Below are 72,089 nucleotides of genomic sequence, written 5' to 3' on the forward strand. Positions count from 1 at the left end.
AGCTAGATATATATTTAAAAAAAATTATAAATTAGATAGATTCTCTAGCTACTAATTTCTTATCTTAATATTAATTAACTTTTTAAATTATTATCTTTCTATCTCGCTAGAATATAAAATTAAAAAATCTAGAAATTTATTTAAATCTTCTTTTAAAAATTCGTTAAAATTCGAAATTTTAAAGATTTATTTAAGAATTTTATCGATAATCGAAGAAGTTTAATTACTCGATAATTAAGAATAAGTTAATTTATTTATAAATAAGAGTTATTTAATAAGATATAAAGCTTCGTCGAAGCTAGAATCTTAATCTTAAATTTAAAATTATTTCTAGATAAAATTATTATTTAAAATTAATTTTAAATCGCTATTAGAATTAAAATAATTATTTATTTTAAAAATATAATTATCTATATATTTAAAATAATCGCCTCTCTCGAGAATATAAAATTTTTTAAAATAATTTTTAATTATATAAGTATTTAAACTATTAGAAATCTTTAAACTAATAAAAAGCTTTAAAGCTTCGCTTAAGAAATATTATAATATTTAATTCTTAAAAATACTTCGCGATTTTCTTTATTCGTTATTTTTAATATATCGCGAAGTTAAAAGATAATACTTTTATTCTTTAAATATTCTTAATATATCTAAAAAAGATATTTTAGAATAATATAATAATCTTTTTATAAAAGTTCGCTAGAAGATAAATTATAGTCTAATAATATAGAAAGATAAGCTTTATTAAAAATATTAATTAAATTATTTTAAATCTCTAAAAAAAACGAAAAAGATAAAGTTTTAATTCGATAATTCTCTTATTATATTAAATTAATACTTAATAAGAAAAATTAATTATCTATATAATCTCGAAGTTATTAATAAAAATATAATTATTAGATATCTCTAATAGAGATTAAATATAAATTTAGTTTTTATTATATTTATATATAAAAAGAGAGATATAATTAAGAATTTTAATAGATAAATTTATAATAATAAGATAGCGATAAAGCGCGTTTATAAGATAAATTAATTTCGCTAAAAGTTTAATTTATTAATAATTTTAATACTAATTAGAATTTAATGATTTTTTAAAAATTTAATAATAAAAGAGTTAGTTTAAATTATGAAGTCTAAATTTAAAATTAATTTAAATATTAAATTTAAGTAATTATTAGAAATATCTAAAATTAAAATAAATAAATATCGATTTAAGAGATTATCTCTCTATTTTTATAGATATTATAGCGAAGACTATTAAGATAATAATTATTAAGAAAATAATTAAAAGATTATAAAGATTAATTTAAAAAAAAAATTAATAAAAAGAATAATAATAATAAAAACTATAATAAGAGAGAAGAGGAAGATCTTAATATTTATAATCTCGAGACTTATATAGCTTTAAAAACTTTAATAAAAAAGAAAAATTAGAGGGAATTCTTCTAAAGCTTCTAACTAATAATCGAGATTCGTTTAAAAAAAACTTTATTATTATATTAGCTATAAGAATATCTTTAAATATTATATTAAACCCTCGATATTATTTATAAATATTTTTTAAAAATATTAATAATTTAAATTTCGCTTTAACGTTAATTATAAATATAGAATTAAAAAATAATAATAAACGTAATATAATATTTAAGAAGTTTTTTAGTACTATAAATAATTATTATAATAAAAATAAATAAATTTATAATTTTTATATAAACTTTAACTCTAGAGTATTTTTAGTATTTAATTAATATCGTTTAAAACTTTTTAATTAGAATAAAGTCTATTTTATATCTAATAAGAGAAGACTTTATTATAAAAGAGTAGAAACTAATATATTACTATTACGAGATTATATATTTTTCTTTATTAATATATATATAGTAATTAGAGAAAAAGTAATAATCTTAAAAGAATTTTATATTATATTTAATTTATTTTATAATATAATTATTAATATTAATATTTTAAAATAAAATAAAATAAAATAAATATTTAATAAAAAAAACTTAACTTTATTATTATTAAAGATAAAAATAAAATTTCTATTTAGATAACTCGAAAAATTTTAAGAATTAAGATTAAGATTCTAGAGTTATTATTTATATCTATACTATTAATAAGAATAAAAATCTTATAAATATTAAAATATAAAAAGATTAATATTTATATAATATTAATTATAATTTTTTAATTAAATATAAATTAAAATATTTCTATTTAATATCGACCTCTAATATCGAGAATACTCTTATCTATTTAAATTTATTTTTATTATTAATTTTTAGCTTAAAATCTTTATTTTAAATATTTAAATTATAATTAATAATAATTCTTAAGCTATTTCTATAGTTAACTTTAGAGAATAGTTTATTAAAGTTTATAAAGATTAATTATTAGAAAGATTATCTATTTTTTAAAACTTAATTAAATTTATAGAAATAAATTTTTATTTTATTAATATCTTTACGAGAAAGTTTAAAAAGAAATCGAATATATTATATATTATAGATTTTTTAAAAGAAGTTATAATATTATAAATAGATATTTCTAAATATTAGAAATTAGAATATAAGAAATAAATTAAAAAGATATTTAAAAAATATTAATTACTATTCCGGTTTAATCTAAGACGTTTTAATAATAAAATCGAAATATTAATATCTTTTAAAATAAAATTAAATTTATTAGATTTAAATAAAATCTTTATAATTTATCTTAGTAAGATCGCTAAATTATAGATTTTATTTTAAACCTACTAATAAAATAAGATTACGTCGAGAAGATACCTCTAGAAATTCCTTTAATTACCTTTTTATCGATTTTTATAATATAAAAAAATAATAAATCTCGAGTTATCGATTTAAGAAAGATAAATATTAAATTATATCTCGACGTCTATTCGCTTTTTAAGTAGAATATTATATTAAAAGTATTAAGCGAATTAATAATTGTTGAAAGTAGGATATTAGACATATTAGAAAAGAATAATTGTTACTAAAAGACTGATTATTGATTTATGGAATATACGAATATTTATATATATAAAATAGATGGCTGATGGTGGCTAGTAATTACTAGCCCTGATAATACGCGATATATATGCGATAGCCGAAGGGGCTAGTATTATAATACTCCCCGACAGCCTTAGAAGCTAAACCCCAGCACATCGTATTTCATATGTATTAGTTTTTCAAATCCACGCTTTGTATTCGGGATTGATTATTTGCCTGGCCTCGTTAAATCTATAAAAAACCCCGATAGGGAAAATAGAAAGAGTGCCGGGGCTTTTGAATACCCGTTTCGGGACCTCGGAATGATATGAGGGTTTTTGATGTTTTGCCCGTATTGTTTCGGGACCTCGGAATGATATGAGGGTTTTTGATGTTTTGCCCGTGTTGTTTTGGGACCTCGGAATGATCTGAGGGTTTTTGATGGTTTGCCCGTATTATTTCGGGACCTCGGATGAAATGAGGGTTTTTGATGTTTTGCCCGTGTTGTTTCGGGGTTTTGATGGTTTGCCCGTATTGTTTCGGGACCTCGGATGAAATGAGGGTTTTTGATGTTTTGCCCGTGTTGTTTCGGGACCTCGGAATGATCTGAGGGTTTTTGATGGTTTGCCCGTATTGTTTCGGGGTTTTGATTTTTTGCCCGTATTGTTTCGGGACCTCGGATGAAATAAGGATTTTAGTTCGATATTTTTTGTGTAGGGATTGAATGGCGATAGCCCTCTCGTCGGTGGGTACGAGCCAAAAAAATGGGCTATCGTTATAGGGTGTATCTATTTATAAACGATCACCTGAAGACTTAGTTTGATATCTCTTAGAAAGTGTAAGGATATTTTGATACTGCCCTGCCCGCTTCCGGGCTCATAACCTGTTGAAAGTAGGATACCAGACATGTTAGAAATTGAATGATTGTTACTGAAAGACTGATTATTGATTTATGGGATATACGGATATTTATATACATAAAATAGGTGGCTGATAATGGCTGGTAATTACTAGCCCTAGTAATACGCGACATATATGCGATAGCCGAAGGGGCTGGTATTGTAATAATAATCTTCTTATTCATTAATATAATTAAAGAGTTCTTTTAATAACTTATTAAATCGTTAAATTAATAAAAAATTATTTTTATTAATTCTTATTAAAAGTAAGAATAATTAAAAATCTCTATTATAGATCTTATAAATTTTTTAAATTTTTTCTAATATCGAATAAAAAGACTTCTCGCTTTATATCTTTAATAATTTATTCTAGTCTATATTAATAATATTATTATTTTTTTAATATTTCTTAATAATTATATTAAATATCTCGATTAGATATTAGATTTACTAGAAAAAAATAAGATAACTCTCTTACTCTTTAAGTGTTATTTTACTTATTTACGTATTATCGCTTTAAAATATTATATTTCTAAACTTAATCTTAATATTATAAAAGAAAAAATCGAAATAATTCGAAAAATAATCTTTTCGAGAAATCTTAGATAGCTAAAAATTAATTTAAGTTTCTTTAATTATTATTATAAATTTATAGAATATTATATAACTATCGCTAGATTTTTAATTAAATTTAAAATTAAAAGTTTTAAAAGAAGCTTTAATAAGAATAAATCTCGATAAAATTATATAAAGAAGAAATAACTTTAATTAATATTAATTTAGGTTTTATAAAAATAGCTAAAGCTTTTAAATTAAATAAACTTATTATTAAAGAAGTAAATTTATAAATTAATTTAAAATATTATAAAATCTAAAAGATATTAAAAAATAAACTATATAATATATTAATACTCGTTTTCTTAAATTTTAATTAATTATTTATATTATATATTAATAATAGTAAAAAGAAAGATTACGAGATAATACTATATTAAATTAATATTAATAAAATTAAATAATTAATTTTATTTCTATTACGCGATTTTAGTAATATTAAGATTTAATATTAAATTATAAAATTAAAAATTAATACTCTAATTTAAATATTGATTAAACTTTTCTAATTTTTTAATAATAGAGATTTTATAATAATTACTAATTATATTATTTTAAAATCTATTTTTTAAAATAAAATTAATAATCGTTAATTCGCTTAATTAAATAAATAAGCTTTATATTTATTAACTTTTTAATTTAAAATAAAATTTATATATAAAATTTAAAGAACTTATAATAATATTAATAAATTATCTCGATTTTTTATTAAAGACTTATCTATAAAAGAAATATTAATAATAAATTTAGATATAATTAATATTTTTTCTATAGTAATAGTATAAGTTAAAAAAATTCCTTAATAAAATTTCTATAACTTTATCTAATAATTTATACTTTAATTATATCTATAAATAAATCTAAAAGTAAATAAAGAAGATTAAAGATTTAGAATTTAGCTTATAAATTATCTATTAATTCTATTATCTCGATATTAATTTAGAATTACTATCTAGGCCTCTCGCGTAGATCTAAACCTGTTAATCAACGGTTATATAACGGTTCAACAACTATTTAAGACATGTAACCGTTAGCCAACGGTCAATTAGCGGTCAATCAACGGTTGAAAAACAAGCACAAAGTTCCATGATTTCTCAACCATAACCTATCAGTCATTCAATGGTTAATTACCAGGTTTAATATCAAAGTTGATAAAGTACTTCTTGAAGCTATTCGCAACTATGAACAGCATAGTGCAGTATCTATAGATGATGTAGTCTATCGAAGCCTTTGGCATACATGATCATGCTCTATGCAGACTAAAGCTATGGTGCTCTCTGTATGTAATGCCTTGCTGCGTCCTCCTGCAAAGCCTCAAGTCAGTGTCAAAATATGTAGTATTGCGCTGGGGAACGAACACATACCAATTGAAGCCATAGGTGAAGCAATAGGTAGTGAAGCCATAGGTAGTGAAGCCATAGGTAGTGGAGCCATAGGTAGTGGAGCCATATGTAGGTTGCTGAAGCCTTCGGCACACCATCACCAACCGCTATTACCATCTTCTCCACCATCAGAGACCATTTCACCGTCCTCCTCATCGCCGTCGACATCTGATACCTGGTCCTCGCCTACATCAACATCAGATTCTCCTGTAGTTGCGTCCGAGTCCTGATTAATGTCGACCTTCGGGCGTTTCTTGTACTGCACGCTGCGGGGTATTATACGCTCAGGATAGAAATCGAGCGACTGATGTTCGAATCCAGTCTTCTGATGGAGAGCGTCAAACAGGTCTAGGAGGTGCTTGCGTGTGTACTTTGCCAGCAATGGATTGATCGGATCCTCAAGGTGTAGCTCCGTCAAGCGGGAATGCGTGACAAGCTGCAGAAAGGCATCTAGGTAGTAGAACAATTAGTCATTGCATTTGCAGCAGGCTTCGGCAGACCCATGAACAGGCATGGCAGGGGACTTACATTTGAGGAATCTCAGCCCATCTTCGGTAATCACCTCGAAATCCACTGCTTCAATTCCAAATCTGAACACACTCTCCAGCCATTTGGAATCGTACTCCTTGCGGACCTCCGCCTTGATACCCGCAAACGTCGATAATTCCGAGCGCAGCGCTTGACGCTTCAGACCTGTAGCACTCTTGATCCATCGCTGTATCCACTGTAGCGCCCACTTGAGGACCTCACCTTTCCATGTCTTGTACGAACGTTGGACACGATACTTAGCCTCCCTGTATACTTGATGATCACTCCTCATACCTGGGAAGATAGCCCGAACGGGTTCGTCTGCGTAAGTATTTGACAGGAAGGTAAGAAAATAGCGCCTGGTCAACAGGTTCAACTGGGAGAAGGCCTCTGCTTCAGACTTTGACGAGTGTGTAGGGTCTTTGGTCCTCCTTTTCATAGTGCTGAACTGGCTTACAACAGCATCGTGTCCGTTCGTCTGACTCTGCGAATTGCTCCCAGGCATCAACGTTGCCGTCGAATTACTTCGACTTCTCTCCTCCCCATCGAGAGTCTCATCGTCCCCTACACTCACGGCGTGCCGTGCATTTCCTGCTGAAACCTTCAAAGTCGTATTTGTAGGCTTGATGGTAGGAGGCTTGGTGGCAGCCGTAGCAGGCTTCGTGCGTGGGGGTTTGGAAGCCTCCGGCATGGGCTGCGTGGCAGCTGTGGCAGGCTTCGGGCGTGGGGTCTTTGAAGCCTCCGGCATGGGCTGTGTGGCAGCTGTGGGAGGCTTCGGGCGTGGGGTCTTTGAAGCCTCCGGCATGGGCTGTGTGGCAGCTGTGGGAGGCTTCGTGCGTGAATGCTTGGAAGCCTGCGGCATGGCCTGGGTGCTGGACTTCTTGGCCTGGGAAAATTGTTAGCTCAGAGCTGTGGAAGTGTCAGGTAACGTATTACTTTAGCAGGGCTGCTACATGGAGACGCATCGTTGACCTCTTCTGCGTCCGACTCGTCAAGAGATCGTTTACGTCGACGTCCATTATGTTGAGACATGGTCCTCGCCAGCTCGTCCCTAGACTCGCTGTTCTGGATAAGAGGTCTCTCGGGTGTGGTATTGCGTGTCCTGGATCTAGGCTTGGGCTGCTGAGAGCCTGATACCTGTGATCCACGCTGGGTAGCCGGTTTACCTACCATTATGGAAGCAATCGATGAAATATTCCTGCAGCTATGATAATTGGAGAAGAGAGGAACTTAGGCGAATCATATATCTCGTTGTGGAAGGAGCTGTCTGAAGTATCTCCAGGCTAAATTAAGTATCCGCGGCAGACTTTGGCGCCAAAACTTACCTAATCTCTCCATCTCCCTCGTAGAATAAATACACCTTCGTGCCCTCTTCAATTCTCGCAGTCCTGACCGCAACTCAAGAAAAACGAGCAGGCCAACAAACGACAATATGCTTGGAGATGTGGGTCTCGCTGCAGAAGGCTGCTGCAGAGCAGTCTATCGGTTAGACCAGGTACCATCACGAAATCATGAAAGTACGACTGCGAGCCTCTCTCTGTATACATGGGGCGAGAGTTGTCACTCATTTGCGCGTTGCTTAATTTCTGCATCTACCTTAGTCATAAATTCACTCTTTATGAGGAAGGTGCAAAATAAATTCCATCAGTTCTTGAAACCTCAATTCACGAGTCCTTGACCACCTCACTTCAACATCATCACCACAACTCGCCCTGCACGAGGCTGCAACCTAGTCTGACCGAAGTCTTACGCAGATAGATAGACACTCTGTAAGTTAACCCGCCTATCCTATTATTCTATGTCTAAAGCCTCCTGCAGTCACGATGGTGTTCTCATTGATCGGAGTTCGCGAGGAAGAGCTGGCTTTCCGCAAGCACGAAGATCTTCGTGCAGAACTAGGATTCGTGGACATGAATGAAATGAAACGCTTCGTTAAAAGTGATCGATTCAGACCGTACTTCGAAACCTACGCTTATGCCTGGATACTACCGCAACAAAAAGCCGTGAAACATGTGGGCACGTCTCGTGGACGAGGGCCACAATTCATCACAGTCGAGGAGCGCATGCTTGTTGGGGAGCGGTCAGGGTCTGACAAGTTTTCAACTCCATACCCTGACAAATCTAATTGGGATCAAATGGACCATTGTGCCTACGCAATGTACGGCATTTGTCGCGCCAACACCAAGAGTGCTTCGGGATTGTTCTTCAACAAAGGACTTTCGCCGGCGCAAATCAACCTGAGAGTTTGGTTGCTCATTAAATATGAGGAGTACAATTGGGCCCCCTCTAGACGCCTCCCACCAGGAGGTACGCGAGACCCTTCCGCAGAGAGTGAGCCAGAGCGTTCAGTAAGCACCCAGCTGCTGCAGCCTTCAGCGAGCACTCTGCAACAGGCCAGCAACACACCGCAGCCTCCGACTCCGAATCTGCCAGATCGTTCGGTAGGTGCTCGTTCGGTAGGTGTCTTCAGAAAGCACCCTTTCGCAGACATGCTAACCCCGAGCAGGGCAGTGTACCACCGCAGCCTCCTACAACCCCTCCCCGACTCACTCCTCCACCGCCTCCGTCTCCTGAGGATGAGCGGCTCGCCCGAATTAGGCTTGCCACTAACTTCCCATCGAGTGCTGCTCACAATCAAGAGATAATACAACCCGACAAGTGGGTGGAAGTTGTACAGTCAAATAACCAGAAGCTTGAGTTCGATCGTGATGTTGACGAGGAGAACAAAGATAGCATTGAGACTGAGATTTTGACAAACGCTCAAATAATGGCGATCGAGAATGGAGCTAGGAAGTTTGATATCAAGGAGCGGTTTTGGAAAGCATGGCTTATCGACGAGTTGATTCGAAAGGGTAATGATGTGAGGGCTTTCAAGGAAAGTCTTGAACTAGCTGGACAAATTACTACTCGCATTGCAGATCATGATCAGAAGGCCTGGTTTGACAAAGTCACGCGTGATCAGGGAATAGACACTATTCAGTATCAGCCGTGGGATGATGCAGCAGCGGCGGAATTTGACGCGCAGCAGTCATACTTCGACAGTGAAGACTACCAGCGGGAAGATCTCGAGGACTCGTGCCGTCTACTTCACATACCTTGGTACGGTGACAAGACTATCTTCCGCATGCCTGGTATGAACCTATCTCAACAGCTCAAGTTTTGGCAGCCAGTAGCCGTGAAGGCGATCATTGAGTTTTGTCTACAGCCTCACTTGCGGGCCTGCTTTCTAGCAGACTACACCGGCCTGGGGAAAACATGGATTATTGTTAGCTATCTCTTATGGGTAAGCCCCTTTCTATTAATATGCATGCCCTGCCACAGGCTTCCTGCCACAGGCTTCCCGCCACAGGCTTCCCGCCACAGGCTTCCGCAGACAGGCTTCCGCTGCAGGCTTTCGCTGACTGTTGATCTAGCTCCAGAAATTCCGTGAGGATATTCCTGCCAAGGACCGACCCCTTGCGAAACCAATCCTTATCCTAATGCCCAAAGCTCTCATATCGCAGTGGATCAAAGCTATTGACCTCATCGCCCCAAACGCCTTCGAAGTATACAAGTACCATGGAGATACTCGACGTTCGAAGCCTATCGCAAATGAGCGCACGGTCATGGGAACTCTCCATCACGCACACGAGCTGTTCGATGGAAAGGAGCAGCGTTCCAGAGCCATAATCATAAGCAGCTACACGACATTCGCGGTTCGCCATGGTCCCGCAGCTATTCGAAAGCACCGGATCAACAAGTTGGCCATGTCGAAGACGGAGGCTGACAAGATTCGCTTTCAAGCAGACGCTCTTTGGGAAGGAAGCTTGGAAAATTGCTTTGACTTGGTGGTCAACGACGAATGCCACCTATTGAAATCTCTCTCTGCCGATGTCTCCAATTCGGTGTTGTGGTTGAATGCTTTGCGCTACATCATGATCAGCGCCACCCTCATCCCTAATGGCATCAGTGACTGGTTGGGCTATATGCCCTTTGCCGAACCATTTGACGCTGACGAGTGGTGGTCGGAGAGATCACTTGCGGAGATGCGCTTTAGGGATGACGAAGATCCGTTCTCCGTTCCTGACGAGCATGTAGCAGCTAAGCTGCAGCTTACCGTTCGCGCTGTGAAGGATTGGATTCTTACTCACCGAATAGATCCTGCCGAGCAAGGTTTCCGAATGGCCAAGATGTGGAAAAAGCTAGTGATTCGCCGCACCCCACAGAGTCGAATTCCTTTCGGAACAGGTCGTAAGATCGCTGATTCTCTACCGCGTGTCAAAGCTGCTATCATCAATTGTTCATTCAATGAGGAAGAGCGAGGGTGGTACATTGAATCCGAGAAGAAACTTACTGGCCAGCTCCTTGTCCCTGGAGAAGGGACAAAACCGGCAAAGTGGTCGCTGGCGGTACAGCGCAAGTTACTATTGTTGACGACATGGATCAGTCTCCCTAATCTAGATGAGATCCAGAACCTGAAGTCAACTAACATGAAGAGAACTTTTGATGAGGAGCGTTTCTTTCTCGAGTGGTTTACGGCTCACACAAAACCGAGTATGGAGAACCCGGGCCCATTGCTCCAGGAATTGCTTGAGGGTGCGCCGAAGCTACGTGCTCTACTTCGCAATGTTCGCAGCCAGGTATGTACATGCTTTGCTGTTTCTATGGGTGTGCGACAGGCTTCCTGCCACAGGCTTCCGCAGCAGCCTCCCACAGATGTCTCTCTACAGCAGCCTTCCGCAAATGCTAATTTCGCCGTAGGTTGTGAGAGACCAGGAGAAGATCCTGATCTTCTGTCAATTACCGGCTGTCACGGTACTCCTCGTCGCAATCTTCCGACTTCTCGCGATCGATTGTGTAACCCTCGGTGCCTACCAGCAGGCAGAAGAGCGCGATGCTGTTATCACGGCGTTCACTGAGTGTACCGATCGGGCTCAGATTCTGATCACGACATACGCGGTGGGGTCGACTGGTCTGAACCTACAACAGATGTGTTGGAGAGTTCACATGGTCGAGTGTGCGCACAATTTGGGTGTCCAGGCCCAAGCCCTCGGACGCGCGGTACGTGTGGGAAACCCGAGCGCGGTGGTATGGATGTATGAATACTACGTCGCTGGTAGTTTTGACAGTCGAATGATCTGGAGAAATATTGAGAAGGCTATACCGCAGGCAATGGCGGAGTTGAATCGACAGATCTTCAACGGCGGAGATGATGCAGGAGACGTCACCGTCGATCTCGGAGAATGGGTGTTTAAGGAGGGGGAGATGGTAAGATACGATCGAATTGAATGGAATGAGTGGGATAGGCCTCACATCTTGTCACCACACGAGGTGCTTCAGTATATCCTGTTGCAGCGAAAGGGCGAGGAAATCCTCCTTTAGGTATGCCAAACCCTGCTGCTGAAAGCTTCTATCCTACTGATTTCTCTATCTACAGGTGATATGCGGAAGCCTGCGGCATGAAGCCTGTGGCAGGAAGTGTGCTGCGGCGGCATCTTTGACCGAAGATATGGCAACTACTTGATCATGGCATGTCTTTGAAGCTTCTGGCAGAGAGGCCCTTCTTTCCTTTCTACGACCTACATTATAGTGATTGCAACCTGTGCGCCCTAGTGGCAGTTGGAGACTACTACGGTAGTCTTCAGAGGGAGAGTCGACAACTCCAGTACAGGTTGCATCAAATTCTTGCTGTATGTATATATGGCGGCCGCAGGGACGTAAGTCCAACCAGAACTTTTCATACTCGCAAATCCATTGATCAAGTCCGAGAAATCTGCACCGAAAATGCAATGCGCACTATCCAGCACTGCACCTAAGAAGCTCAGTGACTCATATAGCCCACCTAGGCTAACAACCGACGTTTCTATTATAACTGAATGTCTGATTAAGGATTGTGAACTTGAATTATATACCATTGCCGATAGCCCATCGAGATGCGCTAAGGCTTACTTACAGAGTTCATGCGGCTCTCCGATAAGGTTACGCTTCCAATTCTGTAGTCTCCACTCTCCCCCTCGTCCGAAGTCTTTTGGCAGGTCCATATTTGTCCAGAATTGCCCATTGAGAATCATCCTATTGGTTCCCCATTGAAGAATGACATCCCGACCTCGCAAGATAAATCAACTGCGAGTACTCAACTGGAACACTAACGATAATGATCGGTCTTCATCACCTCCGAGTCCGAACCTTACCTATCACACCCGCGACGATGTGACCGATAACGAGACACCTGCTAGCTTTCCCGATGACCTTCCCCCTGCCGGTGACCTTCCTCCTACCGATGACTTTGCCCCTTCAAATGACTTTCCTGCTGGGCATTTCCAAGATGACCAAGATTCCTTTAGACAGCCTGATGAAGGCTTCCGCAGTGAGACACTTTCACCCGCAGCCTCTAGCGATTCCTTTAGGCAGCCTGATGAAGGCTTCCGCAATGAGACACTTTCACCCGCAGCCTTTAGCAACAACGAGAGCAATGAGCAGATGGGTGACGATATGAGCATCGATTCACCATCTCACGATTCCGACGGAGAGGTGCACGGGCAGGGGCAGGCATACACAGCTACAGACAGTGACGGGGATTCAGGCGGTGAAGATGATGAAGATCTATTCATTGTATTTGATTCCCCAAGATGCAGTGTCGTCGTACTGATCATCGCACAGCCCATCGGAGAAGTCAGCAGAGTACCTCAAGAATCTCGACCACTTACCTTCCTTGAACTGCTTGAAGACCTTAACGCCTCCAGCGATGAGGATGAACAACCAGCTTCTCCATCACCAAGTCCAGAACCGCAGGACCTAGAGCGGACACCCTTACCAGTCCTTTCCCATCAAGCTCAATCACCGGCTCCCTCCCCAACTCCGTCATTTGAAATAATTGTCCAGCAAGGTGGGAAAGACACCCTACCTCCACCACTACATCTGGCATTAGGCCTATGGTTCGAGAAGTCGGGTGGGTCGCGGGCAGACTACGTAAGACTGCGAGAGGTTTTCCAGCTGTCGAAGCCTTCAGCAGCAGGGAGCTCCATGGTTGAGGAAGGGAATGAGGACTCGGAACTAGACATGCATACCCTCCCGTTGAAGCTAGATACACTGAAGCGGCAGATTCGTCGACATATTCCCTTATTGCAACTGTTACGGAAGCCTCTCACAGTCATGATCGAGAAACAGCCATCACTGCCGCAACGAGAGAAGGGTATGCAACGACAAAGCATTGAACGTCAAGCATGGCAATATTGGTATGAACCCTTGGACCTTATACGCACCATACTATCAGCGACATATCTACGCGAAAAAATGTTCTTCGGGATGGCACAGTATGTGGATGAGCCGACAGAGCTTTGGCAGTCACATGCATGGGGATCTTCCATTCGGTCAACGTCAGGGGAAGTTTGTCATACCCAGAAAAGGGCACTTATCATTCCTGGGGATCTAGTGCGAATCCGTTCATCTCCATATCGTATCGGACGTGTGATATTCATTGGTCGCGATTATCGACAAGGCGCAACAGGACACATTGTCATAACATTGCAGGCAGTTGCAGACCATGGAGCATCTATTCTCGACAGCTTCGACTTGAATCTAGATAATGAGCATGAGCTCTTTCTTATAGAGGATGTTTTGCTAGAGCAGACTCCGCAATCTATCACCCGACATCTTGATATCTATTATGATCGTGACTTTGGAGGAGATGAAGAAGAGGTTGTCTATCCAGACGATCGTCGCTTCATTCGAAGGGTTCTCAATTTCAATTCGTCTACTATACGGCCTCTGCGTCAATTACATCCGACCCGTGGCGAGCTCGAGATAGCACATTTTGGTCGTGATTATCTCGAAGCCGTTGTCGCAAAATCTCCTATCAGTTTTCCCTACCTCCTCTTTGTTGATGATTTCGGTATTCACAGAAATATGTACCGTGCACTTAAAGCATTTTATCTTATCCCGGCATGTCTAGACTACGCGGAGCGTAGAAAACTTGCGAATGTGTTTACTCTATCCTTGGGACCTCATGGTGCCAACATCAAGGACGTGGTGGAAGCCTTCCGCAAACCCATACAGGATCTGGACCGTGGGATAGAGCTTGAAGTCAATGGCGTTACGGACATATTTTGGGCTTTCGCCTTGACATTTCTTGGGGATATGCCCCAGCAGGCAGACAATGGTGGCTTCATGAGGCATACCGCTACTATGGGCTGTCGCACTTGCTATTGCTCGAAAGATGAGAGGGCGAATTTGGATTTTGATATCGTAGGGAACGGCAGGTATCATTGGGAGACTACTCAACAACGCGAATTTGCTGGAGATCTCGACGGTGCCGAACTCAAGGAGTTCATTCAGGATACCGGTATACGACTCGATGCCCCCCCAATCGCGAAGCTGGCGCCATCCTTGGATCTCATTCAGTCTAGAGCCTATGACGCTCCCCACTCGGAGTGGAGAGGTTTGGGGAGGATTCTCCAGGGATTCTTGATGACTACGATTCTCACCAAGCGTAAATCTACTACCTATCTCAAGGCATTTTAGAAGTTCTACTTCCCTTCTGAGTGAAAGCGTATTTAAAGCCCGACATTCTATATTTAGTTATAGTTACTTTCGGAGGCAGGTAAAGCTACTCTACTGGCGCCACTGATTCTACGTAGCAAAGCAACAATCGGATGGATCCGTCTCCCGTTCCTACAGGCTGCGGAAAAAGTCATGACCTTCGAAACAACGCCACTCCAGGCTATCGTGCGGGCGTTCGGACTTATTGCTCGATCTAATACCGTTGTTGGTAGTCAAAGGTATACTGAGCCAACCATACTACATCAACAGATTCTGGATGCGCGCAAGGCTTACCAGGAGCTAATCACATGTGCGACGCCCGCTGCGGGAGGCTTCGGTAACCCTGGTGAGGATGAGGATGATTCCGAAGATGGAACCGCCCTGGAGGAAGTCCTTTCGGACGCAGCGCACAGTGACTCGGAAACAGAAGTGCTACAGCATATGCCGAAGCCTAAGCCAGCCAAGGCCAAGGGAAAGGGAAAGGGAAAGGGCAAGGAACGAAGGAAACCTCGTGGTAATAAATTCGAGAAGCTTCTCAAGCTTCCGAATGTTCACGCAGGCCTTCATCTTGCAGATAATGCCAGGGAGTATGCGACAGTCATGAATTCGAATGTTTTGGCGGGAGAATTGAAGCACAAGTTGTTTACACCGTTTTCCCCGCAATCGCAGTCACTGACAGTCGCTCCCAGGGTCTTCAAAGGCATGGCAGACGCTGCGGCGCCACCAAACTTGATGGGTTATCTATTCGCAAAGGACGTGATGCGGCAGTCATTGCGACTGGGCTTGGTAGGTGCTTGGGATCATGACCATCCAGATATGGTGGAAGCACTTAGATTGCTTAATGACCAGTGTGCGACGTTGGTACAGAGCTTTCTTCCAATCGGTGAGCAAGATCTAGATGAGGGTTATGCGGAAGGCTTCCACAGCGTTATGGGAGATGACGAGCACTGCTCTACGCAGGTCTCGCTCAGGGGGTTTGTACTTGATGGATTCTTTCGCATCAAGGCGACGACCAATCTAATGAGACTTGACCCACAGCATAGCTTTATTCAGCACTTCATGGCCGCCTACAGGAACGAGTATAGTCTTAATGTGTTGGACTTTGGTACAGCTGCTTTGAAATGGTATCGCAGGATTGCCTACACAGATCCGTGAGTGTAGCGCAGCGTATGCTCCTTGGATAGGCTGACGGAGCCTTCCCCAGGGCCAATCGGAGACATGTGTACAGTGTCAATGACTATGTGCAGGTTGGCACCAGAAAGGGTCAACTGCTACAATGTTTTGCGCACACCTATCGCCGGAAGAAATACGCTTTTCTTGTCGTGCATGTCATGACAGAGCTGCGTCAAGGCGATCTGGGAAATGTTGGAGATGATCCAGTGCTGGATACAGTGCTGGACCTTCCAGTGTACAGGCGACAGGCAAATCAGTATGTGTACGGATTGCCAGCCCTACATCATGATACCATTTACATGATCGACGTTCCCAACGAACCAGACTGGCCAGATGAGTCGCATTATTTAGAATGCACATGGGGAGTGGCATACTTGTGAGAGCTCGACAGGTGGGCTTGCTTACATTGCTGAAGGCTTCGGCGGAGTGCCATGTACTTGTGTATGTATAAGAGCGAACGAGTCACTAATTATCTATAGTGAGAGAGACTGCAAGAGGCTGCAATACTGATATACGGTGAAGACACTGCGGTAGGCTGCGTAATTATGATTAAGGTAGTTACATAAGGGTAGAGGCGGTTGTTCGCCTATCAAATAACCGCCTCTATTCGTTTTTTAATAGGCGAATAACCAAAAACGTTATTGAGGTTGTTCAACCAACTAAAGACCTCTTCCCTTAGAACCCACTACGATTATAGTTTTACAACCGTTCTACAACCGTTTTATAATGGTTATAATAATTTTTATTTTTATTTTTTTTACTAAGTCTCGAATAGGCTAGTAGTATTATATGATATATCTTCTAATATAAAAATTTCGCTAAAATTCGAAAAAAACGAATTTTAAGTTGTTAGCGTTGATATTTAAGCTTATATATACTAAGCGAATTTTCAGCCCTATAAAGAACTTTAAAATTAAAATTTATTTTTAGTTATTATATAGATTATTTATAGTTCTATAAGAATCGTATAACCGTTCTACAACGGTTTTACAACCGTTCGACAACCGTTCGACAACTGTTACGTGACCGTCACGTGACCGTCACATGACCGTTGAACAACCGATGTGAAATTATGAGTTAGGATAATTCTTCTAACGAGTATGAATTGAGTTTCGTATCGGTTGTATATCGGTGATACATCGGTTGTTTATCGGTTATTAGTTATAGAACCGTTGTATAACGGTAATATATCTTTAGTAATGGCCAGGACAGTAATATTAAAAAATAAGAAAGATATAATAGAGATTTAGATAATAATATATTTCGATTAGATCTATAGATTTTAAAGAATTCTCTATAAATTAATCTTTAATTAAGACTTTAAATTTATTAATATATTCTAAAAAACGTTATTCTTAAAATATAAGATAATACTTAAAATAATAATAACTTATTATTCTTCGATAAATAAGTAAATAGAATATATAAATTAAATAATAAAGATAATTTTATAATATCTACTTATCGATAAATATAAAAAAAATTAAAATATTCTACTATTAAAAGTTAAGTATTTTCTAAATATTATAAAAAATACTTTAACTTTTATTATTTCTTTCGAAGTACTTTATAAAGTTAAATTTAGAGATTTTCTAATAAATATAATCTTAAATAAAAATTTAATATCTATAGACTTTATTAAAATTTAAAAAATAATTTATAATAATATTTCTAACGCTATTAAGTTTATATAAACTAAGATAATTATTAGATATAATATTAAATATAGAATCTCTAATTTAATTAATAATATATATTTTAAATTAGCTAAAACTAAAGATATAGATTATTATATCTTTAAGAATTTCTTATTATTTATTAAAAAAGTCGATTTATATAGAATTCTTAAAAAAGATTAATACTTTAATCTATAAGATAAAACTTCTATCTAATATATTTAGAGTTTATTTTATTATAATACTAGCCCTTTCGGCTATCGTATATATATCGCGTATTACTAGAGCTAGTAATTACTAGTTACTATTAGCTATCTATTTTATATATATAAATATTTATATATCTTATAAATTAATAATTAGTCTTTTAGTTATAATTATTTAATTTCTAATATATCTAATATTCTACTTTTAATAGATTATAAGCTCGAAAGCGGGTAGAATAGTATTAAATATTCTTATACTTTCTAATATAAATATTAAACTAAGTCTTCGATAATCTTTTATAAATAGATATATCTTATAGCGATAGCCTATTTTTTTTAGCTCGTATCTATCGACGAGAGAGCTATCGCTATTTAATCCTTATATAAAAAATATCGAATTAAAATTCTTATTTTATCTAAGATCTTAAAATAATACGGGTAAATCATTAAAACTCTTAGATTATTTCGAGGTTCTGAAATAATACGGGCAAACCATCAAAATTCTTATATTATTTCGAGGTCTCGAAACAATACGGGCAAACTATTAAAACCCTTATTTTATTCGAGATCTTGAAACGGGTATTTAAAAGCCTCGGCACTCTTTCTATTTTCTCTATCGAAGTTTTTTATAGATTTAACGAGGTTAGATAAATAATTAATCTCGAATATAAAGTGTGGATTTAGAAATTAATATATATAAGATATAGTATATTAGAATTTAAGAAATCTTAGCTTTTAGAGTTATCGAGAAGTATAATAATATTAATTTCTTCGACTATTATATAATATATCGCGTATTACTAGAGCTAGTAATTATTAGCTATTATTAGTTATCTATTTTATATATATAAATATTCGTATATTTCATAAATTAATAATTAGTCTTTTAATCAATTTCTAATATGTCTAATATCCTACTTTTAACATATTTAATTATTTTAATTATTTATCTAAAGTAGATTAAGTTAAACTCTTTTAATAGAGAGATATTTTTATTTATATCTATAATTATTAAAGAATAAGAGAAGTATATAATAGAGAAGATTATATATTAAAAGAAATGAGGGAAGAAGAATAAATATCGTATACGCTAAAAAGAGTACTTCGAAATTACTTAAAAATCTATTAGTATATTTCGAAAGAATATATTAAAAATAGTCGAGAAATTCGAGAAGTTAAGAATATGAAAATAAGGTTATAAATTCTCGCTTTCTTTTCTATCCTTATAAAATAAGAATAGATTAAAATAAATCTAAATCTTTTTATTATTATACTTCTATCTTTATTTATATAAATATATTTATATCTTATTTTAATTTAATAATATTCTACTCTAATTATATTTTATATTTATTAATATATAAATATTATATATATAAATACTATATATATAAATATTACTATAAAAATAATAACGCTTTCGTTTTTTATTATTAATATAATTTATTAAAAGCTTTATATATAGATATAAGAATATCTCTAAAGAGGAGATTAATTCTTATCTAATTAATTAATCGCGAATTAAAATAAATAATAATTATATTTAGCGTTTTTTTTTTTAAAAAATTTTTTTTTAAAAATTTTTTTAAAAAAAAAAAAAAAAATTTATATTTTTTTTTTTTTTTTTAAAAATAAAAAAAAAAAAAAATATTTTTTTTTTTTTTTAAATTTTTTTTAATTTTTTTTTTTTTTTTTTTTTTTTTTTTAATGTATAAGGCGGAAAGTGGACGATCTATATAAGGAAGGTTAGCCGAGCATACCTGTTCGGAATCTATTCTAAATCTATTAGGCTTCTCGAGTCGCTTTCGAAGTCTATTAGCACCGTATTTTATATAATAATATCTTTAGCTAAATAGTATATTAATACGACGTTAAATAAGATATATTATTAAGATATAATTTTAAAAGATATATTATTAAATATTATTATACTATTTTTATATATATCTCTATTAGCGTATAATATAGAATAGAGAATATATAGTAAGTTAATCGAGGCTAAGCGAGTAGTAATTTATAATAATAGATTTTATCTTTAAATTTAGAGTAATTAATTAAAAGGAAAGATAGAGATTATAACTAGCTTTATATATCTTTCTTAATCTAAGTTATAAGATAATGACGAGACTTATTAGAGGGTTACGTAGATAGATTACGAAGACGAAGATAAAAGTAAATACTATATATACTCTATCTATCTATCTTATCTTCACATTATAATTAATTATCGAAAAACTTATCGATATTATATTACCCTCTTATCTAGTTACTATAGTATATCGATATATTATTAAATTAATATTCTAATTAAAGTTAATATTAGAGAATTATAAGAGCGAGTCTTCTATTTAAAGTTATAGTATTTATTTTATAAAGGCAGAGTAGGTAAAGATATAAATAATATTTTTAGATAGAGTTAAAATGTATAATAATATATACTCCTCTAATATCTATATTATATCTTTTTATATAGAAAAAAGAAATCTAATATCTATAGAAATGTATAGAGAATATTAGAGCTTAAAGATAAGACTTAAATAAGTATAATAGATAAGATTAATAGATAAGATAGATAGATATTAGATATAATTCTATAGTTATAATAGCGAGATAGAATATATTATTACTATAAAGGACTTTCTCGCTATTTAAATATATTATATCGACTAATATAATATTAAATAAATACTCTTTATAATTTTATAGTAGCTAGGATATATTTGATAGTCTTACTCTAAGAATATCTAATAATTATATATCTTATTATATTAATTAGCTTATAATAAATATAATTCTATAATATAATATTAGATAATAAAAGAGAATTAATTAATTTATAAAATACTTTTCGAAAGTAGCTCTTTCTTCGAATTAATATCTTAATTCTATATATATTATAAGCTTACTTTACTAAGTAAATATTATAAAATTTAATTTATCTAAAAGATATCTAAATATATATTTTAAGAAATATCTATTTTATAAAGTAAATATTATATATTATAAATATTATAATATTATATCTTCGTTAAAAATCTAATATTTTTCTAATTTAGTAGAATAGTAAAATATAATAAGATATAATATTTTTATAGAATTATAGTAAGAAAGTAGATAGAGTTATATAGAAGATAAGAGAAATAGAGATTATATATTTTTTAGATTAAGATAGAGCTTATAGTATAAATAGATATATTTATTTCGAAGGCGGAGTCTTTAGAAATAGATAATTAATATTTTTATTCGATTTAATTAAATTAGTAGATTTATATCTAGAATAGTACTTTTTTAATTTAATATATATAAAATCTTTAATATCGATATAATACTTCTTAAACTTCGCTATAATAAAAATTTACGTTAAAAGAAAGTTTCGATTATATTTAGAGTTATATAAGATTTATAAATTTATTATTTAATTTATATAGAGCTTAACTCTTATAGCGAAGTTAATTTATATATTTTAAGATATATTAGAAATAGATATATAGCGAAGAAGTAGAGAATAGAATAAAAGAATTTATTTTTAAAGTAGAAATAAAGTATTAGCTTTATATTAGACTTTATAATATTAATATATTTATTTATAAAATTAAAGATCTAATTAAATATATTAAAAGAATATTTAAAAACGAAGAATTTAATAAGCGATATATATTTAGAGATACTTTCGAGAGCGTAATTCTTATTATTTTTAATATAATCTTAAATCTTAATTTATAAATTATTAATATAGATATTATAATAAATATAAAGTTAAGAATTATATCTATATATTCTAAATAGTATAGATCTTTTAATTACTTTTATTTTAATTAATTCTATTATTACTCTTCTCTTATTTTTAACTCTATCTTATAATCTTATCTTTTTATATAATCTTAATAATAAAAGTATAAAAAGTTATTTTAAATTTTACTAGATATATAAGTTAATAATAAATTCTAAGTTTATTAAAAGTTATATATATATTAGCGAAGATATTATTAACTCTATTTAATACTTTTTTAAAAGAATTATTAAGAATACTTATTTTTTTAAATTTAAAGATAAATATTAGAGATTAAATAATAAAGCTATCTTTTAATAAAGCGATCTTTATCTTAAATTTATTAAGCTTATTATTCTCTTCTTTATTTAATAATATATTATAACTCTAAATATTTAGAATTAATCTTTATTAATAATATAATTAAATTAAGTAATTTATAATAAAATTTGAAGCGTACGCTTAAAGCTATTATCGTTATTTTTATTTTTAAAATCTATCTTCTATTAATAAGATAGCGAAGATATATAATAATTCTTTTATAAAATTAAATATCTATTCTTCTAATCTAGAGTCTAAATTTTTTACTTCTTTATATTAATCTTAGATATATTCTTTTAACGTCTTTTATTAGAGATTAATTTAGAGAAAATAAAATTTAATTAAAATTAAGATTAGATAAGATTCTTTCTTATTATATTTTTTATTAATATATTTAAAATTATAAATATATTAAGATAGAGATAATAAAAGATCTTATATATTAGATTTTAAATATATAAATAAATAATATAAGCTCTATCTAAAGAATAAAGATAATAAATTAAAAAGTTAGAGAGATAAAGAAATTTAAATATTCTCTACTTACTTTTAACTTAATAGATTTAAATATAAATATATAATTAATTTTTTTCTTATATCTAATAGCGTTAATATTTTTCTATCTATCGTAGTTATATTATTAATATTATTATTATATAATATTTAAATTATTCTTCTATTCTAGCGCTATCTAACGCTTTTATATAAATTATTAACTATATCTTATTAGCTCTCTAATATTCTATTATCTCTTTATTAAAAACGCTATCTTTTATTATTTAATATATATTTAAAAAGAGTAAAATCTAATATATTTAAAGAGTAGAGAAGTATTTATATTAATAGTTTATATATAACTACTATATATAAACTTTAAAAACTTATCTTTTAAATAGAATTATAAGAATCTAATTATCTCTATTATCTATTATTCTAAATCTATTATTAGAAGAGATATTAGATATATAGAATATAATTATAAAAGATTAATAATAAGTAGAATAGCTATAAAAATAATTAGATATTATAAATTTCTATAATTATAAAATAAAATATAAATATTTTTAAATTCTAAAGACTAGAGTATAAAACTACGCTTTCTCTACTTTCTCTAATATTATAATAATATTAAATATAAACTAATAATATTATAATAATATTTATTTATAATATATATCTAGTATTCTAATTTATAGCTTAACTACTTATAGGCTTTTTCTAATATTCTTTAAAATATCTTTAAAATCTTCTATCTCACCCTATCTCTCTTAATCTTCTTCGCTATCTTAAATCTTCTCGATATTCTATATAGCTTTTCTAATAATTTTAATAATACTATTTATTTAAGCTTCGCTTTTATAATTATAATTTTTTATTTTAAAAATTTATTACTATTATATATATAAATATAAATTTTTAAAGAATATAAACTTAATTTATAATATTAAATAAGAATCTATAATTTTAATTATATCGTTCTATTTTAAGATTTAAATTCGATATTATTAAGCGATAATAATTAAATAATTCTAAGTGAAAGAATAAAAGTAAAAAATAGAAATATAATAATAATATATTTAATAAATTTAATAAGTTTATAAAGTTTAATAAGTTTATAAAGTCTATAAAGTCTATAAAGATTATATTATAAGATAAGATATTTATATTACTTAAGATTATTACTAATAATAACTTTAATATAAGTTTTCTATTATTAATATATACGCTTTTATTAATTTTTAAAAACGCTATTTTTATTATTAATAATTTATTTAAATATATAAAGAATATAAAAGTAAAAGATCTTATTTACGAAGCTCTAATTAACGATCTTAACTCTTTATTCTTAAAGATCTCTATTAATACGCTATCTAATTTTCTCTTATCTTTTAAATTTTCTTAATAATTTTTTTTAAATAACTTTAATAAGCTAGCTTAAGATAAGTTTATTATATCTTCTAATAAAAGTATATTATTATCTTTATATTATTTTTTAATAATAAATCTATTAAAAGAAGTATTATATAAGCGAGCTAGTTAAGAGATAAAGATATTTTTAATAATATTAAATTTATAATATAAGATATCTAATATTACTTGATAAAACTATTAGAATTTATTAGAGATATTTAATCTTCTCGAGAATTTATAGATATTTAAAGATCTTTCTTACTCTATTATAATTTTTAAGAAATATATTAATATATAATTATTATTAATATAATTATAATATTAGAAGATAGATATAATATAAGAGTAGTTTTCGATATAAAGTAAGTAGAAGAAAGTTTAAATTATAAAGAGTATAATATATTTCTTTAATTTTATTAAGCTATTTAAGACTATACTTTTATTAATTAAATTTTATATTAAGATTTATATAAGAATAATATATTTTATTAATTAATTTTTTAAGCTCTATTACTTTTTAATATAAACTTCTTCTATTAAATCTTATTTAAGAGAATATATATTCTATTTTAATTAAACTTCGATCTTTCTCTCTAATATTATCTACTATTATTATAAAAAAAAGAATTATTTCTATTAAAATAATTATAAATATTATATAATTTATATCGCTACGATTAATAGAAATAAAATAATTATTAGAGAAATAATTAATTAAGTTAGAATTCTCGTAAATCTACTCTATATTACGAGCGCTTTTAAATTAAAAAGAATTAGATTTTTCGATATTGATATACTTAATAGCTAAAGAACTATTTCTCTTAGAATAAAAATCTCTTTTATTTAAGTCGAGAATAAGTTTATATTAAAAAAGTTAATATATATTTTAATTATCGCTATAAGAGATTAGATATTAGACTAAATAGAAATATATCGATATATTAATTAAGATTTATAATACGTTAAATCTATTAAAAGTAGAATACCAGATATATTAGAATATTGATTGAAACTAAAAGACTAATTATTAATTTATAAAATATACGAATATTTATATATATAAAATAGGTGGTTAATAATAGCTGATAATTACTAGCTCTAATAATACGCGATATATTATATAATAGCCGAAGAAGCTAATATTATAATACTCTCCGATAGCCTTAGAAGCTAGATTCCCTAAACTCTAATATATTATATCCTATATATATTAGTTTCTAAATCCACGCTTTATATTTGAGATTAATTATTTACTCGACCTTATTAAACTTATAAAAAACCTCGATAGGGAAAATAGGAAGAGTGCCGGGGCTTTTAAATACCCTTTTAGAACCTCGGAAATAATATTGAGAGTTTTTTTATTTTTTGTTTTTTTATTGCTTCGGGACCTCGGAATAATCTGAGGGTTTTTGATATTTTGCCCGTATTGTTTCGGGACCTCGGAATGATCTGAGGGTTTTGTTGGTTTACTCGTATTATTTCGGGACCTCGGAATAATGTGAGGATTTTTGATTGGTTCGGGTCCTCGTATGATATAAGGGTTTTTTATTCGTATTAATTTCGAGACCTCGGATAAAATAAGGATTTTAGTTCGATATTTTTTATATAAGGAATTAAATGGCGATAGCCCTCTCGTCGGTGGGTATAAGTTAAAAAAATAGACTATCGCTATAAGATATATCTATTTATAAATAATTATTGAAGACTTAGTTTAATATTTATATTAGAAAGTGTAAGAATATTCGATACTACTCTACCCGCTTTTAGGCTTATAATCTATTAAAAGTAGAATACTATTAGATATATTAGAGATTGAATAATAATAACTAAAATAATTATTAATTAAGGAATAATTAGAATATTTATATATATAAAATAGTATATTAATTTATGAAATATTAATAATATAATATTATATATATATAATAAAATCTTAATATTAATAAAAATTAGATTTCTAATATTAACATTAATAACTAAAAAACTATTTCTTTTAAAATAAAAAGCTTTTATTTAAATTAAGAATAAGTCTATATTAGAAATTAATATATATTTTAATTATGTTATAAGAGATTAGATATTAAATTAAATAGAAATATATTAATCATATTCAATTAAGATTTATAATATATTAAATCTTCGAGCTTAATAATAAAAGTACTTATCTATTATAACTCTTTATATTTATTTATAAAGTATTAAAGTTAAATATATATAGTCGTATATATCTAGCTAGCTTTACTATATCTCTATATCTTTTAATTTCTCTTTTTATCTTTATTAATACGTTTAATTTATATTAGAATATATATTAATTTCTAATAGAAGTTTATATTATAATCGCTAGTCTAAATTAATAAAAGAGAAAATAAAGAGTTAATATATTACTTTTAGTACTTAATTTATATATTAACGACTTTAAAGATATAATTAAGATTTTAGAATTTAGATTAATAATTTTAAATTATAATATTAAAATTAATCTTAATAATGTAGATATATTTATATATATCTATATTATAGTTTTTATAGAAGATATAAAATAATAATAGAAGAATTCTAGCTTTATATCTTCGATTATTAATAGAGAATATTTAAAATATCTAATTATAAAGAAGTAAAAAGCGAATTTAACTTTTAATATTATACTTAATACTCGCTATTATTATTAAATTCTATATAAATAAATTAAAAATAATATATTTATAAATAATATTAAATTTTTTTTAAAGTATAGAAATAAGATCTAAATAGACTTCGCTAATTATTATTATATTATCTCTAAATATTATATATAATCGACTTAAAGATATAATATATTCGAAATATATTAGAATTATTAAATAAGCGTAATATATATTATTTGTTATTATACTTATTAACGTTAATATTAATATCTATTATGCTAAGCTTTAATACTTTTTCTTTTTATCTAACTAAGATTAATTATAATTATTTAAATATTATCTTATTAATTATTAAATATAAAAATATAATAAACTCTTAATTATTATATTTTTATTTTTATAAATCTAGCTATAATTTAAATAGATTAATTTTATATATCTAAAAGTTATAGAAGTAATAATATCTTCGACGTTAAATTTTAATAGCGTTAATTTAATTATTATATATTACGCTATTATAATTAAAAATAATATTATAATTCTAATATAGAATATAAGTTAAATAAATTAATAAAATATAATATCGCTATTATTATAATTAAGAAAGATATTTTAAAGACTCTATTAATACGCTATTCTTATTTACTCTAAAAACTTTAAACGCGATAATTATCTTATCTTCTTTAAATAAATAATATTAATTAATTTTTTAGACGATAATTTTAAAGTAGAAAGTATATTTAAAAATAGCGAGTTATAATATTTAAGTTATTTAGAATATAAATATTTAATAGAGATTTTTAAGATTAAGGGCGGTATTATAAAGTAAGTAGTAGTATTTTATAATATTATAATATATCTAAATATATATATTACTCTATATTATAAGAACGTAATTATGAAGTATATTACTTCTAATAATTATATTACTCTTAGCGATAAGAATAAATATAAATATATATATAGAATTCTTCTTATTTATCGCCTTTATATTAATTTAATAAAAAAGATTCTTTAAAAAAATAATAATTTAAATTAATTTTTAAGATATAGAAAAGGTTTTATTTAGTAAAGAGAGCTTATATTAAACTCTACGCTTTATTCTCGCTAATTTATATATATTTATTAAGTCTAGATTAATTATAAAGATAATAAGAATATATTTAAAATACTTTATTCTTTTAATTAACTTACTACTTTACTCTAAGTTAGATATTAAAAAGAATAACTTATATTAATTTTAAATAATAATTATTAGAGATATAGCTTATAAAAAATTATTAACGCTAAAATATCTAGATTATAAATATATTATAAAAAATTTAGAATAGCCTTTATAGTTTAATTAGCTTACTCTTAATAATTTATTCTTAATATTATTATAATATATCTATAAGATAAATTATAAAAAGTCTAATATTATTTTATTTAAACGCGTTAAATTATAATAATATTAAAAGCTTAGCTTTATAAATTAATAAGATATCTAATTATCCTCTCTTTAATAGCTTTTATATCTCTATTATTTATTTATATATATAGACTTAATAATAGCTATAAAAATCGCTATCTAGAATAAATAGTTATTAATAAATTATAATAGAGTATCTAAATATTAAATTATATTTAATATTGAAGATTTTATTACTATTTAAAACTTCGACTTAGCTTAAATTAATAATATCTTCTTATATAAGCTCTCTAAAAAACGTATTAGATTATTTACTAGAGTAATTATAATATAAAACTTTAAAGAATTAAAGCTTAATTCTATTTTTAAAGTTTTTTATTAAAAATTATTAAAGATAGTATAGATCGTTAGACTTTTAAATATCGATATAAGAAAGTATTATATTTTATATATAAGTCGTAAAGAGTATAATAATAAGATTAAAGGGAGCTTAGAGAGAGGTGATTAGGCTCTTTTATTAAATTATAACTATAATATTTAATTTATATAAACTAATAAACTTACTTTTAGACTAATATACGAGTTAAATATTTTATTTTTAGATATTTTAATTAGCTATTATTTTAGACGATTTTTTATTTTAAATAGAATATCTCGAAGATAGAAGTAATAAAAAGATGAAAGTTACTAAGTATATTATAAGTTAAATAATATAGATAAATAAGCCCTTTATTAAATTTCTATATTTCTATTTTATATTTATATTTTATCTATTATAAACTAGCTAATCTAGCGGAGAAGCAGATTTAAAATATTAGATTTACGAGAATATACGAAGAGCGTAATACGACTTTCTAAGATATTTCTTTTTTAAAAAATTAGTAATTAAAAAATAAAATCCCTTTATAAATAAAAAAAAAAAACCTTTTAAGGGGTTTCCCCGGGAAGAGGTACGTTCTAGGGGCGCTGGCAGCGGCGTTTAGCTGGTAGTACTCGAGTTTATATATAGTATCTTAACGTAATAACTCTAAGGGCTTAGTACCTAAGGAATCCAGCTATAGATTCTCGACTATTTTCTAATAAAATACCTCTATACCTCTATTAAATATCTAAAAAGAATAAATAACTATATAATAGACGAAGTCTTTTTATTATTTTAATAAATTACTTTATTTAATACCTCGCTATTACTATATTATCCTCTAAAGCGTATATATATTATAACGCGAAAAACTTTTCTATTAGATTAAGATAGTTAAAAGGAATAACGATTAAAATTTAAGGGCTAAGGGTTTTATTAGAAGATATATTTTAAAAAATCTAAATTAAAATATAATATAGATAATTAATATATTATATCGATCGTTAATATAACGCTATAATATTAATATCTAACTCTATTAAGATTATTATAAAAGAGTCTTTCTTAAATCGAGAATTTAAAATTATTAATAAATAATTTATTAAGAATTAGTTAAGTAACGAAGTAGTATAAGAAAATAGTATATTATTAAAACGTAGTCTATTTTTAAATAAGCTATAATCTAATAATAAAGTAAACCTAATATCTATTAAATCTTATTAATCTTCTCTCTCTCGATATAAAAAATATTTTAATCTAAGTTTTTTAAAGGGGTAAGTCGCTAATAAAAAGAATATTAATTAATACACATTAAAGAAGAAGAAAAGAAGAAAGCGAAAGAGAGCTAAGAAGAATAAATAATGCGAGAAGAGATAAAAGATAATAGAGGAGTTAAGGTAAAGGGAAGAAAACTTTTTTAGCTCTATAAATTCTATAAATAGAATTATTAATCGTAAGACTACGATAGACTAATAGGAAAAAATAATCTCTCTATTCTTATCGTTTAAAATATTAATCTTTAAATAAAATCGAGTTAATATTCTTAACTCTCTTTAATTATTAATAAAGAAAAAGATAAAGAAGGCTTAGCTATAGAAGATAAGTTCGATTTATACTTTATCTTTAATAGTAAAGAAGCGAGATATCGAGAGAAGTAGCTTTATTAAGTTATATTAAATCGAAGTTTAGATCTAGACTAAAACTTTTATATATATTAATATAAAAGAGTAGAGTAATATTTATTTAATATAGTAAGAAAGAAGAAGATATCGCCGCTTTAGCGATATTAGCTCTTAAAGATAATAAATAGTTTTATTTAAAAATACTATTCGAACTATAAGAAAAGTAGAATAAACTAATTTTAAAATAAATTATAAAGAGATTAAAGAAGATTATAAAGCTTAAAAATATAATATTTATAAAATCTTATAATGTTAAAAACTAAATAATATACTATTACTTTTCTATAATTATTAAAGAAGCTAAAAATTAAAGCTTTTATATTAATATTTTAATTATAAATATTATTAAATATTATATAAAAGAGCTTTAAGTATATATAATAAATAAGAGTTCGCTAAACGCTATAGATTTTTATTTTTTAGCTATATAGATAGTAAAGATAAAGAACTTTAAGGGCTTAAAATTTTAATTAATATATTAGAAGTTTAAAGGCGTTATAAGTAGTAAGATCGTAGTTATTTTTAAAAAAAGCTTTAAAATATATAGCTTCGAGTTTATAATTAGATAATTAAGATCGAAATATAATAAAGCGTTTAGTATTAGATTTAGACTAATAAATCTAATTAAGATATATAATATTTATAGAAAAGCGTATTTAATAATTAAGTGTAAGGAATTATAGGCGCTTAAATCTATAAATATTATAAAGTTCTTTCTTATAAAGAATAGATTTATTATATTATAATTATAATTATATATAAGATATAAATAATCTTACTTAATATTTATTTAATTTTAAATCTAGATTATTTTAGAAAAATATATAATATAATATAGAGTTATAGAATTAATATTCTACTACTTTAAGAGATAAACCTATTTAATAAAATTACGAAATATTATAAAAGATTATTTTTATAAATAGTTATTATAATCTATCAAGTCGAAAAAAATAAAGTCGCTATTATTATAAATATTAAATTTATAAAATAATAGAGAGATAAAGATTTAAATTATATTCTTTATAAAGGGGGTAATAAAAGAATTTTAATTTACGAGATTAAATATAAAGAATATATACTTATAATAATATTAATATACGCTTTAATTAAAGAAATTATAAAACTATTATAACTAAAAGCGAATATAAAAACGCTTAAATAAATATCGCTATAAACGTCTTATAATATAATAGAGAAAGACTAAAATCTTACGCTAGTCGCTATAAATAAAATCTTTATAATCTCTTTACCCTCTCTTATAGCTATAAGCGCTATTCGAATTATTATTAAAGCTTAAAAAAGATAGAATATATTATCTAATAGACGGTTAAAGAATTTAAAACTCGAATTTTAAAGTTTTTATATACTTCTTAAGCGATAGAATCTTAGTTTTTAGAATTAATTAAATTTATATTTAAGATAATTAGATAGAAGAGTTAAAGAATTAAAAGATAGCGTTTAATAAATTATTTATTAATTATAAGACTATAATAGTTATAATAAGAATAATCTTTATAGCTATTTAAGAATCTAGGCGATAAAGATTATCGCTTTTATTTCTATAAAGAAATTAAATATAAGCTTTATATTTAAAGATATTATAAATACTTTTAAAAGAAAACTCGATAAAAGAGTAAATAATTTATAAGATATTAATAGCGTAATTTATAAAACGTATTATAAAGAATAATTATAAGGCGGATTAGAAAGTTAAGTATAATTTATAATATAATCGCCTATAACTATAAAAGAAAAGATATCTTAAATTATTAAATTTCGAATTAGAGAAAAAAATAATAATTATTAAAACGCGCGAGGAATAGCTTATAGATATATATAATTAATTCTATTTCTATAATACTATAATTAAATATCTTATTCTTAATAAGAAGCTAATAAGATAATTTTTCGCGAAGGCTAAATATATAAATTATAGCTTTATCGAGATTTTAAAGAATAATTAAAAAGAGATATATATAGACTTAAAAGATATTCTTAGAGTAGTAATAGATTATTATTAAAATCTCTATAATATAAAACCCTTAAATAAAGACGCTTAAAATGAGATTTTATAATATATAATAAATCGAGTAAACTCGATAAATACTATTAAAATAAAGAACTCTATTAAAGCTTAAGAGATATAAGTTATTATTCGCTAAGCGTTTTTAAGAATCTCGCTAGATAAAGACGGCCTTTCAAGTAAAGTTCTATAAAATTATTATAAGATATAAGAAGAAGAAGAAGAGGGAAATCTCGATTATCATCGCGCGATTAATTTTCTTTTATAATTAGATATAGTGAAAGTAAAAACTCCTAAAGTATTAAACGAATAAGATTTTTATTATTCTTTTCAAGAATAAAGATAAATAAATCGATATTAAGAATTATCGTTCTCTATTTATTATAAATATAGATTATAAAATCTTTATAAATATTTTAATATAATATTTAGTAAAGGCTTTAGACGAGGTAATTAGTAAATAATAATTAATCTTTTTATTAAAGAGACTTATTAATAATAATATTAAAATAATTTAATACTTAATAATTAAGTATAAATCTATTAAGAAGTCGTTATAGAAGTAAGAGAAAATCGCTATTCTCTTTTTCGATTAGAAAAAAGTATATAATTAAGTTAATTACGAGTTTCTTCTAGCGATTCTAAAAGAATTAGATATATTTAAGAAATTTATTACTTAAATATAGCTTATCTATAAAAAAATTAAGATTAAGATCTATATTAATAGCTATATTAGAGAAATAATTATAATATAAAATAATATAAAATAAGAGAATTCTCTAAGTTATCCTTTATTTATAATTATAATTAAAGATTTAATTTAATATATCGCCTATAACTCTTAAATCTCGAGGATATAAATAAAAAATAGAATATTAAAGATAATAATATATATCGATAATATTATAATCGTTATATAATTTTAAAAAGAAATAGATATTATAATAATAATCTTAAAGATTTATTACGCCGTAACCGACGCGAGAATTAATTAAAATAAATTATATATACTATATATAGAAAATATCGCTTATATTTATATTATTAATATAAAGGAAATTTTCTTTAATAACTTTTATAAATATTTAAAGATATCGATTAAGATAGATATTAATTATTAATTAAATAATTTTTAGACTAAAATCTTATAAAAGATTAAGAAATTAATATAAAACTAATCGTGATTTTATCTATCTCTTAAGAGTAGAGTAATAATTAAAATTATCTTTATAATATCCCTTTTTAGATTCGCTCTACGATTTTTATATATATTCTTAGCGATATATAACGAGTTAGAAAAAAAATATTATAAGTTAATATAAAATAATAAAGTCTAAAATATTATCCGTGATCTTTACGTTTATTATTAGATAAAAGAGAATAAAGTTAAGGTAATTAATCTATAAGCTATTATTAATAAAAGCGTTATAGCTATAATTAGTAGAGTAATTAACTTTTTTAAATTAGTATAAACTATTCTAATTAAAGATATTCTAATATTATATATCTAAAGCTCTTTATATATCTCGGCGTTTATTAATTTTTAAATAACTCGATTCTTTAATTAGTTTAATTATATTTTAAAGTTAATATAAGCTATCTAATAGCGATAAAAAAAGATATCTATATAAATTCTTTAAGTTAAATCTCTTTTAATTATTATAAAACTATTAATAACGCTAATATTCTATTATTTATTATTAGAAAAAATCGATTTAGAGAATATAAAAAAGTTTAATTCTAAGATTTAGCGAGCTCTATAAAATAAGAATATTAGAGTCTTAGAAGATATATAAAACTCGATATACGCGATTTTAATAGTTTTAGCTAGAATAGTATATAATAAATACTCTTTTTAGATCGACTATATTATTAATAAATTAATTTTTAATACTATTTTATTAAATTAGCGCTTATTACTCTTATTCTTATATATATAAAAACTAGATATACTTTAATAGAAATACTTTATAGAGATTAATAATTATCTTATTTCTCTATCGAAGATTAGCTTTTAATAAATCTATTTTATAATTTTAGATAAAAGATTAAAAGCTATTAATTTTAGCGATAGAATTAAGAATTTTATTCTTATTTATTAATATCGCTATAAATTAAGAATCTCGATAAATAAAATATAAGTTACGATTTATAATAAGTTTAAAATATTATATATAGAGAATCTTCTTTAACGATTACTTTATAAGAAGATTTAATTAAGAATTAATTTTACTTAAATATCGATATAATAATAATTATATCTTATTTATAGTATTAATTAATTTTTATTTTATATATAAATTAAATATATAATATCGAAAGCGATATAAAAAGAGTTTATTATTATTTTAGATCGATTAACCCTTAACTCGATATTCGAAATAAAAATTATTAATAAGATAATCGCTTTTATAATACTTAACTTTAATTTAAGAAATATTAATAAGAGATAATAAGATATCCTCTATTAGGCTACTATTTAATCTTTATAAAAATATTATCTATTATATAATTTTAGTAATCTAATTATATATTAATTTTTAGATATTACTCAAAGTTATTATTAAATTCTAATTCGAAAGTAGATTCTTATAAATCGGGTTTTATATCTTTATAAGAGATATTAAACTAAGAAGTATAATATATAAATATTTAAGAATCTTTAAAATAAGTTTCTTAATCGAATAAAGATTTATAAAGACTCTATTTATATAATATCTTATTCTTTTATAATAATAAATTAAATTAAGCGAAAAATAATAGAGATAATTAAAAAGTTAAATAATATTATAAAGAATTAGAATATAGATATTAGTAATATTAGCGATTAGAATAAATTAGCGAACCTAAATCTATTATTTAAATAATCTCTTTATTTTATTTACCTCTTTTTATCTCTAATTTATTTAATTTAGCGTTAATTTAATAAAGTTACTTAATATAATCTCTCTCTATAAAGGCCTTCGCGTAATACTCTATATATACTCAAGCGCGAGCTGATTTACAGGTTCGAGTCCCTATAGATTTTTAGATGGAGTACCTTTATTAAGGCGGCTATCTCAGCTAAATAGCCGAATAAAATAAATAACTTTCAAATCAATCATTAATTTAGAATTATTTTATATACTAGATAAAAGATTAAATTACTTATATATTCTTAAATTATTAACTTATAAAGTCTTAAAGTATAATTATAATTATTATATCTAAAAGAATATATATCGAATATATAATCGACTTTATAGTTTAATATACTTTTCGAAGATATAGAAGATAATCTAAAAAGTATATTAATAGTTATCTAATATATTAATTATTAAAACCCTCTTAATAATTATTATATAAATAATTTTAATTAATAAAAAGTTTCTAATAGCCGTTAAAAGAATTATTTATAGACTTTATAATTAGATTATCTCTAATTTTTAATAAATATAATTATATCTTAATAGTTATTAATAAATTTTTTAAATTCGTTTAATTAATATTAGAGAATAAGAAAGATATAATAAAAATTTAAGCGGCTCGATATTTCGATCAGATCTATAGATTTTAGAAGATCCCCTATAAATTAATCTTCGATTAAAACTTTAAATTTATTAGTATATTCTAGAGAATATTATTTTTAAAATATAAGATAATATTTAAAATAATAACGACTTATTATTCTTCGATAAATAGATAAATAAAATATATAAATTAAATAATAGAGACGGCTTTATAATATCTACTCGTCGATAAATATAAAAAAAATTAGAATATTCTATTATTAAAAGTAAAATATTTCTTAAATATTATAGAGAACGCCTTAACTTCTATTATTTCTTTTAAAGCCCTCTATAAAGTTAAATTTAGAGATTTTCTAATAAATATAATCTTAGATAGAGATTTAATATTTATAAACTTTATTAAAACTTAAAAGATAATTTATAATAATATTTCTAACGCTATTAAGCTTATATAAACTAAGATAATTACTTAATATAATATTAAATATAAAATTCTTAATTTAATTAAGAGTATATATCTTAAATTAATTAAAACTAAAGATATAGACTATTATATCCCTAAAAATTCCTTATTATTTACTAAAAAAGTCGATTTATATAAAATTCCTAAAAAGATTAATACTTTAATCTATAAGCTAAAACTTCCTCTTAATATATCTAAAGTTTATTCGATTATTTTAATTATTTATCTAAAGTAAGATTAAATTAAACTCCTTTTAATAAAGAAATATCTCTTTTTATATTTATAATTATTAAAAAATAAGAGGAGTATATAATAGAGAAGATTATATATCGAAAAAAACGAGGGAAGAAGAATAAATATCATATACGCTAAAAAGAATACTTTGAAATTATTTAGAAATCTACTAATATACTTTCGAGAGGATATATTAGAAATAATTAAGAAATTCGAGAAGTTAAGAATATAAAAATAAGGTTATAGATTCTCGCTTTCTTCTCTATATTTATAAAATAAGTAAATTAAATTAAGATAAAATTAAATCTTTTTACTATTATATTTCTATCTTTATTTATATAAATATATCTATATCTTATATTAATTTAATAATATTCTACTCTAATTATATTTTATATCTATTAATATATAAATATTATTTATATAAATATTATCGCTATAATTTACTTAAAAATAACGACGCTTTCGTTTTTTATTTTTTATGCTAATATAATCTATTAAAAGCTTGATGTATAAATATAAAAATATCTCTAAATAAGGAGATTAACTCTTATTTAATTAATTAATTATAAATTAAAAGTAAATAATAGCTATATCTAATTTGCGTTTCTTAGTATAAACTATTATTATCTAAAATTTACTTAAAAAGAAATCTAAAAAAAATATCTTTCTAATATTTCTATATTTTTAAAGATTTAAAGAAATATTATAATCTATATTTCTTAGTATAGACGACTTTAAAGGTTATTTGATATCGATTTTATAATATAATAACGCGGTACTTCTTAATTATCTCGCTAAATCTAAATTTAAAAATCTTTTTAAACTTTATAATAGAATTTTTATAGTATTAAATAATTAATATCTCTACTTCTTAATTTAAAATACTTTATAATTATTAATTCGAAAAGTACTTTATTATATTATAAATAAAGCCCTTTAATTAGTTATTAATAATATTATTATACTTTTAAATTTTAATAAAATTCTCTACTAAATAAAAGAAGACGTTAGTCGCTATTCTTTTATCTCTTTATTTATTTATATTTTCGATTATAATAATTATTCTCTATTTAATACTTTTTAATTAATTTAAATAAAGACTTACGCGAAGATATTAAAGTAGCTAGAAATTTTAAAAGCTTTTTATATTTACTATTTAAAAGATCATTAAAAAAGTATTAATCTATAAAATAAAGATAAGAACTTCTTATTTTTAAACTATAATAACTATTTAAAGATTCGCTATAAAGTATTATTAATTATAATTTTAAGAATAGATTAAGTCTTAAATTATTTTAGAGAAATAATTAATATTACTTCGAAAATCGCTTTTAGCTATATTAATTTTTAGAGTTTTTAATAAATTATTTTTAAAAACGCGGATAAAGCTTTTTAGTATATTTATAATAATTTAAAAAAATTATTAAATATAGACTAAAGCTAAGACTAGAGTAACTTCTTATTATATTTCTTATTAACTCTAGATCTAGCTATATTAGCGCTTTAAGCGCTAAAAAATCTAAATTACTTATTTAATATAATCTTTATTATTTTAAAAAGATTTAAAATCTTAATAATCGATATAAAAAATAGAAATATTTTTATTACTTATTAAAATCTCGATAAATTAATAAATCGCTAGATTTTTAATAATTTAAATAATAAAGAAAAGTTTAAGAATATTATATTATAACTTTAAACTAACTATATTAAGAAGTTAGAGTAATCTATTATTAATAGATTTTCTATTTATATTATTATCGATATTATTAATAATATTACTAAAAAGAAATTTCTTCTCTATTATAAAATCTTTATAATCTTATTTAATTTTTAAAAGTTTTATATAATAAAATTATATATTAAAAATAAATTTAAATTTTAAAAATTTAACTTTAATTTAAAAGAGTAATTAATTTAAAACTTTATATTTTATAAAATATTAATTATATAAATAAATAAAAATAGCGTTAAACGCTTTATTATATAAAATATATATTAATTATATAAAAATCTTAAAGAGCGTATAAAGCTTATATATAAGATCTATTTTATCGCTTAAAAGAGTATAAAAAATAGAATATACTCTAATAAACTCGTAAAAGACGCTAGAGAAAAGATGATATAATACTATTATCTAAAAGACGTTTATTTAAATAACTATAGAATTTTAGAAAATTAAGATATTCTAAAAATCCTTTTACTAAATAAATAATAGAGATTTAAGAAGTCGTAATTTCTTTTAATTTTATATCTTAATTAAATATTAACTATAATTTTAATATTAAGCTCTCTTAAATAGACTTTATTAAAAGCTTTATTAATTAATATCTTATTTTTAATTATATAGCTAATCTTATTTTTAAGCTTTATCTTAATATTATTAATAATAAATTTTTTAAAAATTAGATTTTTTAAAAGTAAGATATTAATAGAGTTAAGAATAATAGAGATTAGATTATTTAAATAAGTTATTAATCTATCTATTATTATTATCTTTATTAATTATAAAATTTAAACTTTAATAATCTTTAATTTATATTAAAATAACGCGATAGTAATTCTAGCGAATAAATTTTTAATATTAAAGATAATAATTATTATAATAAATAGAAAGTAGATTAAATAAAATATTAATATTATTTTATAAAAAAGCGATAACGCTATTAAGACTCTCGCTGCGGAGTTTTTAAATATAAAATCTCTAATTATTTAATATAAAAATTAGAATTTTAGAATTTTCTTAATACTTAACGAATAAATAAGCCTAGAAAACTATATCTAAATCGATAAAATTTCTAATATTAATATTAAATACCTATCTTCTTATTAATACTTTTTATTTACTTTAATATTCGAGATAAGCTTTTTTTTTTTTAAAAAAGAAGATATTATAATTATAGCTATATCTATTAATACTATAGCTTAATATAAACTAATATAACTTAGCGCTTAATATAGCTTAGTACTCGATACTTTAGCTATAGCTTAACACTCGATATCTTAGTAATAGCTTTTCTTCTTTTAGAAGTATCGCCGACGATGATAGTACGTTCTAGGGGCGCTAGCAGCGGCGTCTAGTTAATAGTATTTAAGTTTATATATAATATCTTAACGTAATAACTCTAAGGGTTTAGTATCTAAGGAATTTAGCTATAAACTCTTAGCTATTTTCTAATAAAATATCTCTATATCTCTATTAAATATTTAAAAAAAACGAATAATTATATAATAGACGAAGTCTTTTTATTATTCTAATAGATTACTTTACTTAATATCTCGCTATCGCTATATTACTCTTTAAAACGTATATATATTATAACGCGAAAAACTTTTTTATTAAAATAAAGTAGCTAAAAGAGATAATAATTAAGATTTAAGAATTAAGAATCTTATTAGAAAATATATTTTAAAAAATCTAAATTAAAATATAATATAGATAATTAATATATTATATTAATTATTAATATAACGCTATAATATTAATATCTAACTCTATTAAAATTATTATAAAAGAATCTTTCTTAAATTAATAACTTAAAATTATTAATAAATAATTTATTAAGAATTAATTAAATAATAAAGTAATATAAGAAAATAATATATTATTAAGACGTAGTTTATTTTTAAATAAATTATAATCTAATAATAAAGTAAATCTAATATCTATTAAATTTTATTAATCTTTTTTCTTTCGATATAAGAAATATTTTAATTTAAGTTTTTTAGAAAAATAAATTATTAATAAAGAGAATATTAATTAATATACGCTAGAGAAGAAGAAAAGAAAGAATAAAAGAGAGCTAAGAAGAATAAGTAATATAAAAAAAGATAAGAGATAGTAAAGGAGTTAAGATAAAGGGGAGAAGATTTTTTTTAATTTTATAAATTTTATAAATAGAACTATTAATCGTAAGACTGCGATAGATTAATAAGAGAAATAATTCTTTTATCTTTATTATTTAAAATATTAATCTTTAAATAAGATCGAGTTAATATTCTTAACTTTTCTTAATTATTAATAAAGAAAAAGATAAAGAAGATTTAACTATAGAAGATAAGTTTAATTTATACTTTATCTTTAATAATAAGAAGTAAAATATCGAGAAAAGTAATTTTATTAAATTATATTAAATCGAAGTTTAGATCTAGATTAAAATCTTTATATATATTAATATAAAAGAATAAAGTAATACTTATTCGCTATAGTAAGAAAGAGAGAGATATCGTTATTTTAGTAATATCGGCTCTTAAAAATAATAGATAGCTTTATCTAAAAATATTATTTAAATTATAAAAAAAAATAAAAAAAATAACTCTAAAATAAATTATAAAAAAATTAAAAAAGATTATAAAGCTTAAAAATATAATATTTATAAAACTTTATAACGTTAAAGACTAAATAATATATTATTATTTTATAATTATTAAAGAAATTAAGAATTAAAGCTTTTATATTAATATTTTAATTATAAATATTATTAAATATTATATAAGAGAGTTTTAAGTATATATAACGAATAAGAGTTTACTAGATATTATAGATTTTTATCTTCTAATTATATAGATAGTAGAGATAAAAAACTTTAAGAATTTAAAATTCTAATTAATATATTAAAAGTTTAAGAGCGTTACGAGTAATAAGATTATAATTATTTTTAAAAAAAGTTTTAAAGTATATAGCTTTAAGTTTATAATTAAATAATTAAAATTAAAATATAATAAAGCGTTTAGCGTTAGATTTAAATTAATAAATTTAATTAAAATATATAATATTTATAAAAAAGCGTATTTAATAATTAAGTATAAGAAATTATAAATATTAAAATCTATAAATATTATAAAGTTCTTTTTATAAAAAAATTAAATTTATTATATTATAATTATAACTATATATAAGATATAAATAATCTTATTTAATATTTATTTAATTTTAAATCTAGATTATTTTAGAAAAATATATAATATAATATAAAGTTATAGAATTAATATTCTATTACTTTAAGAGATAAATCTATTTAATAAAATTACGAAATATTATAAAAGATTATTTCTATAAATAGCTATTATAATCTATCGAGTTAAAAAAAATAGAATTATTATTATTATAAATATTAAATTTATAAAATAATAGAGAGATAGAAACTTAGATTATATTCTTTATAAAGAAGATAATAAAAGAATTTTAATTTATAGAATTAAATATAAAGAATATATATTTATAATAATATTAATATATATCTTAATTAAAGAGAATATAAAACTATTATAATTAAAAGTAAATATAGAAGCGCTTAAATAAATATTATTATAAATATTTTATAACGTAGTAGAGGGAGATTAAAACTTTACGCTAATCGCTATAGATAAAGCCTTTATAATCCCCTCGCCGCCTTTATAATTATAAGTATTATTTAAATTATTATTAAAGCTTAAAAAAGATAGAGTATATTATCTAATAAATAATTAGAGAATTTAAAATTTAAATTTTAAAGTTTTTATATATTTCTTAGATAATAAAACTTTAATTTCTAGAATTAATTAAATCTATATTTAAGATAACTAAATAAAAGAATCGAAGAGTTAAGAGATAGCGTTTAATAAATTATTTATTAACTATAAGATTATAATAACTATAATAAGAATAACCTCTATAATTACTTAAAAATCTAAGTGGTAAAAATTATTACTCTTATTTCTATAAAGAAATTAAATATAAGTCTTATATTTAAAAATATTATAAATATTTTTAGAGGAAAATTCGATAAAAGAGTAGATAATTTATAAGATATTAATAATATAATTTATAAAATATATTATAAAGAATAATTATAGGGCGAATTAGAAAGTTAAGTATAATCTATAGCGTAATTATCTATAACTATAAAAGAAAAGATATTTTAAATTATTAAATTTTAAATTAGAGAAAAGAATAGTAATTATTAAAACGCGTAAGAAATAGCTTATAGATATATATAATTAATTCTATTTCTATAATATTATAGCTAAATATCTTATTCTTAATAAGAAATTAATAAAATAATTTTTTATAAAGGCTAAGTATATAAATTATAGCTTTATTAAGACTTTAAAGAATAATTAAAAAAAGATATATATAAATTTAAAAGATATTCTTAGAATAGTAATAGACTACTATTAAAATCTTTATAATATAAAATCCTTAGACGAGAGCGCTTAAGACGAAATTCTACGATATATAATAGATCGAATAAGCTCGATAGATATTATTAAAATAAAAAGTCTTATTAAAGCTCGAGAGATATAGGCCGCTATTTATCGAGTATTCTTAAAAATCTTATTAGATAAAGATAATTTTTTAAGCGAGTTTTATAAGACTATTATAAGATATAAGAAGAAGAAAAAAGAGAAAATCTTAATTATTATTATATAATTAATTTTCTTTTATAATTAAATATAATAAGAGTAAAAACTTTCGAAGTATTAGATAAATAAGATTTTTATTATTCTTTTTAAAAATAAAGGGGAATAAATTAATATTAAGAATTAATATTTTTTATTTTTTATAAATATAAATTATAAAATCTTTATAAATATTCTAATATAACGTCTAATAAAGATTTTAGATAAGATAATTAATAAATAATAATTAGCTTTCTTATTAAAGAGACTTATAAATAATAATATTAAAATAATTTAATACTTAATAATTAAATATAAATTTATTAAAAAGCTATTATAGAAGTAAAAGAGAATCGCTATTCTCTTTCTCGATTAGAAAAAAGTATATAATTAAATTAATTACGAGTTTCTTCTAGCGATCTTAAAAGAATTAGATATATTTAAAGAATTTATTATTTAAATATAATTAATCTATAAGATAATTAAGATTAAGATTTATATTAATAGTTATATTAGAGAAATAATTATAATATAAAATAATATAAAATAAAGGAATTTTCTAAATTACCCTCTATTCGTAATTATAATTAAAGATTTAATCTAATATATTACTTATAACTCTTAAATTCTAAAAATATAAATAAGAAATAGAATATTAAAGATAATAATATATATTAATAATATTATAATTATTATATAATTTTAAGTAGAGATAAATATTATAATAATAGTCTTAAAGATTTATTACGCTATAATTAACGCGAGAATTAATTAAGATAAATTATATATATTATATATAGAAAATATTATCTATATTTATATTATCGAAGCGAAGGAAATTTTCTTTAATAACTTCTATAAATATCTAAAAATATTGATCGAAGTAAATATTAATTATTAGTTAGATAATTTTTAGATTAAAATCTTATAAAAGACTAAGAAATTAATATAAGACTAATTATAATTTTATTTATTTCTTAAAAGTAAAATAATAATCGAAATTATCTTTATAATATTCCTTTTTAAATTCGCTTTATAATTTTTATATATACTCTTAATAATATATAACGAGTTAGAAAAGAAGTATTATAAGTTAATATAGAATAATAAAGTTCGAGGTATTATTTATAATTTCTATATTTATTATTAGATAAAAGAAGATAAAGTTAAGATAATTAATCTATAAGCCGTTATTATCGATAAGAGTATTATAACTATAATTAATAGAGTAATTAACTCTCTTAAATTAATATAGATTATTCTAGTTAAAAATATTCTAGCGTTATATATTTAAAGCTTTTTATATATTTTAATATTTATTAATTTTTAAATAACTCGATTTTTTAATTAGTTTAATTATATTTTAAAGCTAATATAAACTATCTAATAGTAATAAAAAAAGATATTTATATAAATTCTCTAAATTAAACTTTTTTAAATTATTATAAAACTACTAGCGACGCTAATATTCTATTATTTATTATTAGAGAAAATTAATTTAAAGAATATAAAAAAGTTTAATTCTAAGATCTAGCGAGCTTTATAAGATAGAGATATTAAAGTCTTAAAAGATATATAAGATTTAATATATATAATCTTAATAATTTTAGCTAAAATAGTATATAATAAATACTCTTTTTAGATCGACTATATTATTAATAAATTAATTTTTAATATTATTTTATTAAATTAATATCTATTACTCTTATCTCTATATATATAAAAACTAGATATACTTTAATAGAAATACTTTATAGAGATTAATAATTATCTTATTTTTTTATTAAAGATTAGCTTTTAATAAGTCTATCTTATAATCTTAAATAAGAAATTAAAAGCTATTAATTTTAGCGATAGAATTAAGAGTCTTATTTTCGTTTATTAATATTATTATAAATTAAAAATTTCGATAAATAGAATATAAGTTATAATCTATAATAAGTTTAGAATATTATATATAAAGAATCTTCTTTAATAATTACTCTATAAGAAGATTTAATTAAAAATTAATTTTATTTAGATATCGATATAATAATAGCTATACTCTATTTATAATATTAATTAATTTTTATTTTATATATAAATTAAATATATAGTATCGAAAGTAATATAAAAAGAGTTTATTATTATTTTAAGTTAATTAATTCTTAATTCGATATTTAAGATAAGAATTATTAATAAAATAATCGCTTTTATAATATTTAATTTTAATTTAAGAGATATTAATAAGAGATAATAAGATATCCTCTATTAGACTACTATTTAATTTTTATAAAAATATTATCTCTTATATAATTTTAGCGATCTAGTTATATATTAATTTTAAAATATTATTTAAAATTATTATTAAACTCTAATTCGAAAATAGATTCTTATAAATTAAATTTTATATTTTTATAAGAGGTATTAAACTAAAGAGTATAATATATAAATATTTAAGAATCTTTAGAGAGAGCTTTTTAGTTAAATAAAGGTTTATAAGAGTTTTATCTATTTAATATTTAACTTTCTCGCGATAATAAGTTAAGTTAAGCGTAAAGTAATAGAAATAATTAAGAAGTTAAACGATATTATAAAGAATTAAGATATAAATATTAATAATATTAGTAATTAAAATAAATTAATAAATTTAAATCTATTATTTAAATAATTTCTTTATTTTATTTATTTCTTTTTATTTCTAATTTATTTAATTTAGCGTTAATTTAGTAGAGTTACTCGATATAGTCTTCCTCTATAAAAACCCTTATATAATACTCTATATATACTCGAGCGCGAGTGATTTACGAGTTTAAGTCCCTATAGATTTCTAGATAAGATATCTTCGTTAAGGCGGCTATCTTAGCTAAACAGCCGAATAAAATAAATAACTTTCAAATCAAATAGTAATAGCTTTTCTTAGAAGAATGATTATAACTTTTACTATCTTATTAAAATCTTATACTTCTTATAATATAATATAAAGAGTTCTATAAAAGAAAAGAGCGACTAGATATAAATATATTAAGGCGTATTATATAATTATATTATATAATTATTAAGACGCTAAGAGTTATATAATCCGAATTTTAATACTTTTCTTTATATATATTCTTTTATAAGCGAAATTCGATAAATACGAAGTTTAACGCTAACGATATTAAAATCGAGTAGATAAGATAAAAATAACTTAATTAATTTTCGCTAGAGTTTTAGCGTTAAATAATTAAAGTGAAGTTCGAGCTAGATAGCTAAAGTAAGTTTAGCGTTAAATTATTAAAGTAAGTTTAATATTAAATAGTTAAAATAAGTTTAATATTAAATAATTAAAGTAAAGTTCGAGTTAGATAATTAAAGTAAGTTTAATATTAAATAATTAAAGTAAAATTCGTATTAAATAGTTAAAGTAAGTTTAACGCTAGATAATTAAGATAAAGTTTAAATTAAATAATTAAAGTAAGTTTAGCGCTAAATAATTAAGATAAAGTTTAAGCCGAGTAGCTAAAGTAAGTTTAGCGCCGAGTAATTAAAATAAAAAATCGAAATCTAAAAACGACTATCTTATAGGCCTTAGTAGTGATAGGAATTTTACGGAGGGTGACATCAAAAGTCCTGCACATGCGCTAAATCTCTTGGCATGCTTGGCATTTTGATAAATCTGACCTTTTTCTTGGATAGCTTTATTTTTCTAGTGATGATGCTTCATATATATACTTCGTATATATGCACCTCGTATGTATAGTATTGACGTCGCTGTTAAGTAAAAAGCAGTGATATTGAGAATATTCAAAATATTCAGAATATTTGCCAAGTATGCCAAGAGATTTAGCGCATGTGTAGGACTTTTGATATCACTCTCCGTAGATCTACTTTATATAGATTGGCTATTTTAACGAATGATGTGAACTATATAATAAAGACTATATATCGAATTAGATAAAATAATCTATTTAAAGTAATTTATATTCTTTATAATGTGTTAATATAAAATATCTACTATTCTTACTTATAATAAGTTCTATAAAATCTATTATTTATTTAAACTTACGTATTAATATATAATTAATAAATAGTTAATAAAGAGTTAATAAATAATTAATAAAAAATCGATAGTAGAATAATATAGTAGTAATTCTATATTAGTGATTTATTATATCTTAATATACTATTAGTAACTCTATATAAACTATATTTAATTTCTTTAATTAGGTAGATTATACTATAAGCTATATAAGTAATTATAAAAAAATTATAATCTATATCTAATATTAAAGATTTAATAAATTTATAGAATTTTCTAAAATCCTCTAAATAAACTATTTCGAAAGAATTTAATAATAATTTTTATATCTTTAATCTAGAATTCTATTACGTAAGGTAAGGGGAAGGTATCTATTTACTTTACTAAGCTTCGCTAAGCTTTATTAAGAAGCTTTATTAAGCTTACTATTATTATAAAGTAATAGATTTCTAAATAGAAAGAATAAAGTTTCTTATATATTAGAATAATATATTTATTATAATAATATAGTAGTAATATTAATTATTAATATTATTTAATTATTAATAGATTTAGGAATTCCTCTATTAAAGATATTAAGTTTCAAATTTTATCGAGCTTCTCCTTTCGTCGATTTTTAGACTTCTTAAGTCTTTCACTCGTCTTACTTCTTTATTCTTCTTCTTATCGAATTTCTAGAATTATTATTCTATACTTTGTTAAGCTAGTTTCTCTACTTTCGAGAGATCTAATTATAATTAATTATTAAATCTATTAATTTCTTACTATTATCGAATATACTTATCTATATAAGATTCTAGAACTCGTAAACTTTTTTATTAACTATATAATTAAAAATTATCTAAAGATTTATATTTTAGTAGATTTTAGATATATTAAAACTCGTAAGAACTTTAAGAGCTTTCTCGATAGAATTATTAGGATTCTTATATATTTAATATACGAATTTATTTATCTTCTAAAGAGTATTTAAAGCCTTTAGTAATAGAACGTACGACTTTCGAAAAGAATTAGATTTTATTTAATACTTTAGAAGATATAATTTTTCTTCTATAGACGGTACTTCTTTAAAATCGATAACTCTAGATTTATTTATATTTTCGAATTCTATATCGATAATAAATACTTAATAATCTTTTAAATTAACGTCTATAACTTTATTAGAAAAAGATTCTATAATTAATTAGATAACTTTTTAGAAATTATAGGATTTTATTATATAGATAATTAATATAGCTATTTAGAGTTTTAATACTTTTATTAAAATATAAGAATCTTTTAACTCGTTAAACTTATTAAATATTAATAACTTAGATAATAATAATAGTAAATAAAATATCGCGGATCTCGAATTTTTTAATTTTTATCTAAATAAGTCTTACGAAGAAGAAGAAGTTATTATAATTAAGAAAGATATTTATTATAAAAGCTTAATTCTATTCGTAGAATAAATTTATAATCTCGCTATTATTAAAGACTTAAGAATTATCTAAAATAATTTAAATATTATCTTAAAAGAATCTATTTCCACTTAATATATAACGAAACTATTTAATCTTAAGCGAGTTAATTTACGTATAAATAAGAATAATATCGAGAAATAATATTCGATAATTATTAAGAGATTTAAGAAATCTATTAATATAATACTTTATTATCTTACTTCTAAGAAATATATATTTTATAATATTAGAACTCGATAAGAATTAGCTATTTATATATAAGCTATTCTTCGCTATATTAAGTTAGCTAATATTACTATTCTATTCGTTTATAAAGTTATAGAACTAGCGTATTACGATTATAAAACGATATTATAACGATTCTATACTAGTTAAAAAACCGTTCTAGAACCGATTTATAATTATTTTATAATCGTTTTATAATAGTCGTAAACTATAGATCTCTTTTCTTAGAATCTATAACGGTTATAGTTTTATAACCGTTCTATAATCGTTTTATAATCGTTATAATAATATATTTTTATTTTTATTTTTTTACTAAGTCTCGAATAGACTAGTAGTATTATATAATATATCTTCTAATATAAAAATTTCGTTAAAATTCGAAAAAAACGAATTTTAAGTTATTAGCGTTAATATTTAAGCTTATATATACTAAGCGAATTTTCAGCCCTATAAAGAACTTTAAAATTAAAAATTATTTTTAGTTATTATATAGATTATTTATAGTTCTATAAGAATCGTATAATCGTTCTATAATCGTTTTATAACCGTTCGATAACTATTACGTGACCGTTATGTGATCGTTAAATAATCGATATAAAATTATAAGTTAGAATAATTCTTCTAACGAGTATAAATTGAGTTTTATATCGGTTATATATCGGTAATATATCGGTTATTTATCGATTATTAGTTATAGAACAGTTATATAACGATAATATATCTTTAATAATAGCTAGAATAGTAATAATATTAGAAATTAATTAATGTTCGCTTATTAAGAAATCGCTATCGAATTATAAATATTTCTTTATTTATAATTATAATTATTTCTTTTATCTAGATCTTAAAATTAAAAAAAAATTAATTTAAAATAAATATTTATTATAATTACTTCTTTTATCTAGATCTTAAAATTTAAAAAAAAAATTGATTCGAAATAAACATTTATTAATAAGTACTTAATTAAGTATAATCTTAAGATTATTAGAATTAATTAAGTTAGTAGTAATAAATAAATAAATATTAAATTTTTTTTTTTAATAATTTATAATTTTAATTATATTAATAGTATTAAGGTTAATAAATTTTAAAATAGCGAGATTTCGACTATTAGATATTTTTTTATTATTCTTTTAACGCTTAATAAGTAAAGGCCTATGAATTAAATTTATAAAGTTAAATTTTTCTAAGTTAAATCGAATTTTAGCCCTAGCTCTAAGTTAAATCGAACTCTAATTACTTGCTATACGTTGTTAATCTACTTCTACTATTATAAAATTAATTTAATCTATATAATATATAGATATATATATACGAAGAGAGGCGCGCTAAGACTTAATTAGAAAGATATATTAAGTATAAAGAATTAATCTATAATAATTATCTATAAAAAATAGAGAAAGACTATATTTTTATAGTAAGAAGTATCGAAATATCGGAAAGAAATTGTTATGGACATGATAGGAGATGATATAGTAGAAACGGAGAGGTAGGAGATAACGCTATAATAGCGCCTTGATAGATACTACTTTCTAGTAGATTTCTCTATAGAGTCTTAATCATCTTATATTTAACTTATAAATTTATAATAGTAATAATAATTAATTTTCTACTACTATAATAATAATAGTAATACTAGGTTACTATATAGTAAGTATTATATAACCGCTTACTATATATTACACGCTTAACGTACTAGTAATTCTTACTATATTAGAAGATTTAGTTAAATCCTTAAATCCTTAATCCGCTTCCGCTATATTTCTTTTTATATTACGAGAATCCTAATTCTTTAATATAAGAATCTCGCTTTTTCCGAATTATTCTTTCTATATTATAAGAATTCTAATTCTTTAATATAAGAATCTCGCTTCTTCCCTTACTATATTATAAGAATCTCGAGAATTCTAATTCTTTAGTATAAGGATCTCGAGAATCCTGATTCTTTAGTATAAGAATCTCGATTTTTTAGAATAAGAAAGCTATCGTCAAGCTGGCTTCGTTATTAATAAGAGACCTTATTAGTATTAACTATTAAATTTACGAGTTTCTTATAATAATAGATTAGGCCTATTATTACGAGATTTTCGAGTTTATTAAATACTTTATTAACTATATTATCTAGAATTATAATTATTAATTAAAGTAGATATTAGAATTATTAAAATACTTAAAAATATTATTAATTAAACTCTCTACTTTCTTATATAGCTAGTCTATAGATTAATCTACTTTTTAAAAAATAATTAGAATCTTTAATAATCGAATATACGACTTTCGAAGTAAGTCTAAGTTTATTTAATATTTTAGAAATTATAATTTACCTTCTATAGAGTCTATATCTTATATCTTATTAATAAATACTTCTTTAGATTTATCTAATATAGACTTAAATTTTATCGAAAATATTAATTAAACTATTAAAGTAACTTTAATAGAGAAGATAATTTATAAAGATTTAATTGATCTAGCTATAATAGAAAACTAATTATAATAAAATATTAATTTTTTATAGCTATAATAAATAGTATTATAAGAATTACTATTTAATATCTTTCTATTTTAGAGAGCCTATCTATATATAAGGCGGAAAGTAAATAATTCGTATAAGGAAGATTAGCCGAGCATATCTATTCGGAATTTATCTTGAATCTATTAGGCTTCTTAAGTCGCTTTCGGAGCCTATTAGTACTATATCTTATATAATAATATTTTCAACTAAATAGTATATTAATGCGACATTAAATAAGATATATTATTAAGATACAATTTTGAAAGATATATTATTAAACATTATTATATTATTCTTATATATATCTCTATTAGTATATAGTATAGAATAGAGAATATATAGTAAATTAATCGAGGCTAAGCGAGCAGTAATCTATAATAATAGATTTTATCTCCGAGTCTAAAGTAATTAATTAAAAGAAAAGATAGGGGTTATAGCTAGCTTTATATATCTTTCTTAATCTAAATTATAAGATAATAGCGAGATATCGATACTATATTATCCTTTCGCCTAGTTATTATAATATACCGATATATTATTAAACTAATATTCTAGTTGAAATTAATACTAGAAGATTATAAGAGCGAGTCTTCTATCTAAAGTTATAGTATTTATTTTATAAAGGCAGAGTAGGTAAAGATACGAATAGCACTCTTAAAATATTTAAATTTAAAAATAAAATTTAAGTAAGTATAATAGATAAGATTAATAGATAAGATTAATAGATAAGATTAATAGATAAGATTAATAGATATTAAATATAATTTTATAGTAATAATAATAAGATAGAATATATTACTATTATAAAGGATATTCTTACTACTTAAATATATTATATCGACTAATATAATATAAAATAAGTACTCTTTATAATTCTATAATAATTAGAATATATTCGATAATCTTACTCTAAGAAAATCTAATAATTATATATCTTATTATATTAATTAATCTATAATAAATATAATTCTATAATATAATATTAGATAATAGAAGAGAATTAATTAATTTATAAGAATACTCTCTAAAAGTAACTCTTTCTTCGAGTTAATATCTTGATTCTATATATATTATAAGCTTACTTTATTAAGTAAATATTATAAAACTAAACTCGCCTAAAATATATCTAGATATATATTTTAAGAAATATATATTTTATAAAATAAATATTATATATTATAGATCTTATAATATTATATTTTTATTAAAAATTTAATACTCTTCTAATTTAGTAGAATAGTAAAATATAATAAAATATAATATTTTTATAGAATTATAATAAGAAAGTAGATAGAGTTATATAGAAGATAGGGGAAATAGAGATTATATATTTTTTAAATTAAGATAAAGCTTATAGTATAAGTAAATATATTTATTTTAAAGATAAAGTTCTTAGAAATAAATAATTAATATCTTTATTTAATTTAATTAAGCTAGTAAATCTATATCTAATATAATACTTTTTTAATTTAATATATATAAAGTCTTTAATATCGATATAATATTTTTTAGACTTCGTTATAACGAAGATTTATATTAAAAGAAAGTTTTAACTATATTTAAAATTATATAAGATTTATAAATTTATTATCTAATTTATATAAAATTTAACTTTTATAGCGAAGTTAATCTATATATTTTAAAATATATTAAAAATAAATATATAGCGAAGAAGTAGAGAATAGAATAAAAGAATTTATTTTTAAAGTAGAAATAAAGTATTAACTTTATATTAGACTTCGTAATATTAATATATTTATTTATAAAATCGAAGATCTAATTAAATATACTAGAAGAATACTTAAAAGCGAAAAATTTAATAAGTAATATATATTCGAAGATACTTTCGAGAGTATAACTCTTATTATTTTTAATATAATCTTAAATCTTAATTTATAAATTATTAATATAAGTATTATAGTAAATATAGAGCTAAGAATTATATTTATATATTCTAAATAGTATAAATCTTTTAATTACTTTTATTCTAGTTAATTCTATTATTACTCTTCTCTTATTTTTAGCTTTATTTTATAATATTATCTCTCTATATAGCTTTAATAATAAAAATATAAAAAGCTATTCTAAATTTTACTAGATATATAAATTAATAATAAATTTTAAGCTTATTAAAAGTTATATATATATTAACGAAGATATTACTAGCTCTATTTAATATTTTTTTAAAAGAATTATTAAGAGTATTTATTTTTTTAAATTTAGAGATAGATATTAAAGATTAGATAATAGAGCTACTTTTTAATAAAGTAATCTCTATCTTAAATTTATTAATATTTTTATTTTTTTTATTTAATAATATACTATAACTCTAGATATTTAGAATTAATCTTTATTAATAATATAATTAAATTAAGTAATTTATAATAAAATTTCGAAGTATACGCTTAAAGCTATTATCGTTATTCTTATCTTTAGAATCTATCTTCTATTAATAAGATAGCGAAGATATATAATAATTCTTTTATAAAATTAAATATCTATTTTTCTAATCTAGAGTTTAGATTCTCTACTTCTTTATATTAATCTTAAATATATTCTCTTAATATCTCTTATTAAAAATTAATTTAGATAAAATAAAATTTAATTAAAATTAAGATTAAGTAAAATTCTTTCTTATTATATTTTTTATTAATATATTTAAAATATATTAAAATAAAGATAATAAAAGATCTTATATATTAGATTTTAAATATATAAACGAGTAATATAAACTCTATCTAAAGAATAAAGATAATAAATTAAAAAATTAAAAAGGCGGGAAAACTCGAATATTCTTTATTTATTTTTATCTTAATAAATTTAAATATAAACGCTTTTTTCTTATATCTAATAGTATTAATATCTTTTTATTTATTATAATTATATTATTAATATAACTATTAAATAATATCTAAATTATTCTTCTATTCTAGCGCTATCTAACGCTTTTATATAAATTATTAATTATATTTTATTAGCTCTCTAATATTTTATTATCTCTCTACTAAAAACGCTATCTTTTATTATCTAATATATATTTAAAGAAAATAAGATTTAATATATTCGAAGAGTAAAGAAATATTTATATTAATAATTTATATATAATTATTATATATAAACTTTAAAAGCTTATCTTCTAAATAGAATTATAAAAATTTAATTATTTTTACTATCTATTATTCTAGATCTATTATTAAAAGAAATATTAGATATATAAAATATAAGATAATTATAAAAGATTAATAATAAGTAGAATAGCTATAGAAATAATTAGATATTATAAATTTCTATAATTATAAAATAAAATATAAGTATTTCTAGATTTTGAAGATTAAGATATAGAATTACGCTTTCTCTACTTTTCTTAATATTATAATAATATTAAATATAAACTAATAATATTATAATAATATCTATTTATAATATTTATTTAATATTCTAATTTATAATCTAGCTATTTATAAGCTTTTTTTAATATTTTTTAAAATATCTTCGAAATCTTCTATCTCGCCCTATCTCCTCTATCTTCTCCGCTATTTTAAGTCTTCTCGATATCTTATATAACTTTTTTAATAATTTTAATAATATTATTTATTTAGCTTCACTTCTATAATTATAATTCTTTATTTTAAAAATTTATTATTATTATATATATAAGTATAAGTTTTTAGAGAGTATAAATTTGATTTATAATATTAAATAAAGATCTATAAATTTAATTATATCGTTCTATTTTAAGATTTAAATTCGATATTATTAAGCGATAACGATTAAATAATTTTAAATAAAAAAATAAGAGCGAAAAATAGAAATATAATAGTAATATATTTAATAAATTTAATAAGTCTATAAAGTCTAATAAGTCTATAGAGTCTATAAAGTTTGTGGAGATTATATCGTAAGATAAGATATTTATATTATTTAAGATTATTATTAATAGTAGTTTTAATATAAGTTTTCTAGTATTAATATATACGCTTTTACTAACTTTTAAAAACGCTATCTCTATTATTAATAATTTATTTAAATATATAGAGAATATAAAAGTAGAAGATTTTATATATAAAGCTTTAGCTAATAATTTTAATTTTTTATTCTTAAAGATCTCTATTAATACGCTATCTAATCTTCTTTTATCTTTTAAATTTTCTTAATAAATTTTTTTAGATAACTTTAATAAGCTAGCTTAAGATAAGTTTATTATATCTTCTAATAAAAGTATATTATTATCTTTATATCATTTTTTAATAGTAGATTTATTAAAAGAAATATTATATAAGTGAATTAATTAAGAGATAAAGATATTTTTAATAATATTAAATTTATAATATAAGATATTTAATATTACTTAATAAAATTATTAAAGTTTATTAAAGATATTTAATCTTCTCGAAAATTTATAAACGCTTAAAGATCTTTCTTACTTTATTATAATTTTTAAGAAATATATTAATATATAGCTATTATTAATACGATTATAACGTTAAAAGATAGATATAATATAAGAGTAGTTTTCGATATAAAGTAAGTAGAAGAAAGTTTAAATTATAAAGAATATAATATATTTCTTCGATTTCATTAAGCTATTTAAAATTATACTTTTATTAATTAAATTTCGTATTAAGATTTATATAGAGATAATATATTTCGTTAATTAATTCTCTAAGCTCTATTATTTTTTAATATAAACTTCTTTTATTAAATCTTACTTAAGAGAATATATATTCTATCTTAATTAAACTTTAATCTTTTTCTCTAATATTATCTATTATTATTATAAAAAAAAATTATTTTTATTAAAATAATTATAAATATTATATAGTTTATATTATTATAATTAATAGAGATAAAATAATTATTAGGGAAATAATTAATTAAATTAGAATTCTTATAAATCCGCTTTATATTATAAGCGCTTTTAAATTAAAAGAATTAAATTTTTCGATATTAATATACTTAATAATTAAAGAACTATTTCTCTTAGAATAAAAAACTCTTTATTTAAGTTAAGAATAAGTTTATATTAGAGAAATCGATATATATTTTAATTATTATTATAAAGAATTAGATATTAAATTAAATAGAAATATATTAATATATTAATTAAAATTTATAATATATTAAATCTTTAAGCTTAATAATAAAAATACTTATTTATTATAACTCTCTATATCTATTTATAGAGTATTAAAGCTAAATATATATAAGTATATATATTTAACTAGCTTTACTATATCTTTATATCTTTTAATTTCTCTTCTTATCTTTATTAATATATTTAATTTATATTAGAATATATATTAATCTCTAATAAGAATTTATATTATAATCGCTAGTCTAAATTAATAAGAGAGAAAATAAAGAGTTAATATACTATTCTTAATACTTAGTTTATATATTAATAATTTTAAAAATATAATTAAAATTCTAAAATTTAAATTAATAATTTTAAATTATAATATTAAAATTAATTTTAATAGCGTAGATATATTTATATATATCTATATTATAACTTTTATAGAAGATATAAAATATTAATAAAAGAATTCTAATTTTATATCTCTAATTATTAATAGAAAATATTTAAAATATTTAATTATAAAGAAGTAAAAAGCGAATTTAACTTTTAATATTATATTTAATACTCGCTATTATTATTAGATTTTATATAAATAAATTAAAAATAATATATTTATAAATAATACTAAATTCTTTTAAAATATAAAAATAAGATCTAAATAGACTTCGCTAATTATTATCGCGTTATCTTTAAATATTATATATAATCGATCTAGAGATATAATATATTTAGAATATATTAGAATTATTAAATAAGCGTAATATATATTATTCGCTATTATACTTATTAATGTTAATATTAATATCTATTATGCTAAGCTTTAATACTTTTTCTTTTTATCTAATTAAGATTAATTATAATTATTTAAATATTATCTTACTAATTATTAAATATAAAAATATAATAAACTCTTAATTATTATATTTTTATTTTTACGAATCTAGCTATAACTTAAATAAATTAATTTTATATATTTAAAAGTTATAAAAGTAATAATATCTTCGATATTAAATTTTAATAGCGTTAATTTAATTATTATATATTACGCTATTATAATTAAAAATAATATTATAATCTTAATATAGAATATAAGTTAAATAAATTAATAGAATATAATATTACTATTATTATAATTAAAAAAAATATTTTAAAGACTCTATTAATATATTACTCTTATCTACTCTAAGAACTTTAAGTATAATAATTATCTTATTTTCTTTAAATAAATAATATTAATTAATCTCTTAGATAATAATTTCGAAGTAGAAAGTATATTTAAAAATAGCGAGTTATAATATTTAGATTATTTAGAATATAAATATTTAGCGAAGACTTTTAAAATTAAAAGCGATATTATAAAATAAGTAATAATATTTTATAACGTTATAATATATCTAAATATATATATTACTCTATACTATAAGAATATAATTATAAAATATATTATTTCTAATAATTATATTACTCTTAGCGATAAAAATAAATATAGATATATATATAGAATTTACTTTATTTATTATCTCTATACTAATTTAATAAAAAAGATTCTTTAAGAAAATAATAATTTAAATTAATTTTTAAGATATAGAAAAGATTTTACTTAATAAAGAGAGCTTATATTAAACTCTACGCTTTATTTTTATTAATTTATATATATTTATTAAGTTTAAATTAATTATAAAGATAATAAAAATATATTTAAAGTATCTTACTCTTCTAACTAAATTACTACTTTACTCTAAATTAAATATTAAAAAAAAATTATATTAATTTTAAATAATAATTATTAGAAATATAGTTTATAAAAAGCCGCTAGCGCTAAGATATTTAAATTATAAATATATTATAAAGAATTTAGAATAGTCTTTATAGTCTAATTAGCTTACTCTCGATAATCTATTTTTAATATTATTATAATATATTTATAAAATAAACTATAAAGAGCTTAATATTATTTTATCTAAATATATTAAATTATAATAATATTAAAAATTTAGCTTTATAAATTAATAAGATATTTAACTCTCCTTTTTTTAATAACTTTTATATTTCTATTATTTATCTATATATATAAACTTAATAATAATTATAAAAATCGCTATCTAGAATAAATAATTATTAATAAATTATAATAAGATATCTAAATATCGAATTATATTTAATATTATAGATTTTATTATTATTTAAAACTTTAACTTAGCTCGAGTTAATAATATCTTTTTATATAAGCTCTCTAAAAAATATATTAAATTATTTATTAGAGTAATTATAGTATAAAACTTTAAAGAATTAAAGCTTAACTTTATTTTTAATTTTTTTATTAAAGATTATTAAAGATAATATAAATTTTTAAATTTTTAGATATCGATATAAAAAAGTATTATATTTTATAATAAATTATAAAGAGTATAATAATAAAATTAAAGAGAATTTAGAGAGAGATAATTAAACCCTTTTATTAAATTATAATTATAATATTTAATTTATATAAGCTAATAAATCTACTTTTAGATTAATATACGAGTTAAATATTTTATTTTTTGATATTTTAATTAGCTATTAATATAGATAATACTTTATTTTAAATAGAATATCTCGAAAATAGAAGTAATAAGGAGATAAGAGTTATTAAATACTATTATTAGATATATTATAAGTTAAGTAATATAGATAAATAAGCCCTTTATTAAATTTCTATATTTTTATTTTATATTTATACTTTATTTACTATAAACTAATTAATCTAGCGAAGAAGTAAATTTAAAATATTAGAATTATAAAGATAGAATTAACTTTAAATAATTTTTTTATTAAATATATAAAGAGCGTAATATAATTTTTTAAGATATTTCTTTTTTAAAAAGCTAGCTATTATAGTATTAACGCTTTTATATAATTAATAAATTAGACTTATTATCTCTCTAAATATATATATATATATAGATATCTTTAGAATATAGCGATTATCTTTATAGAGTTATAGTATTAGATTATTAACTCTTTATTTTATCTATAAAGTTTATTTATTAATCTCTATTCTACTATTAATTCTATTTTTAATAATTATCTAAAGAATAGTAATAAAGAGTTTATTTAAGATAATTAGAGCGTAGAAATTATTAATCTACGTAGTTTATTTTAAAGAGAGCTTCTCTAAAATAAAATATTAATATTTTAATAGAGATATTCTTAGCTTAATTATCTTTAGATATAAGAATATTATCTAAAAACTTATAAGAAGTATAATATATTATTAGATAAGATTAAGAATAAGTAAATTATCTAATTAAAAGATAGTAGATTATAGAATATTATAGCTATATAACGATTTTAATATAAATTAAAATAGAAGATATTAGAGAATAAGCTATTTTTTTTTTAAATTTCTTTATATTATAATAATAGTAATTAGATATAACTAATTTATAATTTAATTATATAAATAAATATAATAAATAATTACGAGGTATTTCTAATATATAATAAGTTATTTCTAAATTATTTCTAAGATATCTCTTTTATCCCCACTTTCTTATACTCTCTTCGTATTTATTAATAGCGCTCTTTTATATAATAATATTTTTATATTTTATTAATAACTATCTAGTATTCTTATACTTTTAACTTTTATATTATTTATTATTATATCTAAATTAATATTTCTTTTAAATTAATAATAACTAGAAATATTAGCTATTATAATTTATATTTATAGCGATAAATATTAATATATTAATAGACTTATATATAAGTACTCTTTATTCTAGATTATATAATAGCGATAGATTAATTATAATAGGGATATAAAGAATATAAATAACTTTTATAATTTTATAAATTAGGTAATTTATAAGTCTAATTTATAGATATATTAGAAATACTTATATAATATTAAATAACTTATAAGCCTAATTTATAGATATATTAAAAATATTTATACGATATAATAATTTAAATAGTTAATCTCGTATTATAAATAGATTAATCTTTTTCTCTTTTCTAGCTATTTAAAAGTAAATATATTCTTTTATATTATTAGCGAGAATTAAATTAATAAACTATTCTCTAGATTAGCTTTCTTTTTAATATATCGTCTATTTAATAATATTATATTTCTATTATATATCTCTTTTTATTTCTTTATTTTTAATGCGCCTTTATTTAAAGTTTAAAGAGTCTTCTAATATATAATAAGTTAATATTATAAATAAAAGAGGTATATTAATTATAACGCGATTAGATTATAAATAAAATTCTATTTAATATAAATAATATAATATAATTAAGATATATAATTTATTTATATTTTTATTATATATACTTTAATATCGCTAATTACTAAATCTAGTAAATATAAAAAATATATAAATATTATTAGATATATATCGCTTTTTAACTCTAGTATATTACTCTATAAGTATTCTACTAATAAAAGATTGCTAATTAATTTATAATAGCTGAAGATTAAGTAAATATTATAAGATATATAGGAGAATGAGATAGATAAGATAAGATTAGAGGGATGCGGAGAGGGTAACTACTTTTATCTATATAATCTATTTTATAAATAATAGCAATTATTAATATGTGAGATGCGTATATAAATTAGTATCGACTAGATTCGGTTTATTATATAAAATAAAAGTGGTACTTAGTTTAAATAATTCGATACCTGCGGAGATAGAATTTAAAGATCTTTAATAGATTTTAAATAGATCTTTAATAGATCTCTAATAGATCTTTAACAGATTTTTGAATGATATTCGAAAAGTCGATAACTATTATTCGAATATAGGGTTATACAAATTAAACAGTTAAATAAAATAGAAAGTTATATAAGATAAATAATTTATTTCAATAGAAGGTTTCTTAGAATAGCATATTCGACTCTCTAACTATAGAAATATATATCACCTAAAATAGTCTATTAACTAGTCGAGGAAATGCCTATTGTAACTAAATAGTAAGGACGATAGGTTTAAAAAATAAGTTATCTACGCTATATGAACTATATATAGATATATCGTCTTCCGTACTACCGGCCCCTATAAGGTAGTTAATTAAATCTATAAAAATCGCTTAATAAGTTAAAATCTTTCAAAGCTATTATAATAGAGAACGTTTTTAATTATATATATTAAAATTCTAATAATCTTAATTTCTTTAATTCTAGCTATAATAATAAGTCTATTAATATTAAATTATTAATTAAGTATATCGATAAGAAAATATATTTTTAAGATATATATCTATTCGTAAAACGAGCTAAGGATCTTACTATTATTAAGAGTATTAATCTAGTTTAAAAAAACTTATAAATAAATTTATATAAAATAGCATTAGAATAGTAAATAATAGAAATTTCTATTATCGAGAAATATATTATTAAGTTTAATAATAGCGTTAAGAAATAAACTATTTTATTAATTATTAGATTTAAAAAATCTACTATAATAGCGATTAACGCTATACTTCGCGAGCGTTATATTATATATAATATAATTTCTTATTATAAACTATATAAGTATATTTAGAAGATTTTAAGATTAACTAAAAATGTAAATATAATATTTATTAAAAATTAATTTAATATTATTTATAATAATATTAATCTTAAACTTCGATATAATATTAAAAAATCTAAGGATATTATAACTATAAATTTATTTCTTATAATTTTTAATAATTATAAATATAAATAATAGGCTTATATTAATAAATATAAAAGAAATCTAGATTTAGAAAATATAACTTCTAAATCTTCTTTCTAGATAAATTAATAATTTTATTTTTATAAAAGTAAGTCTATAGAGTAGTATAATTAATATAATAGTTTATTTAATTATAAAGATTAATTAAGTTTTATTTAATTAAGTCTTTAATCTAATTATTAAATAGAATATTAATCTTTATATTAATCTAAGTTATAGTCTTAATATATTTTTTATTAAAATTCTTAAATTTATTAGCTATAGTAGTCTCGTTATTTAAGTTATTTAAATAGATTAATATAACTAGATTAGCGCTTAAATAGAAATTAATTTTAAAAATTTCTCTATAACGCTTTTAGATTATTAGATTTATAAACGAGTTAAGTTTTTAATCTTAAGAATAATAATAATTTTATTTTTTTAGCTCGCTTTTAATAATATAAATAAGTTATCTTATTCTACTAGATCTTAATATAATCTAGAAAATCGCTTTTAATCTTAATAATAAAGAATTTATTAAGTATTCGAAAATATTATAGATAAGAACTTTAATAATAAGTATAAGAAGTTTATAGAATTCTATTAGTATTATACTACGAAAGAATAATATCTAGATAAAGCTTTTTAAAAAGCTTTATTCTTTAAGTATAAATTTTATAATAATAACGATTATAATAATATATAGAATATATACTTCGTAAATAAGAAAGTTGATTATATATATAGTAAATATAAATTTTTTTTTTTAAGAAATAAACTTTTTAAGTATCTGCGATTAAATTATTAGAAGATTATAAAAGTAAAATCTTCTAATACTATTATCGAAAAAAATTTCGAATTTAAAAGATTTAAAGTAAATTTTAATAAGTTTAAAGTATTTATAGCTAATAATATCTACGTAAAAACGATTATTAAATTTATCGCTAAATTAAGTTATAATATTAAATCTAGATATAACTTTAGAAATTAAAAATATATTATTATAAAGATTAGATATACTCTAGATTCTAAAGTTAAGAAAAGCGAAGTTTTATCTAACTTCGATTACGAAGTAATATTAGAAGATTATATTTATTTATAAAAGTATATTTTTAATCTTAAGATTAAGAAGATAATATTTTTTATATTAATTTAAGAAGTAGATAATAAGATTATTAATATAGTCGAGTATACTAGCGTTATAATCTACGTTAATAATATTATTAATAAATTCTAAAAAAAGAGAATAGTCTATTTTACGATAAAAGTATATATTATAAATAATCTTAAAGTTAATATTTTTATTAATATAGATATTATAACGTTATAGAAAATAATTATAAATTTAAACGCTCGAAGTATTAGATTAGAAAAGTATTAGAAATTAAAAGTATTAATAAATATTATAATAAGAATTTAACTTTATTTTAAATATATTATTTATATTAAGACTACGATTATTATAATATTAAATATAATTTTAAAAGTATTTATCGCGTATAATAAAGCTATTTTCGAAGATAGAGATTTCTTATTTAAATCGAATTATACTTAAGACTTTAAGCTTATAGATAAAAAAATTACTTATATTATTAATTATATAATCTCGATAATATAGATATATAATACTATAATAATATCTATTCGTCTTTAATATAAAATAAGATTAAGAGTATTCTATAAATATAAGTAAGATAGTATTTTTCTAATAATATCCGCTAACGTATATCTTATCGTCGAAAATATAAAATTATAAAAAAGAATTTTGCTAAAGAAATTATATTAGCTATTACTACGTTTATTAAATTAATCTAAAAACCTATATTTCTCTCTATTTTAATATTTATAGATTCTATTATTATAGTAGAATCTACTTATACTTAAATTAATTTAAATCTTAAATATATAATATTTAATAATATGATTATTTATAATACTTCGTAAATTACTTCGTAAATTACTTTCGTAATAGAGAAATTTTCGAAGATCTAATAAAATTAAAATATTATTATAAATATTTTAAAAGAAGAATAGATATCTATTTCTCTAAAGTTAAATATTATAGCTAAGTCTTCGCGAGTATATTCTATTAATTAAAAAGATAAGAATAATATTAATAAAATTTTTAATAAAATATATAATTAAGATAAGATAAAGTAATTTAATTAGTTTATATTTTATAATTATTCTATCTTTATAATATAGAGATAGATATTTAATAATAATAGAAAGGATTATATTATTATTAATATTAGAGACTTTAATAAAATTATAAAATCTAATTTTTATCCGTTATTTTTATAGTCGAATATTACTTTTACTATAGTAGAATTTTTATATATTTTTATAATAAATAATAATAACTATTTTTATTAATTTCTTATACGCTATAAGAATAGATATAAGCTTATAATAGTATTTTATCGAGGATAAGAATAATATAATATTACTCTTATAGAATATAAAGAATTATCTCTTTATATATAACGCTAGATAAATAAGATTCTTCGTTTACTTTAAGATTTTACTAGAGTATATATAAATAATATAATTATATTCTCGAAAATACTATTATAATATCTTAAGTATTTATAATAAATTTTTTTTTTTTAATAGCGTCGTATTAGTCTTAATTTTAAGAGATTATTTTTAGATTATTTCTCGATAATCTTATTAGAATAGCGAGTTAATTTTTTAAATCTTTTTACTTCTAAGAAAAAGCTAATAGCTATTATCTCGCTATACTTTCTAAAATCGCTATAAAAACTTAAAATATTTTTTAAATTTATAGAATAATTATAGTTATCTATATTATACTATATTTAATATATTAATTTATTATAATAGCGTAAGATAAAGCTTACGAAAGTTATTTCTAAGAAAGTTAAAGATTATATTTAAAAATAATATTTTAATATTTTTTATTATAAATTTATAAAAGTAGAAGTTAAGATTTTTTAGAATCTTTAAAAAATCTTTTTTAATTTAATATTTTTAATTTATTTCGATTTTAATTACTAACTTTATATTAATCTAGATACTTTTAAAAAATAAAGTTTTACTATTATAATCTATTATATAATTAAAAATCTAGAGAATTAAGAATTCTTTTTATAGACGAATATATAATTAATTATATTTTTTAATAAAATACTAAATTAGACTAAGTGAAATTATTAATTTATAGAGTTAGAAGTTATTAATATAGTATAAATACTTAAAAAAAAAATTATATAATTAAATCTATTAAAAAGATATTAATAATAATTTTTATAAATTACTTAGCTATAATACTAATTTTATACTAGATTAATCTTATTACTTTAAATATTAATAAATTAAATCTATATTTAATACGTACTTCTTAATATCTTTTAATATTTAATCTTTTTATTCGCTATAAAATTAATAAGGCGAACGTTATATCTAATACTCTTTTATATCTATAAGAATCTATTTTAATAATTAAAAATAGCTTTAAAGTATTAAAAGCTTTATATAAATAAGCACTAAAAGCTAAGATTACTATATTTTTCTTATATTTAGTTTTTTAAGAAATATTAGTTAACTACTATATTATCTTAATAAAAATATCTATTAATTTTAAAATATAGCTTTTTAAAGAATATATTAAGAATAAATAATAAAGTAAGATTATTAAGATAGTTTATAAAATAGCTAAAAAAGCTATTATTACCGCTTTAGATTAATTTAAAGAAATCTTATTATTAATATAAGATTTTATTATAAAATTAAATAAGACTTTATAATAAATTTAAGAATCTTTTATTATATTAAAGTATACTTTAAAATTTAATAATCTAAGTAATAATTAGCTTAATATTTACTTTAAATTATAAAATAAATTAATATATTATATAAACTTTAATAATAGATATAAAAGACTATATATATTAAATATATTAGAAAAAAAGATTTTCAAATTAGTATATAATCGTTAGCATTATAGCGAATTTTATAGATTTTATAATTAAATCGTTAATTCTATTTATATAAGATATCTAATAAAGTATTTATAAATTTATATAGATTACTATCTAGAATATAAGCTTAATTAAATTAAATATTATAAATCTTATAGAAATATAGTTCTTATCGATAGATTAGAAATCTTATTTTATATTTTTATTATAAATTTTATAATCGCGCTTTTAATAATCGCTAACGAATATAATTATCTACTTATTATTACGAATAAGTTTTTTAAATATATTTTAATTATATTAGAGAAAATAACTTATATTATTATCGAGTAGATCGATCTTTTATTTACTATATTAATTTAATATAAATAAGATATTTTATTAACTACGATTAGTAATAGAGATTTTAAATTTATATCGAAATTCTAGTAAACTATCTTTAAGAAATTAAAAGTAGAGATTCTTATTTTTATAGCTTATTATCTCTAGATTAATAAGTAATTTAAGTATATAAATTAGATTATAGAAATCGCGCTTCGCTATTTTATTATAGCTAATTTTAAAATTAATTAAACGTTTATACTTTTATATCTTATAAATAATTTAAATAACTTTAAAAATTAATTTATAAGTGTATTATCGAACTAGATTCTTTATAAATTTAATATTTATAATATTTTTAGAATATTAATTAAATTATTATAAGAAGATTTTAGTTATCTGCGATAGATATAATAAAAGTAAATAGAGATTTTTATAGCTTTTATTAATATTATAGCTAAGATATACTATAATAATATATATAAAGCTTTTAATATATTTAAAGATAATATAATTTTTCTACGCTTATATTATAAATATAAAATCTTTAATTTAAATAATTATAAATTTTATAATTAGCGAATTAGCTTCTTTAAGATTCTTAATAAAATTAAAAAGCTTACTTATCGACTTAAGCTTTCTTCTTTAATAAGAATTTACTTAGTTATTTTAATAGTATAATTAAAACCTACTATAAACGAGAATTCTTATATATATATTTATACTACTATTACTTCTAAAGTCGAGGAAAATAATATTATTATAAATATTTATAAGATTAAAATTCTATTAGAGAAATAGAAATCTAGAGATAAGATTTAATACTTAATTAAGTAAAAGAATTATAAAAATAAATATAATATATAATACGATATAGATAATCTTAAGGATACTATAGAGCTAATTAAAGAATATAAGATAATAATTTAGACTAGACTACGACTTAGAAGATTAAATCAATAATATATCGATACTTAAAGAATAAGTATTCTTGACTTTCTTTCTAATTGAAAGAAAGCTTAAAGAAATATCTAACTAAAAGAAATATCTTTCTTTACTTAAACTTCTCTGCTTGAGAAATAATTTACCTAAAGAATAAGCTTTATTAATATTCTTTTCGAAGAAAGGGCTTTCTCGACTTTCTTTCCGAAGAAAGCTTGAAGATATCTTTCTTTGCTTGAACTTCTCTACTTGAGAAATAACTTACCTAAACACCGAGGGCGTTGCTTTCTTTTTGTTTGTTGGTATCTGTTATGGATATGGTAGGAGATGGTATAGTAGAAATAAAGAGATAGGAGATAGCGCTATAATAGCGCCTTAGCAGATATTACTTTCTAGCAGATTTCTTTATAAAATCTCAATTATCTTATATTCAACTTATGAATTCACTATAGTAGTAGTAATTAATTTCCTGCTACTATAATAGAAATGAAGATAATATATTAATTAGTGGTATAAATCTTATATTATCTTATATCGTAGTAATAAAATAGCTATTAGAATAAGATATCGAATAATTTTAATTCGTCTAAATATATATCGTTTAATATTTCTTCTATAGAGATCTAATTAACTATAATCGTCGTAGTAGATTCTTCTCTTATAACGTTATTATAGTAATATATTATATTAATATAATAAGAATAATAAATTAAATTATAGTAATATTCTTCGCTTACTAAATAATAATTTAATATAAAACAATAGAGAGTATATAACGTGAGATTTTAAAGAGCTAAGCTATATTTTTAACGATAGTAATCTTATTACCGCTTAGTTTCTCCGTAGTATTCTTCGTATTTACCTATTATAGTTCCTCCTCTTACTTCTTCTTTTATAGAGTATTAGATTAAGTAACTAGCTAAGTAACTAACTAAGTAAATAACTAATATAATATAAGATCTTAAAGAGCTAAGCCGTGTTCTTAATAATAATAACCTTATTATCGCTTAATTTCTCCGTAGTATTCTCCGCATTTATCTATTATAATTTCTTTTTTTATTTCTTCTCTTATAGAGTATTAAATTAAATGACTAGCTAAGTAATTAACTGAGTGAATAATTAATATAACGTAAGATCTTAGAGAGCTAAGTCGTATTTTTAATAATAATAGCTTTATTATCACTTAATTTCTCCGTAATATTCTTTATATTTATCTATTATAGTTTCTTCTCTTACTTCTTTTTTTATAAAGTATTTAATTAAGTCGCTAGCTAAGTAATTAACTAAGTAAATAACTAATATAATATAGAATTTAAAAAGCTAAGTTATATTCTTAACGATAATAATTTTATTATCGCTTAATTTCTTTATAGTATTCTTCGTATTTATCTATTATAATTTCTTCTCTTACTTCTTCTCTTATAAAGAGAGTATTAGATTAAATAACTAATTAAGTAATTAACTAAGTAGATAATTAATATAATATAAGATCTTAAAAAGCTAAGCCGTATAATAATTTTATTATCGTTTAATTTCTTTATAGTATTCTTTATATTTATCTATTATAATTTCTTCTCTTACTTCTTCTCTTATAGAGTATTAGATTAAGTAACTAGTTAAATAACTAATTAAGTAGATAATAAAGTAACTAGTTAACGATCTAACTAAGTAAATTACTAAGCTAATAAGATAAATAGTATTAACTAAGCGATTAATCGAGTATCGCTAACTTAAAAGAAGTATATAGAGGAAAACGATAGCTGAAAATTCGTTCGAGCTCTTTTTAAGAGCTTTTTAACGCGTTTATAAGTAGTAGTAGATAGCTATTAAGCTCGCTTACGGCCTCGATTACTAGTAATAATAAATTCGCGTTAATAAAGACTCTAAGAGACGAGTAAAAGAGATATAAAGTATATATCTAAAGCATTTAATAACGTTTTCGCGAGAGGTATCGAGAATAATTATATTTATATTAATAGAATTAATAGAATTAATTAGTATATATAAAAGAATAAGATAGGGTTAAGCTAGAAAACCTTGAATTTGTATATACAGCCAATTATAAATTCAGGGTCACTACGCTCTTTGGTTAGACCGGCTGACTCACCGCGGGTAAACAAATTAGCGTCCGCAACCATCAAAATCTCTCCCCCTACTTTTAACCCTTTAATAACTTTACTATTTTCTATTAAAATATTGAGATTATTTTTTTAAATTATAGAGCGTAGATTGCGCTTTTAAATGCTTTAAGAATTCCGAAATTCGGTCTTATAATTATTAAAAGGCAAGGCATTCAAATATCGCTCACCAAAGATCACACCAAAGACCGCTCACCAAAGACCGCTCACCAAAGACCGCTCACCAAATTTACTCGACAGCCCTGATCAAAAAAAACGGTTATGAATTTAATTCATAGGCCTTTACTCGTAGAGTAATAAAAGAATAATAATTATATAAATAAATAGATGAAAAGATTATTATTTAATCTCGAACGCGTTTAATATAATTATTATATTTAAATAGATAGCTATTACGCGTATAGCCTCTATCTATTACGCGTATAGCCTCTATTTATTAAACGTATAGCCTCTATTTACTAGGCGTATAGCCTCTTTAATCGAATTAGCGGCCGCGCGGAAGCTAATAAAGTTTAATCGAAAATAGTAAAGAACCCGTATAAGCTAACGGACACTAATCGGAAATAATAAAGAACCCGTATCTAGTCTCTATCGAATGTCTTTACAGTAGGATATAATAGTAGAATTAACTTCTACTCTATCGCCCGCCTATATTCCTTACTTAACAGTTAGAGCGTATATCTATATTTATCTTTATATCTATCTCTATACTATAAGCGTTATAGCGAGAAGATTTACGATCGCTATAGTAGTTACCTCGATAACTAGATATTATATAAGAAAGACGACGAGATAGATAAACTAAATAGGCTATAAGAGAAGAATAGCGAGATAATAAAATAATATTATACGAGAATAGCGAGGTAATATTATATAGGTCTATATATAGAATAATAAGATTATATTTAATATATTTTAGATATAGAAAGATTAACTAATCGATAGATAGTAGATATTTAAATATAATAGACGTATTTTTAATAGTAAGTAAAGAGAGTAGTTAGTTAATTAGCTATCGCTATAGAGAAATTATTTAAAAATCTTACTAATCGATAAATTAAAATCGTCTAATATTATAAATCTATAGAGAGAGATATAGAGAGACTTATCTTACTATTATTAAGTATCTTCGTAAGAATCTCGAAGAGACTAGATATAAGTTCTTTACTATTTTTAATTAATATTTATTAGCTTATATAAGTTCTTTATTATTTTTAATTAGATTTTATTAGCTTTCGCGCGATCGCTAATTTAATTAAGAGGACTATACGTCTAATAGATAGAGGCTATACGCTTATTAAATAGAGACTATACGCGTAATAGCTATCTTTTAATATTTTTTATTTATTAATAGTAGATTAAACTTTATTATTTTTATAGCGTTAGAAAGCGTATACTAAGCTTTATAATTTACGAAATTATAAAGAAATAATATCTATAGAAAGCTAATTATTTTAGAGTATAAAACTTTTATATATAAATTTTTAATAAGAGAGCTTAAAAGAGCTAGCGGGCTAATTTAGTTAGTCTAGCTAAAAGACGTAATAACCTCGAATTTATAATTAACTATATATATAAATTTAAGATTTTCTAATTTAATTCTATCTTATTCTATTATATATACTAATATACTTATTTAAATTCTTAATAATAGATATATAGCTAATTTACATTAAGCGAGTTTCTAAAGTTAAACTTAGTTTTCTTAATAATTTTTCTAATTCTTAAAAATTATTATAACTTATATTAATATTAAACGAGTTTACTTCGATATTATCGAATTATTTATAATTAGAAATATCGAATTTCTAGAGATAATCTACGATTATCTTTTAGTTAAATTATAAAAAAAGATATATTTAAACTTATTAGACAAAAACTTATATAATCTTATATTAATATTATTAATAATATCTCTAATAATTAAACTTATAGAGCGATATAAGTTAATATAAAAAAGTGTTAGAGTATTTCTTTTTAGTATATTATAAGTAATAAGTAAAGGCCTATAAATTAAATTTATAAAGTTGAATTTTTATAAGTTAAATCGAATTTTAGCTCTAGCTCTAAGTTAAATCGAACTCTAATCGCTTGCTATGCGTTTTTAATCTATATATAAATATATATATATAAAGAGAGACGCGTTAAGGTTTAATTAGAAAGGTATATTAAGTATAAAGAATTAATTCGTAATAATTATCTATAAAAAATAGAGAAAGATTATATTCTTATAGTAAGAAGTATCGAAATATCGAAAAGAAATAAAGATAATATGCTAATTAGTGATATAAATTTTATATTATCTTCTATCGTAGTAAAATCTTTCGAATAATAAAATAGCTATTAAAGTAAGATATCGAACGATTTTAATTCGTTTAAATATATATTATTTAATATTTCTTCTATAGAGATTTAATTAACTATAATCGTCGTAGTAGATTCTTCTCTTATAACGTTATTATAGTAATATATTATATTAATATAATAGAGATAATAGACTAAGTTATAGTAATATTCTCCGCTTACTAAGTAATAATTTGATATGAAATCGTAGAGAGTATATAACGTGGGATCTTAAAGAGCTAAGCCGTGTTCTTAACGATAGTAGCTTTATTACCGCTTGATTTCTCCATAGTATTCTCCGTAGTATTCTCCGCAGTGTTCTCCGCATTTATCTATTATAGTTTCTTCTCTTACGATTTTTTTTATAGAGGCTTAATTAATTATAATCGTCGCAGTAGATTCTTCTCTTATAACGCTATTACAGTAATATACTATATTAATATAGTAGAAATAATAGGCTAAGTTATAGTGGTGTTCTCCGCTTGCTGAGTGATAATTTGATATGGAACCGTGGAGAGCATATGACGTGGGATCTTGGAGAGCTGAGCCGTGTTCTTAATGCTAAGAGTCTTTTTGTTACTTAGTTTCTTCGTAGTATTCTTTATATTCGCTTACTATAATAACTTCTCTTATATTAATTAAATAAATTAATATAAGATTATAAAGAGTAAGTCTATTATATTACTACTATTAATAACTATCTTTATAATATTCTTTATAGTATTCTCTATATTTATCTATTAT

General features: G+C 22.7%; 4 protein-coding genes across 4 annotated transcripts; 3 read left to right on the forward strand and 1 right to left on the reverse strand.

The window, feature by feature from the left end:
* Positions 1-5,986: 5,986 nt before the first annotated feature.
* HO173_013216 (uncharacterized protein) lies at positions 5,987-7,590 on the reverse strand (the record flags this gene model as incomplete). Its single annotated transcript, XM_037315040.1, has 3 exons — positions 5,987-6,339; positions 6,418-7,303; positions 7,354-7,590. 3 exons carry the CDS (start codon positions 7,588-7,590, stop codon positions 5,987-5,989), a joined length of 1,476 nt encoding a protein of 491 aa, XP_037158067.1.
* A 650-nt stretch (positions 7,591-8,240) lies between these two features.
* HO173_013217 (uncharacterized protein) lies at positions 8,241-11,778 on the forward strand (the record flags this gene model as incomplete). Its single annotated transcript, XM_037315041.1, has 4 exons — positions 8,241-8,873; positions 8,924-9,700; positions 9,831-11,036; positions 11,158-11,778. The coding sequence occupies 4 exons, from the start codon at positions 8,241-8,243 to the stop codon at positions 11,776-11,778; spliced, it is 3,237 nt and encodes a 1,078-aa protein (XP_037158068.1).
* Positions 11,779-12,489: 711 nt separating this feature from the next.
* HO173_013218 (uncharacterized protein) lies at positions 12,490-14,916 on the forward strand (the record flags this gene model as incomplete). The annotated part of the gene is made up of 1 exon (XM_037315042.1): positions 12,490-14,916. The coding sequence occupies one exon, from the start codon at positions 12,490-12,492 to the stop codon at positions 14,914-14,916; it is 2,427 nt and encodes an 808-aa protein (XP_037158069.1).
* Positions 14,917-15,087: 171 nt separating this feature from the next.
* HO173_013219 (uncharacterized protein) lies at positions 15,088-16,487 on the forward strand (the record flags this gene model as incomplete). Its single annotated transcript, XM_037315043.1, has 2 exons — positions 15,088-16,085; positions 16,139-16,487. 2 exons carry the CDS (start codon positions 15,088-15,090, stop codon positions 16,485-16,487), a joined length of 1,347 nt encoding a protein of 448 aa, XP_037158070.1.
* Between the last annotated feature and the right edge of the window lie 55,602 nt (positions 16,488-72,089).

The sequence above is a fragment of the Letharia columbiana genome (assembly GCF_014066305.1).
Source record: "Letharia columbiana isolate WasteWater2 chromosome Unknown xpSc0000090_s0, whole genome shotgun sequence".
Classification (NCBI taxonomy): domain Eukaryota; kingdom Fungi; phylum Ascomycota; class Lecanoromycetes; order Lecanorales; family Parmeliaceae; genus Letharia; species Letharia columbiana.